This window comes from Arachis ipaensis, chromosome B3 (assembly GCF_059453495.1).
Source record: "Arachis ipaensis isolate K30076 ecotype BB chromosome B3, ASM5945349v1, whole genome shotgun sequence".
NCBI classification, from domain to species: domain Eukaryota; kingdom Viridiplantae; phylum Streptophyta; class Magnoliopsida; order Fabales; family Fabaceae; genus Arachis; species Arachis ipaensis.
In genome coordinates this window covers 139,448,316-139,520,404 of record NC_142438.1, presented here as the reverse complement: position 1 = coordinate 139,520,404, position 72,089 = coordinate 139,448,316, and the positions used below count along the sequence as shown (strand labels likewise).

Below are 72,089 nucleotides of genomic sequence, written 5' to 3'. Positions count from 1 at the left end.
AAAAAGAAAAAGTTCACATATTAAATAAGTGATACCTAAATCTATAGTAATTATTTGTAATTAATATTTATCTAATTATAACTGTTAGATTAAGTTATTATTGGAAATATAAACAATATTATTATCTTAATATTATTAAAAAACAACTATCTATTTTTTTTTTAAATGAATAGATACTTTAATTTGAAATGAAGAAAATAGCAGAATTGATCCGAATTTAGTAACATCAATACTTAGTTGGTGACTACGGTGTGAACATTATAATTATTGGATTACATACATTTAATTTGTGTTAATAATTAAGGCCATAATTATTAGATAGTATTACTTTGGATGAAAAGCCGTGAGGATAGCTGAAAGTGCTTTATTGATTTTGAATTGAGAATTGTGTGTTTGGTCGGGGTTTTAGAAGAGGAGAGGAAGCATTAGATTAGATAGCAACGCGTGTTAGGGATAATAATGTTCTATTTTTATTATATATATATGGGGAAGGGGTAAGTAATGCATAGAACATAGTTGAAGTCTTTTATTTACTTTTTCAACCTTTGGATTGGGTAACCTTTTACTTTTGTCTAAATTTTCCTCCCTTCTAGAACCCATGGTCGGCAATCCCAACAATGGAAGAGCTTCTTGTAATAAACGGATCCCCACTACTAATGAAGAGAAAAATTAAAATGGCTTTAAAAAATAACAATGGTTTGTTCATTGAACTTGCTTTTTGATGCTTTTGTTTCAAAGTTATGAGTGGCACTAGATCATGGATTTGTTACGTATTAATATACTATTCTATCCTTTGACCTTCAAAACCTAAATTGGTTTTTGGTTGAGATTAGAAGAAGACTTTGTGGAATTGGTTATTAGTTTTGCTTTTTAGAGCTCAAAATCCTTATATTTTGAACTGTCTAAAGTTTGAGTATTGATCGTGAGGATAGAATTTTTGAGATTTTACGAATTAAATCAGATTAGTCAAGTTTTTAATAATAAAATATAATTAATTGATGAGTTTTAATTCGTATACTTTGAAAATGAATACCATGTGTTATCTTCTTTGTATAGAAATATATCTTCTCATATTAAACTTCGATATGGCTTTTGTTATGTGTGATTTGTTATATCTACTTAAAAAATGAGACAGACTTAGATAATAAACACAAAATATATAATGAATAGTACAAAATTGTATACCTAATATGAAGGGAGCCACGATGTCAAAAACGTCTTTTTTAAAAAATATTTTTTAAAAATTAAAATTTAACACATATAATCAATTAAATTGTATTATTTTTATTAAAATTAGACTGGACAAATTAGTTTAGCAAAAAAATTAATAAATTAAATTTTTAAACCAGTATAAATTAATATTTTTTATAAAAAATTACTACAATATTCCTATTATAAAACACAACTAAAATATTCCTATTATATATATATATATATATATATAAATTTTGAAAACTTTAAATTCTAACCTGATAACAATAGAGAAGAAAAGGACTAGAATTTAGAATTCTCAAAATTAATATATATAATAAGAGTATTTTAGTCATTTTATATAATAGGGGTATTGTACTCATTTTTTATAAAAAATAATATTAATTTAGACGGATTCAAAATTTGATTCACTATTTTTCGATCAAATTAATTTGTCTGACATAATTTTGACAAAAATAACATAATTTAAATGATTATATGTGTTAAATTTTAATTATTAAAAAATATCTTTAAAAAAAGACGTTTTCTGCGTCTTTATGGGAGCATCTCCTAATATGAAAACTATATTGAATCGGTTGATTCGATCCGGTTAATGGAGAACTAATTTTTAAATTGATCTAGTTTAAAGTAAAATCTATTTAATAACAATGAACTAGTAAAAAAAAAATAATAATAATAAATTAAAGTTAACCAGTCAAACCGATGTAATTTTTTTAATGGAATTAAAATAATAAATAAAATTTTTAAAAAAATTATATACTTTATATATAAATATATTATTTTATTACATCTGATTCAACTTCAGTTAAACATTAATTATTTTTTAACTAAATTGATAACTTTATTAATTGGATGACCAGTTGGATTTTTCGAACCTTAATATGAAGCAAATTAAAGTTCTCTTGAAAAATTCACACAAAATGATTCATTATTCCCTCGTCAATCATTGTGAAAAAGGAGTTTCTTGCATTTTGTTCATTCTCTTTCACGTTTCTTTGTAGTTCTAGTGAGAATACCCTTGTGAAACACAATCTAATTCTAATAATAATATATCACCAGACACGCAGAAATCATATGCATCATAATCCCCATTCACAAATAATTTAATTTTGATAGATTATTTATATATAAAATATAATCCTAAAATAGCAGTTAGTACTAGCAAGTTCAACCATTTCCTCCAAAAGGAAAGTAGTTATAAGGCGCTTTCTATTTCCCAATGAATTGGTGCCACATTATATATATAGTTATAGTTGCATATAATATAAGTATATATGCATCTAATGTGACTAGGCTCTTTGGCCAGAATGATATCACAATTTAGAATCAGATTCGGTTTGTGATCGAGGAATAGAATTGTTTTGTGATTGACAACAAACACATTCATTGCAAGTGCCAAATACCAAATATTTACTAAAGAATATAAACTTTATTTTCATTCGGAGGCATTCATGGCAAAAATTTGATCACAAAAACACACTTTAAAAATTGGCACATATGCCCTTTTCTTTTTCATGCACATATGCCTTTATAATAGGAGGAAGAAAAAAAAATTATATATTCTACATCTGTTGGAAAAGAATACGGTTTGTGCTAAGATTTACCCACTTGAATAGGAATATGCCAATCTATTGTGTCTAGAAAATTTCGAACTTCGAAGGGATAAAGATGTATTAAAAGTCTTCTCGTGTGCTTAGTGAACAGTTTGTTGGTAACGATTGGCAATTTGATTCCAATGGGTTTAAGTAATCTTTCATTTTTATTTTTTTTTTTTGTTACAGTTGTAAAAAGATCATTTGCTTGTTGATGGAAAAAGGTCATATTATACTCCTACACAATTATTATTATTATGATGTAGAATTTTTGTATACCTACATACAAGCATGCGTCTCCATATGTGCCAAAAAATTTAGGTTAGGTACATACAAAAGTCAAGTACAAATAGTTTGCCTTTTGGCCTTTGTTATTCAAGACATGGAGGGTTTATTTATTTATTTATTTTGGTTGATTTTTAACGATGATAGCAGATGAATAGATGATTAACAATTTGCAAAGTCGGCACATCACTGAAAGTCTATAGTTTTTTTATTGGGAAAATACTGGAACTTTGGACATAGGCCCGTTGGTATCCTACGAAGGAAAATATTTTGTCCAGTGGGCCAAATATATTGGTCTCAGAAGCAAAAAATTGTATGTGGAAGACATGGGTTTAACATACACAAGTTCTCAAGTCCAAAAATAAAGAAAAAAAAAAAATAATACACAAGTTCTTGGTTTTAGATTTACACCCAAACCAACAGAAGATAAGCTAGTGCCCTTATTAATTTATTGGATTTAGAGGAGTTGTAAAGTCTATTGGGCTTCTTATGCCCATTACTAGTTCACCAAAAAAAAAAAAACAACCTATTGTTGGAACTAGGGCTGGAAGTGAGTCGAGTTGAGCTGAGCTAGACCAAGCTCAAGCTCGGCTCACGAAAATTAAACTTGGCTTATGGCTCGACTCATTAACAATCGAGCCTATTTCATAAGCTCAAGTTCGGCTTAACGAAAGCTCACGGGCTGGCTCAAATAATAGAAACATAATTTATAATTCTATATCAATAAATTATAACTTATATATATTAAAAAATATTAAAAAGAATAAATTTTATATATTGTCTATCTATCAATTATAAATTTTTTATATATGTCTTATATCAAAATTATATATAAAAAATGACTATAAAATTTTAAATAATTAATAGCATATATATATATATATATATATATATATATATATATATATATAATCTATATTTTTAATATTATATATAATCGAGCCAGCTCACGAACTAATGAGTTGAGCTTATCCAAACTTAAACTCGACTCATTTAATTTATGAGATCAATTCCAAGTTCAAGTTTGGCTCACCAACTCACGAATTCAGCTTATCGAGCTATTAACGAGTCGAGCTCGAGCTAGCTTGACTCACTTTCAGCCCTAATTGAAACAACGTAGTGGTTAGCTTACTAATTCACTTAATCAAATATCAAGAAATTCAAATATTACATTGTATATGCAACAATCCATGGAAAGAGACCAACCATTAAATAGAAGTTCAATCTACAATGAATTGCTCCTTAGTTTATCGGGTTGGAAATACCGTGACGAAAAAAAAAAAATACAAGAATGACAATTGACTTAGCATAAATATTAGTTACTTAGGTTGCTTAACCGTTTTATCTCATATGAATTGGGTTTTGTAGGTTAAAATGTTCAAACTTTGAACTCAAGCCATACATTATGAAGAACAATTTTCCTGAATTGGCCCTAGCCGTGAACTCAATCCAACTTGTATTTGTCTGGTTAGCCTAATCCAATAAACATCATTGGATTTTTTACATAGTTTTTTAAGAATTCTATAGATTTTTCTTGAAAACAAATTCTACATACTAAAATAAATAAATTCACAAAAGTTGAGAACTTCTAGTAAGGAATTTAGGTAACATTTAATTATACATGAAACTTTACATTCAAACCCATTATCCTTAAGGTACCAAGGGATGCTTGGAAACAAAGACCACAACCATTCAACCAAATCCATATGATGATGCCATAATTCGTATAAGAAAATGACCAACACTTGAAAAATAAATAAATAAAGAACACCTAGAGAAACAACAAATAAACATTACCCACATATGTTGCAAGTGGGATGCATGAACTGTTCATAAATCACGACTTAGATTGTGTGTGTTTTGTGTTGGATTCAGACAAAAATAAACCTACGTTTCACAGTTGTGCAACTTTGAACTTAGCATATAGCTCTGTTTCAGATGTAGGCCATGCATGAATGTTTTTGGTCATTGGGAACATGAATGGCCTCAGGGCTTTGCTGGATGTCCCTCTTGTGTTGTGTTTCATCTTTTTCTATCATTTGCGTTACAAGGAAGCATGCTTGCATGCAAATATATTTAATTTCCATGTGTTAGGGAACAATAGATTTTGTCATTTGTAGTCATTAATTAGCTATTATTAGTATTTTTAATTGTGTGAGATTACATCTAATGGTGTGAGATTATTCACTTTTCTTTTGATGGTTAAGTGTTAGCCAAATTTTAATAAAAGTGTTACCCCTAGACTTTCTATTTAACTACTCAATTATTATTTTATTTGCCTCCGCTAGACTCCTTTCCCTGTGTTGGCTCTTTGATCTGGAATTTTCTTTTCGAAAAAGTTTAGGGGTCAGTATTTTTATTAAAATCTGACCAACACTTAACCATAAAAAAAAAAGTAAGTAATCCTACATCATTGGATGAAATCTCACACCATTAAAAATATTATTGATGACTACAATTCACAAAACTTATTAATCCCTAACACTCCTTTTTTTTTCTTAAGGTATTGGTCCCGCAAGATTCGTAACATAGTTCGCGAGACTATAACGTTATAGTCTCTCCTTTAAAAGCTTTCACTTGGTTTTTTATTGGTCAAAACTCAAAACCCTTCGTAGGTATCTTTTTTTATTGGCGGACTCTTAACAATAGCGTCCATGTAAAAAACTACAAAACTTTGGAAAAACCATCACCATAAAAAACTAATTCATATGGTAGGTAGCGTTTGTTTTGAGGTACTGAGACAGAGATTGAGAGACTGAGACTCAGTATCGTATTTGTTAGTTCAGAGACTGGTACTAAAATTTATGTCTCTGTCTCTAAAATTTCAGTATTTTAGTACCTCCAAAAAGTAGGGACACAGGGGACTGGAATTTGTAGAGATGGAGACTGAAATTTTAATAACATTTTATACCTAAAATACTTTTATTTCAATTAATTAATTTCAATTTTACCCTTTGTGCAAATTAAATTAGAGTTTCATTCTTGTTTCAATTCATGTCTCCCATTTTGCACCAAACAGAATACTGAGATTTATTTCAATCCCTGTCTCTTAGTCTCTGTCTCTCAGTCTCAGTCTTTCCGTCTCTATCTCTCCACCAAACGCTACCTAAGAGAACCAAAAATTTTATAAAACAATTTTTCTAGTATTGCTTTCTTGATGTGAGATTCTCATACAGGTATTGATTTTACAAGACTTATAACACAGTGATTCTTCTAAGCAAATGATGTTATTTAATTAGTGGTTGCAATTGTCAAAGGTCCCTTATGATTTGAAACAACCCTGCAAATTAAAGAGTATATATGTGGACTACATTATTATCTGTGAATCTATGGTGCCAAAAGACTAATAATTAACTACCTAGCCAAAAGACAAAAGTACTAATATTTGATAGTACTTTTATTTGGTTTAATTCTACATAATAGTTATATTTAAGAGTTGGTGGTATTATTATATGTACATTAAATTTTTTACTGCGTGGCCCAAACAGAATTTCAAGTGCTCTACAAGAATTTAGGTGCTTTAAGGTTTTACTGCGTGAGAAATTCTAATTTTGCACTTCCGCGTGCTAATTCTCACTCGGTTGGTGTTTTCGTAATCAATAGAAGAAAAAGGAGTAGGAGATAGGAGAAAGGAGGATCGAGAGAGATCAAAAGAGAATGGAGTGGTGTTCTTCGATGATGATGATATCAAAGAAGGGTTGGAGGTATGTGAAAAGAGTTTGGTAGGTCGAATTCTATCTGATAAGTCCTTCTCAATTGGCACAATTGAACCTGCAATGTTTGCTATATGGCGACAGCCTGAAGGTTTTCATGTCACTGATCATGGAGACAACACCTTCCAATTCTTCTTTGATAACGAGTAGGATTTAATTAGGGTGGAGAAGGAAGTTCCATGGCTTCTCAAAAATTACATAATCAATATCAAACGATGGAACAAGGAGATGTGTATTAATGCTGAAGAATTTGCCTTTGTTCTGATCTGGGTGCAACTATGGGGCCTCCCAGAGTACTGTAAGACAATAGCACTGGGAAAGAAAATTGGTGCAACTATTGGTGACGTGTTGGATGTGGGAGTGTTTACAATGAAAGGAAGAGAATCAAAAATTGTAAAAGTGCAAGTCAGCCTTGATGTTACTCAGAAACTGAGAAAATCTGTGAGGATTGCAGGGCTAAATGGTCGGGTTATGGAGGTAGATCTGAAGTATGAGCGAATAGGGTGTTTTTGCTCCTATTGTGGCCATCTAGGACACGAGGTGAGAAGCTGCAACACACTGCTAGATGACACGGTAAATGGAGAGAAGGTGGAGGAATGTTGGGGAGAGTGGATGAAGGCAGAACAAACAGGTAAAAAGGTTACACACTTAAAAGAGAACTCCTAAACAAATCAGGGTTCAAACTCAAGTGACTGGAGGAATAAGGCCAAAAAGTCCACTCCAGTTAATCTCCTTAGGAGTATGGCAGCATTATCTATAAAAGAGAAGAAAAACATGAACAACGCTGACATGGAGGAAACGAGAACAAGTAAAAGGGAGGTTTCGATTACTGCTAATAAGCCTCTAATAGAATTGAATAGTGTCAACGAGGAGGGAGAGAATAATAGGGAGGAGCAGCCAATTGTGTGTGTTGAAAGTTTTCTAGAGAGTAAAAAAGAAGGAAATCCTATTACTGATGTACATTATTGTCAGCAGATCGAAAGAACCAATTTGAAGGTCAGGCCAGTTAGCAAAAAGCCAAAAATTAAACACATAGCTAGGAAGACTGATTCTAATTCTCACATTACAGGGTGTTAAAAGGACGTCAGAGAAAGCTGAGGATGAAACTTGGTGAAGGCATGAAGACGTTGAAGATTTGAATATGGCTGAACCGGAGGAGGGTGCCAACCCGCAATTGGCACTCTAAAGCCAATGAAGATGATGATGTGGAACTGTTGGAGTTTGGGGAAGGCCCTAACAGTTCACAACATACAAGGGATCAAAAGATCCCATTCCCCCAAGGTGGTATTTTTATGTGAGACAAAAAATACCTCTTCGTTTGTTAGGAGGCAGTGTGAAAGATTTGGATTTGAAGAAAATTTTTGCGTGGAACCGCAAGGTATGGCGGGTGGATTAGTCTTGGCATGGATTTCTGACGCTCAGGTAACAATTATTGATGCAGGAAGCTACTTTATTCATTTTCATTGGCTAGATAAAGGGAGGAACATATTGTGGGTAGTTATTGCTGTCCACCTTCACAGCGAAGAATAGCAACGTAATGCCCAATATTTGGAAATTCTTCAACGACTTGAAGGCATTGGAGAACATTATCTGCTGATTGGAGACTTCAATGCAATTTTGGCTCAGCATGAGAAAGAAGGAGGCAGGCACAAACCAGCAAGTTCTGTAACAGGTTTCAATGATTTCATTAATGCGGGCAGATTAAGAGACATTGGCTATGATGGTTGCAAATTCACTTGGTCAAATAGACAATTTGAAAAAAATCTAATAAGAGAGAGGCTGGACAGATGCTTCGTTTCTAACAGATGGTTGGTGGAGTATCCTAATGCAAGGGCTCTACACCTAGAGGATATGGGTTCTGACCACCGGCCAATCATTATTCAGACTGATCAGCAAGTTCGAAAACAGAAGCGACGCTTCTGATTCCAAGAAAAGTGGTGTGAGTTGGAGGAGGTCCAAAACATTATCAAGGAAGCTTGGCAACAAAATTTCTCAGGGTCACCGATGTACATTCTATTCAGTAAATTGAAAAACTACCGTCATAAACTTGTTGAATGGCAACATACCAATCATAATAACTCGGCTAGACTAATTGTGGAGCTTAATCAGAAATTGGAAGCTGAAAAACAGAAAGGTCAGGTAGTAGATAAGCGCCTCATTTTAAAATTAGAAGATGATCTCCAAGATGCTTATGAGAAGGAGGAGAGATATTGGAAAGAAAAGTCCCACGTGAAATGGTTACAGTGGGGTGACCAAAATACAAAGTTCTTCCATGCAAAGTTTCATGCTCGGAATAGACAGAACAAGTTAGAGAAACTGAAGGACGAGAACGGGCTGTACCGGACTGATGCGAAAGGTATAGGGGAGGTAGCCGAATCCTTTTTTAAGAAGCTTTTTTCTACTTCAAATCCAAAAAACCCCGAAGATGCTCTAGAAGGTTTGGAAAGGAAGGTAGATGATAGAATGAACCGCATACTCACTAGATCCATCACGGAGGAAGAGGTTAAAAAAGCTATCTTTTCTGTCAATCCTTTCTCAGCGCTAGGTGAGGATGGATTCACAGCAAGGTTTTTCCAATTCTATTGGGAGGTTGTCAAGGATGATATTTTTCAGGCATGTGCTAGCTTTTTCTCTGGAGGTAAAATGCTTCGCTCCCTGAACCACACGCAAATTTGTTTAATATCGAAGATTACATGTGTTGATTCTATGACTCATATTCGACCTATTAGTCTGAGTACGGTGTTTTATAAGGTAATTTCAAAGCTTCTGGTTCATAGAATGCAGTTTTGTATGGATAAAATCATCAGTATGAATCAAAGTGCGTTTATTAAGGGTAGGCTGATCAGTGATAATATACTTATAGCCCATGAATTTATGCACTATTTGAAGAACAAGAGGCATGGTAATTTTGATATGGCATTGAAGTTGGATATGAGTAAATCCTATGACCGAGTTGAGTGGAGTTTTGTCTGGAAAATGCTCAAGAGGATGGGATTTTATCAGAAGTGGATTGGCTGGATGCAGGAGTGTGTGACTACGGTTTTCTACTCAGTTCTTGTGGATGGATTCTCTTACGGCTTCTTCAAGCCTACTAGGGGTCTTCGACAGAGAGACCCCATTTCTCCCTATCTATTTTTCATTTGTGCAGAGGGTTTGTCTCATCTGCTCCACAAGAGTGAATAGAGACATGAGTTTTCAGGTCTACGATTAAACCGAAGGTGTCCTACCGTTAGTCACTTGCTTTTTGCAAATGATTCTATTCTATTTGGAAGAGCCAACGCTCAAACATGTTAAAATCTACTTCGACTACTTTAGGAGTATAGTGAGATTAGTGGTCAAGTTACTAACCTGAACAAATTCTCAGTTTTCTTTAGTCAGAACACGCCTGAGGAGCTGAGGAATGAGATTGTAGAGATTCTGCGGGTTCCACACGTTGGTTCACAGGATAAATATTTAGGCCTCCCTGCAGTTGTGAACAGATCAAAAAACACTACCTATAGCTACATTGAAGATAAGGTATCCAAGAAACTTAATCAATGGAAGCGATCTTTACTATCGGCTAGTGCTAGAGAAGTTCTTATTAAGGCTGTGGGTTCTGCTATGCCTATATACACCCTAAGTTGTTTCAAACTACCAGAATCACTCATAGACAACATACAAAGGAAAATGATGCAGTTCTGGTGGGGTCAAAGAAGGAATGAAAGAAAGCTTCAATGGATTAAGTGGGATACTGTGCGCAGGAATAAAGATCAAGAAGGATTGGGTTTCAAGGACTTGAAAGCCTTCAATTTGGCAATGTTGGAAAAGCAAAGTTGGAGGATACTAAAGAAAACTGATTCTTTGCTGCACCGAGTTTACAAAGCCAAATACTTTTCCTATTCCCCCTTCATGAATGCCCAGATTGGTCAAAACCCCTCTTGGGCTTGGAGGAGCATTCTTGAAGGCAGAAACGTGCTCGAAAAAGGTTTGAACTGGCAGATAGGACAAGGTACTCAGGTCCAAATTTTTTAGGATGTTTGGGAAAACAATAAAGGCAGAATCCAGAGAGAATCGATGAATGTTTCAAATAATAATCTAATATAGGTCAATCAGTTAATGCTTCCTAATGGCTCCTGGAATGAAGACCTAATCTATAACACCTTCACAGATACAGTAGCTCAAAACATCTTGCAAACTCCTAGAACTGGTGAACAAGACAAGCTTATATGGGGAAAGGAAAAAAATGGCTCTTACTCAGTAAATACCGGTTATCAGATTAGCTTCCAATTCTTCCATCCAGCGCAGGAGTACCTTCCAGAAATTTTCCACCAGAAGGAGCTATGGCGTTCAATTTGGGGGCTTAGGTGTCCAGCTAAGGTCGGGCTCTTTCTCTGGAAAGCGGTTCATGGTGCATACCTGTAAGGAAGAAACTGCAAGTTAGAATCCCACAGCCCCATTAAATTGTCCCAAATGTCAAATTGAGGAAGAAACTGTTCTGCACTGCTTAATTACATGCCAACACTCAACTCAAGTATGGTCAGAAATTGGAATTGCTAACATACCTGGAGATTATGACGAATTGTGGAAATAGTGGGTCTTGAATATGAAGAACATGGGTTCATGCAACAATGGTATTCGAAGGAAATGTCTCGCTGCAAGCCTGCAATAACCCTCTGGCAAATATGGATAGCTCGAAATTTAAAGGTGTTTGAAGACAAAAACTCCTCAAGCTTGGAGATTGCTCAGGCTGCTATTAGAGCCAAAGACGAGTTTTACAGAGCTACCTTTTGCTAGTCTCAATTCTAATTCCTTTTTTAAGTATCTCTCAATTTTCTTTAATCAATGAATTGTTTGTATTAGCGAGTGCCACCTCTTCAGTTTCTATTGTCCTTTGAAGACCAAATCAAATTTTTCATTTAATAAAATGACTGTCTTTGCAAAAAAAAAAAAAAAAAAGAAAAAAGAGTTGGTAGTATTTTGGATTTCTTCCAAAGTTGAACCAAACTCAACCGTAAACTCTTGTTAATTAGTGAAACAGACACACACACTTTACACATGAATGAATTTCTAAACATGTGACTCCAAAATAATAAAAGCCACCACATGGGGACCCTCATTTTTCGTTTAATCAATTTTTCTCAACCAAGGATCAAAACTGCAGTCTCAACACGTGTCTTCAGTAAAATTCTGTGTACTACCAAACTTTTAAACAGAATTCTAGTTATGCCATCAACTTCAACCTTTTTTTTCTATTACAGATATATTCATATATTATTAGTTACATGCATTGTTTAATTTATTTAAGTAAACGTAAACATATTTTAGGTCATATATAAACTTAAAAGGAATGACTTTATGCATTTTAGCTAGTGATCCCTACTAAACAAGAAACAACTTGTGTCAAATATATAGTTGAACTATTTATTTGTATTGCTCTACTTGCAGACGTACAAAATAACAAAAACATCACATGTGATCTCATTGTTAACGAAATGAAAAAACTTTATTTCCCTGCTGTATGTACCCCTTTGTCTTTATTTGACTGCCTACATTCTCCTGATTTTAGAGAAGATCGGAGCAAAATAATGAGAAAACAAGAGCAATGTTACATGACCGGTAAATATTATTATTTTTTAGAGTAAAGTATCGTTTTTGTCCTCAACGTTTGGGGTAAGTCCTATTTGTGTTCCAAATGTTTAAATCGTCCTATTTGTATCCTTAACGTTTATAAGAGTGATTCAATGCTATTCTACTATCAATTATACTAACAAATCTGATTATATTTTTCAATTATTCTCACTTGGATATATTCATTCTCAATTAGGTCTCACTTAAATGTGTTCGATTTTAATATTATACCCATTATTTGTGTTTAGATTCAATTATGTCCCTAGAAAAGTGAATTATGTAAATGTTGTAGGAAGTAGTTTCAACATTTGATGAGCTATTTTTCGGAGTAGATCATCGATTCTATCCCAGACATTTGTATTCTAACTTTAAGAAGAGATTTTTAAAATCAAATTAAAGCTCACATGATGTGTAATTGACGGCAGGATAACATTGAATCACTTTTACAAACGTTAGGGATACAAATAAGACGATTAAAACGTTAGGGACACAAATAGGATTTACCCCAAACGTTGGGGACAAAAACGATACTTTACTCTATTTTTTATTAGCATTTGATTAATAATAATTTGTATTTATATTTATAAAAATTTTGCAGACAAAAATCATATAATTTGAATTTATATTTATTAAATTTTTACACATAAAAATCAATACAGTTTACTCCTATATGTTTTTAAAATTTATACACAATAATTAGTAAAATTTATTTATTAAAAATAATTTAATATTTGTGTTAGTCTGATGACTAAAAATACTAACAATTACTTGTCTAAAGAATTTCTCATAATATAAATTATTCATTTGGCATATGTTGTGGCTCTTTTTGTGGGTATAGAAGTAAAACTGGTGATATACTCTAAATATTGTAATTTATGTTTTTTAAAATTGTTGAAGGTACACAAATCGGAGAATTTGATTTTTGTACCTCAATTTTTTTTTATTTTTTTAACACAAATCAGACGATCCAATTTTTGTACCTCTAACAAATAATCGGACGGTCTGATTTCTACTTCTCTAATTAAACGATTCCACATTTGAGAATAATATCTCAACAGTCCACATTTCACAAAAATACTCAATATAAAAAAAAAAAAATCTTCTGGAGTTAGAATTTGGTATTTTGATAGTTTAATAAAGCTTTTAAAAGGGTAAAAAATATATATAATTCATACAGATTCGCTAGATAGACAATAAAAAAAAACACTCCACCCAAATAATGTGGCCCAATAAAATTAAAAAAAAAACACTCCACCCAAATTTTTTAACTAAAAAATCTCATTCAATAATTTAAAAATTTTAATAATTCATTATATTCAAATTTATCACTCTTACAACTACTATGCAATTGTTGCATCACCACTATTCTACTCTTTGCCTCTCGTTTTAATTCTATTTTTAACATTGTTTGTCACCGTTTTTTTTTCCTCTAGGAATTGGAAATAATTGTGGTGATAAGTTTATTGATTTAGTTTAAAGGCATTGTATATATAATATACAAAGTAAGAGTTTTTAAATGTTTTTTTATTTTATTTTTAGTTAGTTTCAGTTCGATGTGCAGTTACATAAAATTAAATAAGTTTCTATTATGATTTTACTGTGTTTAAAACTGCTGATTTAAGATAATCTATTGACGTGTGTAAGAGTATACTGTGTTTTTTTTTTTTTTTCAGTGAATCACATTTTTTTAAGTAAAAAAATTAATAAAATACGAAAGTGAAAATTTAATCACTTTTGATTATCATAGTGTGTGGTTCATATATAAAAATTACAACGATGTTATGTGTAACTTAAAAATTAGTTATTAAAATCAGTAATTAGTATAAAATATATGTTGAAATATAAATACATATTAAAAATAAATTAAATAACATATATATTTATATATAAATATATTAGTGATTAATTTTAATGACTAATTTTAATATACCAATAATATTTTTATAAAACTTATTATATAATGATGATTAATTCTTATTCTATCACTTTATAATTCTTCTCGGTTGCAATAAAAATCTAGTGAGGATCTTTCCCCTTACAAAATACAAATGATATGTTGCAATATGATATAAAAAGTCTTAATTGAAATGATAATCCACAATATCATCGATGATTACAGAAAAAACAAAGAAAGACTATAGAAACCAAAGACTTGGGAAAGAAAAAAGCGTTCATCTTGAGCAACAGTACTCATGGATGATTACAGGGACGGATCTAAGTGCAGTAGTGTGGGGGTAAGCATTTCACTACAATTTGGAATTTTTTTGAGTAGTATATGATAATAACATTTATTTGTCTTTATTAGATTATTAAATTTGACCTCATAATAATTTTTTATTCAACTTTTGGTACTTAATCGTCAATTTAAAAATTTTATATTACATATTCCTTAAAATGATCAATTCTTAGATTTAAACGAAATTAGTATTCTTTTTTAAAAATTAACTCAAAAGAATATTATTTTTTTTTTCAAATTAGCTTTAATTTTTGCGTAGCAACTATATTAATTGAAAGAATTTTTTTAACTATGAATATCAATAAGAGTCGGTTTCTAATTGTATTGGGAAGTGAATTTTTAAATTATTGTTTAGTAATATATATGGAAAGAGAATTTTTGACAGTAGTATTAAGAAAAAAATTACTTAATTTTTAAAAAATATAAAATCTAAAAGAATCGAATTTTAAATTATATATTATTATTTAAATTACTATTTTAGTGTTTTAATTTGTATATTAGATATTTTGAAGGCTAATCATATTTTACAATAACAAAATATAATCATAACAATAATCATGCTATATGTGCATAAAAAATAATTATTTGTATAAAATATATATTAAAATAAAAAATACACTTTGAAAATAAGTTAAATAATACATGTATTTATACATAGATATATAGTGGTTAATAGATAATTTAATATTTACTTTTTTATATACATATATTATTTTTATTATAAAAATTATTATCATGTTATATAAATTTTGCTCCCACTACCAAAATTTTCTGGATCCGTCACTGATGATTACTATCTTTTCTTTGAATGATGATGGTAAATTACCAAAAATATATTTGAATGTCTTTGAATTTTTTTATTAATAAAAATATTTTTAAATAATTTAAAAACGTGACAAAAATATGTAATTGTGATCAGAAATTTATTTTATTAACAGAAAAACATAATGTAATTCACTTACCAATGTTAGAATTTTTTTTTTCACATAAGAAGCTTTGTTTGCCACATTTTTTCCATTAACGAATAATAATAAAGTTGACGAATGTGTATTTTTGTCACGTTTTTAAATAATTTGAGGACATTTTTGTTGATAAAAAAATTTAGAAACATTTTTGCTAACAACAAAATATAATTCAAATACATTTTTGGTAGTTTACCCTAATAATAATAATAATAATAATAATAATAATAATAATAATAATAATAATAATAATAATAATCTAAGAAAGATAATTTCTTAATTGATGGATTGAATGTGAGTTTTTTTTTATTGATCTAATGCTAAAATTCTTTTTATTATTATTATAAAAATTTTAGTATTATATTATAATATTACTTTTTTTTAATTTTAAATTAATAAAAAAATACATAAATAATTATATCTTTAACTACCTTAAATTTTTAAAAGCTTGGTTTTTGATACTGCAGTTTCAAAACGTTAAAATAAGATAAATTTAAAGAAACAATAAAAATACTCAATATTAACTTTGTATATAGTTTTTCGATTTTGAATGTTCTGTTAACTAAATGTATTAAAAAAATTGATATAATTATTGACTAACTTTAACTGTTCTTCTAGTAAGATCGGCCAACTAAAATAGTGCAAATGAATTATTAGTTTGGTTTTCAATTGGTCAAAGTTTTACCAGAGGGGGAATTGAAGGGGGCCAATTCCTATAAAGATGGATTGTTGTCTTCAAAGTTATTGGTCCAATTCCTTGGACCTAACCCACGACATAGTACAAGACACAATCACACACAATGCAAGTTCTCACATGTAAAAAACGAAGAAAATTAAAAGCCAAGTCTTGGTGCCCCATTTTTGCTTTGCTTCCCGTTTCAAACCAAATTAGGCCAAACTGCTAAGGTGAAAGCATAAAGGACTTTTGAATCAATTCTACAAATGCAATCACTCAATTATATATGATCCAAAAAACTACAATTGTTAGTAAGAATACAATTTTAATGATGATGGTCAAATAGTGTCATAGTTGGTTTAATATGAACTTATAACCTATTTTTTTTCTTCTAATAAATGTCTGTTGAATAAGTATATATACATATTATATGTATACAAAATTCAGTTACTAATGATCTCATAAGAATATGTTTATGGTGTTCATAAATCTTTTTGATATGTTACTGTAAAAATATTTGATTATTTTAATTTGTTACGACAAGTATTTTGTTGACTAACTATTTTATTAAAAAATGTATAAGTAAGTAAGTATATATATATATATATATATATGACTTGATAAATAATTTTTTTGTGTTCATAAAATATTTTTTACTGTCATCATGCTAAAAGTCATAACATATAACTATTATTAGTAAAAACAGAACAATCCATTATAATTTTTCAACCCATTAACCATTATTATCACCATAAACTTGCGTGTTAAACTAAGTTAAATTAGAGGTGAAATTCATATGCAGTTATTTTTTTTTATGTAAAGTTAATAGTTAAAAATTATTAGATTAATTAATTTGATATGTTTAATTAAATTGTTATCTATTATTAGTCAATTATCAATTTTACATGAATACAATAACTGTATATGAATATTCACTTAAATTAGAATAGTGGTCCTTAAGGTAGCGTTTAAAAGAGAGACAGAGACTAAGAGACTCATACTGAGAGACAGAAATTAAGAGACTGAGACTCAGTATTATGTTTGTTGGTTCAGAGACTGGTACTAAAATTTCTGTCTATGTCCCTAAAATTTCAGTATTTCAGTACCTCCAAAAAGTAGAGACATAGGGGATTAAAGTTTTTACAGATGGAGACTGAAACTTTAATAACATTTTATACCTAAAATATCCTCATTTCAATTAATTAATTCCAATTTTATCCTTTGTACAAATTAAATTAGAATTTCATTCTTATTTCAATTTCTGTCTCCCACTTTGCACCAAACAAAATACTGAGATTTATTTCCGTCTCTGTCTCTCCACCAAACGCTACCTAAGAGACAGAAACTGAAATAAGTCTCAATATTGTGTTTGGTGTAAAATGAAAAACAGAGACTAAAATAGGATTAAATCTCTAATTTAATTTGTACAAAAAAATAAAAGTTAGAATTAATTAATTGAAATAGAAATATTTTAGGTATAAAATATTATTAAAATTTCAGTATTCGTCCCAACTCAGTCTCGTGTGTCTCCACTTTTTGGAGGTACTGAAATTTTGGGAATAGAGACTAAAATTTTAATACCAATTTCTAAACTAACAAACACGATATTAAGTTTCAGTCTCTATCTCAATATCTCAAAACAAATACTACCTAATTGATGATTGGTTAATAAACTGTTTGTTTTCTTTTGCTCCAATTTAATTTCAAAAAGGAAAAAAAAAAAAAAAAAACAGACACACAAACACTCCTCTACAATCATTCTGCAAGAGAGAACGTGTGTTAACTTTTTTCGCGACGACAGATAGTAGTTTTAACTTGTAAGAAGTCTTTAGATACACTGAATACATTAAAGTTACATCATTATTGACTACATATATAGATAGTTTTTATATGCAAGTCATTTATGAACGGAGCATTTATTTATGAGACAGAAATTAAACGTGAAAGCGTGAAAAATGCTTGTTCATGTGAGCAGTACTGACCACATAACAATAAGTATGTCACTCTATGCGTTGTTCATTGTATACATATGCTATACAACCTATGATGCACAGACACTGACACACTGACACGGACACGGGACACGACACGACACGGGACATGCCGACACGTGAATTTTAAAATCTTATCTGACACGGGGACACGTATACATATAAAATATAAAGTAGTTTTTAGATAAATCGTAATGATATTTTGATATTTTATTGATATTAAAATATAAATTAAAATTTTTAATTATTTTTAATGTCTTATTTTAATTATATCAAGTATTTAAAATATTTTTTTGTTTTAATAGATAATAATATATATTATATCTAAATTTATTTTAAGAATATATGTTAAGAATAAGACTGGACACGCTGACACGTGATGGTATTTAGGCGTGTCCAGATGTGTCCGGACAAGAATTTTTTATTTTTTATTAAGACACGGTTGGACACAGCAGACACGCGTGTCGGACGAGTGTCGGTGAGTGTCGTGTCCGAAATGTGTCTGACACGCGAATACGACAACTGAGCGAAGTGTCCGTACTTCATAGTATACAACCATGCATCATGCATCTCGCCTACGTGCACCGCGGTTACTATGTCATCAGCCATATAAGATTAATTGAATTTTGATACAAATGTAGGTATAAAAGTTTATACTAAATTATTTGGTATCATGAAATTACTCCACTTAAAAACGTAAGCTGATAGAAGGGGATAATATAAATTGTTATATCTCTAAAATTTTAATATTTTTTCTCAAATAAATTTTTTTTTTTGGAGTTGGTTTGATTTTTATATAGGCTATTTTTTTTTCTTTTATTTAATTTATACTACTTTTTTACTTTTGGAATTTATCAAAAATTAAACTCTAAACTAATTTTTCAAACATAAAAATTTGATATCATGTGATGAAATTATTCTTTTAAAAATTGATATATCATGGTTATATATTTTCATAAATGATTATATCTTTATTATTTTCTCTCATGCAAGAATTTTTTTTATTACATGTATTTTTGTATAGACTTTATTTTTCTTTTTTATTTATTTTAATACTAAACATTTTTTAAACGATGATTGAATTTTAAATTTTTAGAGTCAATAAAATTTTAATAACATGTCATAATATTATTTTTTAAAAAAAATTTAAACTAATAAAAAGATAATATGAATAATTATATTTCTATCATATATAAATATAAAGTTATTCTTATGATAAAGTAATTAAATATACGATCAAATAGTATATTAAAATTAAATTATTATATACGATGTAATCAGGTTAACGGTGCCGGTGAACACCCTGATTCAGTATGTGAGTTAAGCAGTTAATACTTGATAGTTAAAAGACTCAACTTTTTCTCTGAATCCATGCATGTCTGATGTCTCTACTAATTAAATTCCTTTATTCACTTTCTTTTACCATCTTAACAAACACCGGTGGATAAAAAATATATGTTAATCCTATATTAAAATTAATTATTAAAATCAATTATTATTATTATAAAATATATAAATATAAATTAAAAATAAATTAAATAATATATATTCATATATAAATATATAATAACTAATTTAATAATTTGAGTAAATGATTTTAACCTACAAATAAAAATTTTAATATTCATTACTTAGCTATGAAAAAGCTATTGTTAAATTTCTAGATCTTACAATGGATGACCATCCAACCATCGCCAAGATCCACGAATATATATATACAAGAATCGATGTTATATATTCATGAGTGGCTCTCCTCATGAAGAGGAAGATAAAGATAAAAGTTGTTGACACTATTCCAAAATTTAGGGTTTCATATAACAGCATAGCCCTCAATACCTATATATGGGCTATGATTGTGGGCTACCTATGTTTTGTTGTATATCTAACTATATATATGCCAAGAATCACGCCCTAGAAATTAAACTCCAAATGCAACATGTGATTATCTTGTTAATATTACTATTAAAAGACTTTGACTTTCAATTCAAAGAGATAGAAAGATAGATTAACTCACGAGTAAGGGGGAATGGATTTTTTTCATTGTTAAAACAAAATTAAGAGAGTAAAGTGTAATTTATAATTTTTTAATACATTTTTTTTCATATATTTTTTTTAATTTCACTTTTAATAATTAATGATTAGGGTTGACAATATATATCCTATATACGGGTATCTAATCCAGACCAATCTATTTAATAGGGTTGTCTATCCTACTCGTTGTGGATAGGATAAGGTAGGGTATAAATTTGTCTGCGGGTAGGGTACAGGTTTAGGGTATACCCTATCCTATTCTACCCGCACCCTTAATATATTATATAGTGTATATGTAAAAGTTATGTATGTAGTGAAGAAAGTGAGTTTTGTCCTCACAATCTTCTTCTTACAAAAATTTGAAATAATCACTAAACTAGTTGATGATCATATTATTTGTAATTTTATGTTGAATTTTTTAAAATTTTATTGTTTTTAATTTTAATTTGAACTTAGTTTTTTATTTTTTATTTTATTAATACGTGTGAAATTTGGAATGGTTGAATTTTATATTTATTTAAAAAAAATTTTTTTTCTACGAGTAGGTTCGGATAATGTAGGGTTTAGAAATTTAGGGTGCGAATAGGGTTAGGATTGAGAGATTTTCAACCCGCGGATACGGTAGGATATAATTTTAAGAAAATTTTTAACCCGGAGAGAGGGTTAGAATAGAGTTTAAACCCTACCTTATTTTATCTATTGCTAACCCTATTAATAATGAGATATCACACTTTACTCCCTCAATTGTTAAAAAAATTAAGAAGATCTATTTTGTATGTTAAGTCATCTGAATTTACGATTAATTCTATCTCGTTTTATATTTATTGTGAGAATCTTATGAAAGTATCAATACTACATGGTCGCTACAGATTTCGAAAATATAAGAACCATCTGAATAATATTATTATTACTATTATTTCCAAGAATAATCTCTTTTTAGCAGTTTATAATTTTCTTTCTACTATAATTTTACTCTAATTTTTTGCAGATTTTAGGAGATTGTCTTCCCTCGTATTGTCTTCCCTCAAATATGCCTTGACTATATGATTAAGGGTGCTGCTAAAATTAAAGAAGAATTATTTTTCGATATATAATTTGTATAAAGAAAGTGCTTCTAACGTGAATTGGTTCCACTTTTATAGATGATGTTAGATCGATAAATTATTTTAGTAACTAAATTTAATTAAATTAATTTAATAATTTATCGTTACAATAAAACTGATTGAAAAAAAATGAGAAAATGCATAAGAAAAAAAATTTTGATTGAACTTAATTAAAAAATAATTTATTTATTTAATATTTTTTATTATTTATTTACATGTTTTAGTATAAGTAAACGTCATTTTGATGACACTTAAAAGTCGGCAGATATATATGGTGATGGCCCTTTTTTTTGTTTTTCTAGTCTTTATTTGTAAAGATTTTTTCTTGTGGCTGGAATTTATAGTTTTACTTTATTTATTTTAAGGTAAACTCTTAGGTGTAACTTCATGATGTATAACTTAAATGATATAATTTTTAAGAGTGACTTAGATAAAGATGGTTAAAATGTCTTTTTTAAAAGATATTTTTTAGTAATTAAAATTTAACATATATAATTGATTAAATCATATTTTTTTGTTAAAATTAGGCTAGACAAATTAATTTAATCGAAAAAATGGTGAATCAAATCTTCAACTGGTTTAAATTAATATTATTTTTTATAAAAAATGACTACAATACCGTTATTATAGAGAATGATTAAAATACTCTTATTATATATATATTTTAAAAATTCTAAATTCTAACCCTACGATAGAAAAATAAAGGACTAAAATTTAGGATTCTCAAAATTAATATATATAATAAAAGTATTTTAGTCATTTTCTATAATAGGGTATTACAATCATTTTTTATAAAAAAATAATATTAATTTAGATCAGTTCAAGATTTAATTCACCATTTTTCGATCAGATTAATTTGTCTAGCCTAATTTTGATAAAAATAACATGATTTAATCGATTATATGTGTTAAATTTTAATTATTAAAAAAATATCTTTGTAAAAAGATATTTTTAGCATCTTTATCTGAGTGACTCCTATAATTTTTTTATACTCATTTGGATTTCTTTCTTATTCTTTTTAAAAAAATTTTTCAAAGTTTCACGTGTAGTTTTTTTCGAATGAAATTGATAAAAACAACCGCACCATGAAATATAAAGGAAAAGGTATTTTAGGCAATAATTAGTTATTATTTGATTTTTTTGTTTGTACAAGAACATGAGCGAGCCCTTGATATTTGGTGATATATGAAAGAAAAGTTAGTTAATTGAAAATGTTTTGGTCCTTAATTAAAATAAGAAGAAGGAGAAGAGAGAAGGAGTGAGAGTGACAAAAGGGAGAGGGTCCCTAGTGGGTAGTAGAAGAAAGAAGAGAGTTGACACTTGCCACTCTCCCTCATCAACAACTAACACTTGCCACTTGCCACTTCACCACATCATACATACTATTTCATCTATATCCATTTCTCCCAACCTCCCCTGCACTATATATTTACTCCCATACATACTTGCATGCACTTTTTATTCTCCTCTTCATCATTCTAATTTATTTTATTTGGAACACATACAATGTCCAGCAGAAGATCCTCTTCGGGTGCTCCAACTTCCGCCGGGATGACCGATGCTCAAATCACCGATCTCGTCTCCAAGTTGCAACAACTCATCCCTCAGCTCCGCTCTACGCATTCCGACAAGGTCCCACAATGCAACCTCATTCTTCTTCTTAAATATAAATATACTACTATTTCTAATAACAACTTATTAATTCATTATTATTCTATAGGTTTCTGCGGCAAAGGTGTTACAAGAGACTTGTAGCTACATTAAGACCTTGCATAGAGAGGTTGATGATCTTAGCGACCGATTGTCCCAGCTTTTGGCCAACACAGACTCAAATACCGCACAAGCAGCCATTATTAGGAGCTTACTTATGTAATAATGCTACTACTACTAATATATAATTAATTATTAATCATAGAGCTAATTAGCATTTTTTTTAATTACTACTCCTTCTCTGCTCTCTGCATGTGTGTCCCATTAGTAGTACACTACTGCTTTAAATTTATTATTATTATCATCATCCTCTCTTCTTAGTTCTTAGTATAGGGTTTGCTGCTGTTTTTTTTAGACCTAAGCAAAAGGCTACTACCATGGGCTCCATCTTATTAGCGCCCACCCTAGTGTTTTTTTTTATCACAAACTTTGTATGTAATAGCAATGACTTTGATCGGAATATATGTTATTATTGCTTTAAATAAAACAGTTTCGCTATGTTACTGACAACATTTTTGCGAACCCACAACTTCTTAATTGAGTATGAGGAGATTATACCATGGAAGACTATGTCATTTGAGTTATTGTTTTTTGGCATATAATAATTAATTATTATTGGTATTAAGTTGGCAGATAATATATTGATACCTTATACTTTTTTAAATAAAATCATCATTTATATTTAAAAAAAATAATGCTATATCATCAATAAATATTATTATTTTTATCGTATTTGACCAATAATAATTTGTATTTATATTTATAAAAGTTTTGTACACAAAAAATATATAATCTGCACTTATATTTATTAAAATTTTGTTCACATAAATTAATATAATTTTATTTATAATTTTTAGAATTTGTATATATTAAATTAGCAAAATTTACTTATTAAATTTTTAGTATTTGTAATGGTTAAATGATGACAAAAAATATTAAAAATTATTAAAAGTTTAAAACTTTTTCCTAAATATAAACATTTTATTTTAAGGCAGATTATATCTTACCTATATTTGTTCTTTACTTATGCCATCTATCTTACTAGGGAACACTCATTACACGAATTTAAATCTGGACCTCCATAGAATTTCTTTTTTTATTTTTCATCATATTTTTCAACTTGATTGATTAAAAATTAATTTTTGTAATCTGAATTTTATTTAAAAATTTATTATTATATATAATAAATTATTGCATACATAAAATAAATTCAAATTTCAACGACAAATAAAATAATCACTTAACCAATTAACCCAATAGACTTTTTAAAGGGTGTAAGAACATTTATGCAGTATATGGCAGATGTAGTTATCAAGAATCAAAATAATTGGTATTTTATCAAAATTTGGAGGCTACAAGGTACTTGGGTTCCATCTTAGTATTGTTAGTAATGTAAGTTAAGAGAGAAAGAATGAGCGGTTTGGGAAGGGACCCAGAGGCAATGAAGAGTGAAGTGACACTAGTCGCCTAATACATGTGACATTGCCCCCACAAAGCATTTTCGGTTATTTGTTTGTTGGCTGCCAACCCGTGATATTTTCAGTCTTGGACCACTCTGCATATGTATAAAATGAAATTCAATTAAAATAATAAAGAACTCACTTTGAACCTTTACCAGCATAGCTACATTCATATGCACCATATATACATGTATGCGGATATGGATAATATGATAAGATAGATCTACTTATATTGTTTTTACTTTTAAAATCATAATATTATTTGTATATTTAAATTCATATACATCTGTTTAAGATATTCCGGAAAAGAGTGATAAATAATTAACTTTTTAACTAATATTCAGTTTTTTTAAATATATTATTTATACATTAAAATTAGTCACTAAAATTAATTTTTATATTTTGACAGTATATATTAACTATTCAAATAAATTATAGAAGAGTACGAGGCTAGCAATTTTTGTGTTTTGTAATTATCAATTGGCTATCAATAGTATTTTTAATGGTGTGAGATTACATCCAATGATAAAAAATTACTCATTTTTCTTTTGATTATTAAGTAGTGGCCACAAAACACAAAAATTGCTGGCCTCTTAGATTTCATCTCAATTATATACCAAATTCTCTACGCACCCAATTCACACCAAGCACCTCCACTCGTTACTGCGTGTCACTCTTCTATCTTTTGAACACTCTCAATTCTTTAATTTAATCTCTTCACCTTACTTCCATCAATTTTCTTACCACTGTCACTGAATCTCTTATTCTTTTTCTCTTCCATCACAATCACATTCTCTCCTCTGCGCAGCGAAGAGACTGAGAAGACGAGGCGCGAAGAAAAACAAAGAAAAAAATGCAAATGTGGTGAAGAACAACAAATAAGAAGATGCATATAGCGGATGAAAACAGTGACCGAGATAGGAGATGCAGCAGAAAGTTTCTTTACTGTGTCATACACTACCACAAAAATGGGGTTTAGCCACCAAATTTTAACTACGAACATTAAATTGTGATAAAAATAAATGACCGTATCTTCTATTTATCACGAAACATTGTTACGTGGCTAAAATTTAACCTTTTGCCACACACAATATTTTTCGTAGCTGTACGCATGTACTTTCTGCTTATATTAACGTGTCATGACTATCCTGTTTTGAATAAATTAATTTCTTAAATAAGTTTATTAATGTATAGTATCATTTTTTTAAATATTATGGCATTAATACATATTTATGAAATTAAATTTAAAAATATAAAAAATGAATTTAGATAAAACAAAAAATTATAAAAATAAAGATAATATTCTAATATTTGAGTTAATTATAAAGATAAAATTTATTTAGCTAAAATAATATAATTTTTTTTTGTGACTACTAAAATAATATAATTTGAATAGATAATAAAAATTTCAATAATTTTTAAGTATAACAAAAAAATTTAGTTTTTTTTTTAAAATAAATTATTTTATCATTTTTTAAAATTAAAAAAGATGAGGATAAATAAAAAAAATTAGTTTTTATTTACATGGTTTAGTACTCACTATATATTTTTGTGAGTACTGTACTCTTATTATATGCATAATTATCTTTTTAAAAATTATTTTGTGAAATTATGAATTAAATTTTTTATTTATACTATTATTTAATTGGTATATTTCATTAATTAATTATTTTATAATGATTTTTCGTTATACAAAAATTAATACTAATTAATTTATGAGTCACTTATATAAAAGTTTGTAATTTTGTTAAGTAACAAAGAAATTGATTTGTAAAATTTCTTATAACAATTTTATGTGATAATTAGTTTGTCTAATGTAATAAAATTTTAGTAACTAATTTAGTAATTAAAATTTATTAAATATTAAATTTTTTAGGTAAAAATATTTGCAAAACTTAGTTAATGTATAACTCTTATTATATTGTTTCGTGTATAATAGGTAAATAATTAAATAATAGTGCATTGTTTAAATCGTCAACTATCCAACTGCATGAAATGAGAGATTGTGAGAGTCATATATTTATTAAAGTAGTTTGTTGGTTATTTATTGTTATTATAATAAAAATTAAAGATAAAAATATTAGAGACTCAAAATTTAAATTTAAATTTAAATTTTTAATCATTTTTAACCATTAAAAAATAAATAAATAAATAACTATTGTATTAAAAATAAAATAATTTAAAGTATATTTAATAGATAATAAACAGTAGAATGAAAAGAAATATTCTTAAGATTAAAAAAAATTAAAAGACGATCTAAATAACAATAACCAAACTAAATTTTTAAATTTAAAATTTTAATGTGCGCTTAACCTGAAGTAGTTTTTGGCGGAAAGTTAAAGTAATCACTAATCACGGACAAATTTCAATATAACTTCCCATCATTCACGTTGTCTTTTAACTCCTACTTTTGTGCAGCACCTGAAAACACTTTCTTTAACCACACTATATGAACCCTATCATATGATAAGATATCCTCCAAACTCAAAATACCGATTTTTTTCTTTCTTAATTTTTGGTGTTATTTGTTGGTTTTTTTTAGCAGATTTTTTCGTGGAGCGAAAACCTAATAACTTAGGAGAGACCCTTTTAGCAGAACTACGATAACCACAGGTCAACAACAATGAAGAATTTGTAGAAGATTTGGACGAAATAAGTTTCAAGCAACTGTACCTACTAGAAAAGATTATAATGACCCTTTAGTCGTGAATGTCAAAGGTATATGAAATTTTAATTTTTTTTACGTGATTTTTTGAGTTCTAATATTTAATTTATTTATTTTATTCAATTTTGTATTCGGTTGTAGACACTTCTACGGGAGAAATCACAACTGGCAAAAGGACAACAATTCAAGTTTGGCATTTGAAGAATAAGGACAACAATTCAAGTTTGGCATTTGAAGAATGATGAAAAAGACATTATGGAACTTGATGGGCATGGACAAAGTTGAGATAATGACGCAAATTTATTGGTAGGTTTCTGGGTGTAATGGCCCGTGGAGCAATGTTGTAAATTGGAAAAAAAGTCTTTGGTGCTGAAAATGTAGACGTGTGATAAATTTAGAGAAGCTGGTTGAAACTTCAGAGAAAAAGTTATGGATATGAAGAAACCAATGCAAGATTCAGTTGGCAGCTCTGTATAAATTTTTGTTATCAAAATACAGTGATAAAGTATCTAATTTATCCAGTGATATGCCAGACATTTAATTTGTGTATTTAATAAGTAATAGTTGAAATTTTAAATATATTTATTTTAGAAGGGATTAGAATTTATTTTATTTATGTTAAAAAAATTTATTTCTTATTATATATAAGTTTAGACTTGTATTATTATTATTATTATTATTATTATTATTATTATTATTATTATTATTATTATTATTATTATTATAAAAAAATGTTAGATATAATATATTTAAAAAGTTTGATTTTTGTTATTAATGTTATATATATAAATATAATTTTAATTTAATAAAATTGTTCAATTAGAGCAAATTAGCACAAATTAGCCACTGATTGTATGTGAAACAGAGTGAATTAGCAAACCCGGCCTGCACAAATTATTTAGCCACGGCATTATACGTGGACAATGATATATAAATTGTGGCTCTTTGAAGGTCTCCACGGTGTTTAAAACCGTGACTAATAACGTTAAAATCGTGGCAAATTGAAAATGCAACCCCCCGATTAGCCACAAATATTCTTTCGTGGCCAATGTATGGTTACTACGCTTATCTTAGAGTTTAGCTACGATTTTTTTCGTGGCTAAACCCCTTATTTCTTGTAGTGATAGTGTGAGACTAGGAGTGTGTGGGCGCGTGCATGAGTGAGATTGGGCTTCATGTTTTAGTTTTGGAATATTTTTAGGTATAAGTGTATTTTATAGAAAAAGTATAGGTAGACAATGAAAATATTAAACAATGTGAATAATAGATATATCGAATGTCACTAAGTGTATGGATAGTTATTTTAATATTAAGATTTAAGTGGGTAATTTGAAAGTGTAGTGTGTTTTTATTTTATTGGTAGTTGTTCATATTATTCAAGATAGTCATTATTTACCTAACACTCCTTTTTTTATATTAATAACTAATTTTGATGTACATCTACTATAGTTTTTATCTCATCTTTTCTTAATTTTTTCAAAAACTATTATTTCTTAATTTTTTATTGATATTATTACTATTTTTTTTGAAAAAATCTTTAGTTGAATCATTAAATATATAGTCATTTAGTGATTATTTATTTTTTTTAATGATAATAAAAATAACTGTTAATATATTTACTGTCAATTAGATATTAATTATTTTATATTTTTTTACTAAAAAATTTTAACAACAATTATATAATTACCATTATAATATTTAATAATAATAATAAATATATAATTATCACAAAAATATAAATTAAATAAAATATAATAATTATTATCACTAAAAATTTGTCACTAAAAATAATTTTTATTATAATATTCATGTGTCTTTATAGTTTAAATTTTTAAAACAAATACTTTTACGATATAATATTAGAATTTTTATTGTCTCAAAGATTTAGAATTAGATTTTTGCTACATATACAAAAATAAATTTAATATAAGACTAAAAAAAAGCCTATACATATACTTTAAATTTAAAAAGGAACTTTTACTTAAAAATATAATTATTTCTGTACTTTTTTTTATCAATTTGATCTTTTTGAATGAATATTTTTATGACCATCATTATATATTAAGCTTACAAAGTGAAATATAAATAATTAAATATGCAAATAAAGTAACATTTTTTTTTCCCGAATCTCTTAGAGAATCTCATATATTGGCAGCTCTACGTGGAGAAATTAAATAGTTATGCTTGAAGACAAAATAACGCATGGGTATATTTTATTGAGTGATGCCGCTATGCATAGACACAAGAAGATAAAAGAGGAGAGAGAGGGGGGAGGAAGAAAAACTGATGAGTGTACAGCATTTTTTCTGCTGTATTGATACATATATATCTCCTAAAAGTCAACCGTGCATTTAACCATGGAGCAGTTTGGGTTTAATTAAATTAAACTTTGTTATTAAGAAAAAGTGCATATGTTACGAGACCTAGCTAGCTCTACTATGAAAATGGCAACGAGGGTTGCGTTCGCTCTTCTATGTATTGCATAATTGACTTGGGTTGAATTGTTGAGTTTTTCTATAAGTGGTGGAGTGTGTGTATGTACTTGTAATCTTGTATAATCCAGCATTGTTTAGTGAGCTTCAAGAGTGCATGTCTTGAGTAGGGTTAGACCAAGAGCTAAGTTAATTAGCATAAACTAAGCAAGTTAAGATATACTGGAATAAAAATAATGAGCTCCTTTCTTCTTCTTCTTTTTTTTTTTTTAATAAAGGCAAAGTACACTGTACTCATCAAAGTCACATTTCAGTGGCTTCACATACGAGAAATCTATATAAAATAAATAGTCAAATTTCGTCTCAGAAAAATCATTCATTTTTTAAGTTGATTTTCAAAATTTTAATTTTTTTAAATTAAATTCATTGTTTAAAAATTTTAAGTTAATCAAGTTAGTTCTTTTGTCATTTTTTTTTTTGATAGTGTCAAAATTTACTAATGTAATATGTTAAATGATATTACAATACACACTTATAAGTCTTAATTCACTATTAACATAATAAGTTTATGAAATTATATTAAATTAAAATCTAATTAAAGAAAAAATTTGAGACATTTAAATCCTTCGATTTGGGATTGATTTGATTTAATTTCATAAAATAATCATGTTAATAATCAATTGGGATTACTAGATGTGTATTATGATGTTACTTAACGTACCACATCAACAAATTCTGATGCAATTGGCAATGGAAGTAATTGAAGAACTAACATGACTAACTTAAATCTTTAAAACTAAAGACGAATTTGATTAAAAAAAATTTTCGAGATCAATTTAAAAAAGAGTGATTTTTCAGAACTAATTTAACCATTTACTCTATTTATACTAGTGGCTCAACAAATACTATTGTGCCTGTTCAACAACTTTTCTATTATTTTTAAGAAATTAATTTTTATGTTTTTATTTTAAAATTATAAATTTAATAAAATAAAATATTAAAAAATTTTATTATGTTGTTATTATGTGAAAACAAAAATCAAAATAAAGATTTAAAAATATTATTTATAAAATAAATATTTATAAATGTTATTATGTTTATTTGTTTATTTTTAATAGTATTTAATTTAAATTAGAGACAAAAAATTATATTTAAAGAATTCTTTATTTTTATACATAATTATAATTGAAAAAAAATATTTTTTAAAATTTATTATTCATTTTTTAAAATTATCTTTAATTTTATTTTTTTTTTTAAATTACTAATTTATATTTTTATTATTGTCTCAACGCCACTATGATATTGCATTGTTCTCCTTTCTCGTCTTCTTCTCCTTCCACCTTCTCTTCATTCGATGGTTATTAATTATCACCAAATATCATTATCACAACTTTTAATTTTGTCTATCACTTTTATTTATAACCAACTATTTTGTTAAATTTTATAAGTTGTTTAAGTTTTGCTAAAAGAATTTTTTGTGTCTTTTGAATATCTGAATGTATAAAAATTATAATTTTTTTTTTGATGTGCGTGTTAGTTGTCTTATTTTGTTCGATTAAGAAGAAATTTAAGACAAAAAACACTCAAAATTTTCGCTATATTAGCAAAATTTGATGTCAATAATTCTAAAAAATAATATCAAAATATATTATTTTTAACTAAATAATAAAAAAATAAAAATACATCATTGTAAATTTTTTAATTAATAATTATAAATTAAAGTCGCAGTTTAATATAGTACATATTGAATAAAAAGTAATCATTGTTATCGTATTTGACTACTACTATATAAGTTTTATGTTTATTTTATTATGCACATTAATTAAACTGTACTTTATTATTTTATTTTGCATGTTTTGAAATAATGTCATCGTATTATAAAGGTGAGATTAATTTATCATTTGAATATTATCGCTAAAAAATAGTTACTTAAAGTGAAACGCTATATAAAGATAAATAGAAAAATTTTGTAATTAGTTAGAAAATTTTATATATCTCTCTCTCCAAACTCAATTTTGTTATGAAATTTTTTTTAGGTAAAAATATTTTTAACTTCCTATATAATAAGTATCATTTAAATTATCTAATGTATAAAATGTCACATCTTTTTATTTATTTTCAAAATTAAAGTTAATTTTTGTTACTTTTTTACTTTCTTTTAGTTTTTTAAATTAGCCTATATATTATCAACTTATTTCTGTTATTTATGCAATAATTTTTCTCTTCTAGTAGTTATTCATTAATAAATGCTAAATTACCCAAATTCAAATATATTCTCTTAAACCACTTTTTAATAATCTCGTTTGAATCGTTTGAATAGGATTTCTTTAGACTCTAAAATTTTTAAAATAAAAAAAATACAATAAAATAAATTAAAATGCCTAATAAAATAAAATAATCTAAAAAATAAAAGATATATAAAAAATTAATAAATTAAAAAATTAAAATTAATTAACAAAGTTCTTATCTTATCCATTTTAATGTTATATGGAGTTTGTTCACTTTATCGTTGATATGTACATATTTTTTGTGTCTTCTGTATGACAAAACAATACTTTATGTAATTAAATATCAAATCCAATATTCTAAATAATTAAATATTTAAAAAATTAGTATACGAATATTTTAAGAAACACTTGATAGGTGTGATTTTCTTGCATGCATTATATATCAATTAAATAACTAAGCCAATATGCCAAACAAATAATATTGTAAAAGGCAAAATTAATAAGTTTTTTTGTAATATAATTTATTTATTTTAATTTAATTTAAAAATATTTATATACTCAAATTTTAAATACAATATTCTAAGTAATCAAGTATTTCAGAAAATAAAAAAAAGGGTAAAGTATATTTTTTGTCCCTGAAGTTTGACAAAAATTTTAAAAATACCCCTAAATTTTATTTTGTTTCAATTTTGTCCTAAAAGTTTTCGATTTGCATCAAATATACCCTTGACGGCTAATTTTTCAAAAAATTTAAGACCAATTCAACAACAATTTCATAAGAACAACCCTCAACATAAGCAAATCAAGCATAATTTTCATGCATTATTGTTAAATTGGTCTTAAATTTTTTGAAAATTTACCCGTCGATGGTATATTTGATGCAAATCGAAAACTTTTGGGACAAAATTGAAACAAAATAAAACTTAGGGGTATTTTTGAAACTTTTACCAAATTTCAGGGACAAAAAATATACTTTATCCTAAAAAAAATATCCCATTAAAAGTAATTTAAAAAAATATTAAAAAATATTTATAAAATTTTTTCATCCCATCATTAACAGATAGTTAAATACAGACATGTCAAAAAAATAAATAAAATGTACATATAAAATGTTAAGATACTTTTTTTTTGTCAAATCAAATTAATGAGAGAAAAAGACATAACGCTATTTGTCTACGTGAAAAATTGGTAACAAATTAAAAAAATTAAAAATGGATTAAAAATATAGATTGAGTAAGTAAATTGAAAAAAAAAATTATAACCACAATAAAGGAAGGCAAATGAGTAGAATGGAGGCAATTCAACTGAGAATGTTAAAGAAAGGAGAAGAAAAATATCAAAAGAAATACAAAAATGATAAAATTTTTTAAGAAACTACAACAAAAGCTCTAATAAAATAATTAGAGTGAAGCTACAGAGTACATTGTACTCATAACAAAACGGTACAAACTAAAACTAAGATAAAACTAAATAAAATATAATTTAAATGAATATCACAAAATATAATAAAATTTACCAAAAATTACTTATCACTACTATTGATGATAATTGAACACTTTCTCCATCATAAATTATTCTTTTGTTCTTTTCATACATGCTTCTAAAACCAACATTTATCATAGTCATTGTCTATTTTAGAAAGTTGCCTAAAGAGTTATTCAAAAGGTAAAAATGTTAGAGTTGAGTAAGAGAAGTAAAGAAAATTAAAGAAATAAAAAAAATAGATTATTTAAGTGGAGGATTGAGAAAGAAGTTACGTGTGAATTTTTTTTGTAACTGATAGTGAAATGCATAACTGTAAAGTTAGTTTTGGATTATGTTAACACTTAGCAGGGTTAAAATAGGAAAGAAAATTGGACACCAAACTTGAGGTTTTCGCATTATATATTGTTATAAATATTGTTATAAATTACACTTTTATTTCGATGGTTTTAATATAAGTAAATTATATCCACCCCTCTAAATATTAAAAGGTAAGGTACTCTTTATTACATGTTATATTATTATTGATTAAAATAAATTTACTTATAATGAACCTCCTTTCAGAAAATAAAAATAAACATTGAGATGACTTGTGCTACATTCTAACAAAGAAGAATTATAACTTTATTTGTTGAAAAAATTTCTAGTCAAAACAAAGAACACAATCTTAAGAGTATCATATTCAAGAAAAATGAAGGGTTATATACTACTCTACACAACAATTAATTTAAATTTAAAAATTGTATAGAAAATTTGTTAGATGATAAGGCTATGCAGCTCATATAACTAATTAGTTGTATCTTTGAATTAATAGAATTATTAAGTAAGTTTGTTAGAGTTTGAGGTTTATTAGAGGTTGTCAACTTATAGCATTAAGTTAGTTAGAGCAGTACTAAATTAGTGTGATTTAGTTTTTCTAGTATCTACAAATATAGAACTAGTCATTTACAAGTAAATGAGATTAACCATAATCACAATTTCATTTTTGAATTTTTCTCAAGTTCATTCTGCACTTTCACTCTTTTCTCATTTCTTGATTCAAATTTTGCAGCATTATAACAGGTTTTATCATAGTGTAGTGAGCGTGGATGTGCAAACGATGACACCTTGGTAGATCTCCTCCATTGCAAGATAGAGAGATCGTGGAATTGAGAATCTGCAATTGTGTTTAACTTTGACAAATTAGCAGAAAGTATAGTTGATCAAGAGCAAGGCCCATGTCAAAATATGGAAACTCAAGTTTTCTCAGCCTTGGATCTTCAAAATTTGGCTCAATTGATGAACCAGCTAGCGACGATGCAAGGGCATATCGCTCAATCTGTGAAACCAAGCACAAATTTGATGCAAGATCGTGCATCTCCGTACTACCTTCATCCGAGTGAAAATTCAGGTATTTTACTCACTCCAAATTCTCTAACTACACTGAATTACCACTCTTGGTCTCGATCGGTTTGGATATCACTGAAGATAAAGAACAAACTCAGTTTTATAGACGGATCTTTACCAAAATCCGAGAAATCTGATTGCACGTTTGAAGCTGGGATAGATGCAACACCTTTGTTCTGTCTTGGTTGCATGCTTCCTTAAGTAGTAAGATTTTACAAAGTGTGATGTGGTGTAATGTGGCATCAGAGTTGTGGAAAGATCTTAAGCACAAATTTTACGAAGGAGATTTGTTTAGAATCGTTAAATTGAAAGAAGAAATGTACTCAACAAGAAAAGGAGATTTGTCAATCACTTCAGTTTTTTACAAAGATGAAGGGACTATGGAAAGAATTAGAAGAGTTTTAACCGATTCCATCATGTAATTGTATAGGATCATGCACGTGTGGATTAGAGATTGTTAGAGGATACAATAAGCAGTCACAAGTGGTTAGGTTCTTAAGAGGCTTGAATGATGAGTTAAAAAATGTGAGATCACAAATCATCTTAATGAGACCGCTCCCTGATGTCAATACTTTTTTTCACTATTATTGCAACAAGAAAGGCAAATGTCAATTTCAGATCATGCAGAAAGCAAGATGTTAGTAAATGCTGCAATTGACAGCAACTTCAACACTAATAAAGACAACATGAGCGTTCAAGGAAGATGGAGAGGGCGTGAAGGTAGAGGCTGTGGCTTAGGAGGAAGAAGAATGATCAAGAAGTTCTCTCATTATGATAAAACTGGCCACTTGGTTGACACATGCTATCACAAGCATAGTTTTCCTCCACACTACCAGCAAGATTCAAGCTCAAGAACCATAAATCATGTCACTACTAATGATAAAATTGAAAAAACCAGTAACTCTACTTCAGAAAAGAATAATAACAGTTTAAGTTCTTTATTTTCCAAAGATCCAAAACAAGCTCTCATTGCTTTATTCCAGGATCGTGAAAAATATCTTATTCATAACTTAGAACTGGAAATTGAGGCACAAGCCTCATTCCAAGGTATATACCACATTCTTTCCTTAGCCAAACATAAATTGAAACCAAATGATCGGATTTTGGACAGTAGTGCTACTGTACATGTCTCTTTTTTCATTAAAATTCTTCAAATCCAATTGAGGCACAAGCCCCATTCCAAGGTATATATCAGATTTTTTTCTTAGCCAAGCATAATTTGAAACTTCATCACAATGATTGAAACTTAATTTCAAAAAAAAGTGAAATACATAAGATTAGATAATGATAAGGAGTTTATCATGCATGATTTTTATAACTCAAAAGGTATTTTACATCAAACCACCTGTGTGGAATCTCCACAACAAAATTGTATAGTAGAGAGGAAGCATCAGGATATCTTAAACATGACGAGAGCTTTTCTATTTGAAAGTAATGTTCCTTAAAACTTTTTGCATTTAGCTGCTGTTCATGCCATTCATGTCATTAATAGAATTCCTAGCTCCTTTCTGAATTTAAAAAGCCCTTATCAAGTCATGTTTAATAAACTCTCTTATACCAAACATTTTAAAATTTTTGGCTGTTTGGCATTTGCCTCGACTTTAGCTGCTCACAAAACCAAATTAGAAAAGAGAGCCAAACAAACTGCATTTTTAAGTTTTAAGTTTGGTACTAAAGTATGAATTTGCAAACTAATAAACTTTTTTTTTATTACAGAATGTCATTTTCTATGAAAAAAAATTTTCTTTTCATACTAAATATGCCCCTGACTCTTCATTCACTAACAATTCATCTATTAATAATGCTCAAATTTCAAATAATCGTGCTTTACTCTTTGATGACACATTCATATCAGCACATACACTCATTATGCCTATTACAAATAATACATAACCTCATGTTACAGGATTTGCTATTAGCACACCAAATCATGTTTCACATACACCTCACTCACAATCACATCTCATCACCTCATATACACCTCACGATGCACACACTAATCATACTCAAACTCTTGTTCCTCCTTCTTCTCATACATTCACTGTTTCACCAACTTTAGCTCTTAGGAGATCATGTAGGATTAGAAAACCACCAGCATATTTGTCTGATTTTCAATATTTTCAAATCAGTACAACAACTCAGAATGAATCCCAATCATCTTTCAAGGCAAGATATTCACTCTCTCAGTACATGTCCTACGATAATTTTTCACCTGAACACAAAATTCTTTTTTTAGCTATTGATTCTATCATTGAACCTCAAAGTTATGAACAAGCAATTCAACATGATTGTTGGAAAGAGGCAATTAAATCAGAACTTAATGCTCTTGAAGCAAATAAAACTTGGACTGTTACATCCTTACCTAAAAGAAAGAGAGCAGTGGGGTGCAAATAGATTTTTAAAACCAAACCCAAAGCAGATAGGACAGTGAAAAGACACAAAGCAGGCTCGTTGCAAAAGGTTATACTCAAATCCCTGGATTCGATTTCTTTGGCACATTGAGTCCTGTAGTAAAAATGTCTACTCTTCGAGTTTTGTTGGCACTTGTAGCGTCTAAGGGTTGGTTTCTCCACCAATTTGATGTCAACACTGCCTTTTTACATGATGATCCTCCCTGAGACAGTTTATATCAAGGTTCCTCCAGGTTTATCAGCTCCCCCGGCCCAAACAATGTTTGTAAGCTTGAAAGATCTCTTTATGGGCTCAAACAAGCTAGTCGTCAATGGAACTACAAATTATGCTCAGTTCTCAAAGCTTCATGGTACATTCAATCCAAAGCAGATACATCCCTCTTTACCAAAGGCACGAGAGATGATTTCACTTGCATTCTTGTGTATGTGGATGATATGATTTTATCTGGCAATAACATGAATGAAATCAACCGGATAAAAAAGGTGTTGGAGGATGCATTCAACATCAAGAACATAGGTAAACTTAAGTACTTTTTGATTTTTGAAATCGCACGGAACAAAGAGGGATTTGTCTTGAATCAGCAAAAATATATTACTAATCTCCTCCATGAATTCGAAATGACGTACAAATGCCAAGCCTACGACTACGCTAATGAACTACACAACTCCACTGTCCAAATCTTCATGCACATCATTAACTGACTTGACTCCTTACCACAGGCTTGTTGGGAGGCTGCTGTACCTCACAAATACAAGACCAGACATTTCATTTGCAGTCAACAAGTTGAGCCAGTACTTGGACTGGGTTACAACAGATCATTTCAAAGCAGTCTGCACATCTTAAGATATATAAAGCGTGCACCAGCCTGCGGAATAAAATTTTCTGCCACCTCATTAGATTTGTCGCTCACAGAATATTCAGATTCAGACTGGAAGACATGCCTAGACACAAGGAGATCTATCTCTGGATTTTGTTTCCTTTTGGGTTCATCTCTTGTGTCATGAAAAAGTAGAAAGCAAACTACAGTTGCTAGATCATCAGTGAATGTGGAGTATAGAGCTATGGCTTTGGCAACATGTGAAGGAAGGTGACTGAGCTACATACTTCGAGACTTTCATACCCCACTGAGCAAACCAATCACTCTTTACTGCGACAACCAGTCCGCAATGCATATAGCCGCCAACCCTGTATTTCATGAAAGAACGAAGCATATCGAGATAGATTATCATACGGTGAGAGATAGTATAGTACAAGATAGTTCACTAAAGTTACTACCAATCCCCAGTGGAGAGCAGATAGCAGATGTGCTCACAAAGAGCTTAGCTCCAGGATCATTTGCATCGTTTTATCGCAAACTTAGATTGGTTGATATATGCACTCCAAGTTTGAGAGAGACTGTTAGATGATAAGGCTATGCAGCTCATATAACTAATTAGTTGTATCTTCAAATTAGTAGAATTGTTACGTAAGTTTGTTAGGGTCTGAAGTTTGTTAAAAACTGCTAAATCATAACATTAAATTAATTAGAAAAGTACTAAATTAGTATATTTTAGTTTTTCTAATATCTATAAATATAGAATTAGTCGTTTAAAAGTAAATGAGATTAACCACAATCATAATTTTATATTTAAATCTCTTTTAAGTTCATTTTACACTTTTACTTTTTTCTTATTTTTCGATTCAAATTCTGCATCATTATAGCAGATTTTATCAAAATGCTTCGGAGCTTGTAATGCTAATAAATAGGGATTGTGGAGTTAGGTTGTTATGATATTTGTAAACACGATTATTCAAGTTCATCATTTATTCTATTTAAAAATTATTAATTGCAATGAATTGTATATTCACGGTTGAAACTCAGTAATACATCATAAGATCATCCAAGTTCATAGGATGAAGTCCCTCCATGCAGGCCTTGCCATAAGTTAGAACCAAAATTGATGTTTATTGTAAATAAAAAAAGAAATAAAATTTTTATTTCAATCAAATGGATAATAATAATTTATCATATAATCGGACTATTTTGATAATGAAGTTTCTCCAATAAATTTTTATACATTGTAAAAATAGTTATATTATAATTAATTAGTTAAATTAAATAAAAGATTAAAATTAATCATGATAAATTAATTTATTTTAACTAATAATAATGTAACATATAATAAGAGATAACTTATTTTTTAATATTAAGAGAGTGGGATAGATTTTATCTTTAATATATAAAAATTAGATAGGTAAGGCCGTTCGATCTTTGATCTTAGTTCTGAAGTTATTCTCAGGACCTTTTTTATTGTATAACTGAAGTTTTAAAGTTGAACACAGTGCTTTTAATATTTCAAGTTTAATTGACGCCAAATCTACATATATTTTCGTGACTACAGAAGTACACATCAAATATCAAAACTTATACACAAAAAAAATCCAAAAATTACCAACAAGGGCCTATTTATAAAAAAAAAAGTAAAAAAAGAAAAATAAAAATAGTATTATATTTTAAAATAACTAAAAATAATTTATTGATATGGTATTTTTTTTTTGGACGAGAAAAGTGTGTTGATTCAATCCATTGGCAGTAAAATATTCAGCATGACTAGATTATATTTTTTAGTTTTTTACATGATTTGGTACTTTTTCCATTCACACCAAATTTAAATTAATAAGAGCCATCTTAACTAACTCATGAGCTATTCTATTTTTATTTATCTCAACATGACTAAAAGAGAAAAATCTAAATTCTCCTAATGTTGCTAATGATTTATTGATATGTTATGTGAAATTATGGATAATACACATAAAAGTTAGTCGTCATGAATTTGAACATCCTTATCGTCCATATAACTAAAAGTCTATTTACTCGATCGTATTTGATATTATATTAAGACTACTTATTTAACAATTTTAACTTAATTAAGATTTATAAGTTGTAACTAACTTGATATTTCAATTAAAATTTAGTCTAGATCTTGCAGTAGGCGCTTACTATGGTTAGTGACACCAGAATCATTGTGAAGAAGTAGGGGGTACTTAAAAGGAGACTCTAATACAAAAGTCAGCAAATATTTTAAAAGAGTGGAATTTTTTTTGGAGAAGTAAGGGGTACTTAAAGAAGACTCTAATACAAAAGTCAGCAAATATTTTAAGAGTAGAATTTTCTTTTACTTGAACTCGGATGCCATCTGTACTAAGCCTCCACTGCAAAAGAATGGAATTGATTTAGATGAAAATTATCTTAAGCCAGATTGGACTTCCTATTTATTTGGGCCTTCTTTAGTTCTGACTTTATTTGAAGGCACAGATAATGATGAAATTGATTTCTAAAAGTCTTGGGCCATTGACTTATAGATCCATGTTAGTAGTAGTAGACTAGTAGTACTGAAAATCTTGCTTAAACATATAAAGAGAAAAGTCCAATAAAAAAAAAAAAACATATAAAGAGAAAAGTACAATAACTCTTTGTGCTAGTTTGGATTAGCCCTTTTTTTTAGTTAAAAAAGTAAATTTTTTAATAAAATATTTTTATTCGATTTAAAATCTATTTGAATACATATTTTAAAAAAATATTTTTATTGAAAATTTTAGTTAACAATACTTTATTTAAAAAAAATAAAAATATATTTTTAATACTTAAAAATTAATTTTAAAAAAATTATTTAAATATAAAATAATTTTTGTTTATTAAAAAAGATAAAAAAAATTAAGTATTTTTTTAAAAGTCAATTCAAACTGACCAAAGACTTTTTGATGCGCAGAGATATTTAAATCTTCGAAAATTTGAAAATACATTTAAAATTTTTGACATTTTTAAAACTTGGATATATCGATCCCTCATGTTCACTTGAGTTTGTGAAAATCAACTAAAAAATTAAATGTGACTTCCGTTGTATTGACCTGATTGATATAGATGCATATATAAAAAAAAATTTAAAATAGAACAAATTAGAGTCAAAAATCGATGTCCAAATTAAAAAAAAAATTAAAGACTTAAATATATTTTTAAATTTTTAAAAATTTAAATATCTACAAACTAAAAAATTAAAGATTAATTTATCCTTTTCTCAAATATAAATGATCTTCTTTGATTAAAATTTAAAATGTAACAACATGAGCAATCTCTATTATTGATGATGACAACAATGATGATGGTGATAATAAATATAATGTAATGTGCGTGCTTGTTTTAAATAGCTATTTTTTTAAAAAAAAATAATTGAAAATATCTTTAAGGAGTAAAATTATTGTACATTTAATATAAAATTAATTTATATTTTGATATAAATATTAAAATCTCCTATTTTATCTTTGAACTTTTTTTACATTATAAAAAAAAAACATTTTTTCATCAAATGATAAAAGTTATATTTTATAGAAAATGATCTTTATTTTAACTAAAATGAAATGTCTAAAATTATTAAAAGAAAACAAATAATATATCAAAATTAATCATGATCATCCAAAAAAAAAAAAGGATATAATTATACGTATATGTAAAATAATTAAACTCTATTGATTAAGAAAATATGAGAATGTTAAAATTGTGGTTGCTACCACATAATAATGGGGATTGGAAATGAGAGAATGACAAGAGCGAACAGTTAATTGGTTGTTACTTGTAGAAACCACACCACCGTCATCACAGTGTCTGGCTTGGCTTCCTCTGCTCAATTCGCTGATCTAAATTCTCAACCCTCCCTGAACTTGTACGCTACTCTCTTATCTTACCTCAATTTTTATTCTCTCTCTCTCTGTCGTTTATTATTAAAAATACTATTTTTTGGATTTTTTTTTTTTATATTTCTGTGATTGGAAGTATGAACTTGGGCAATGAAGGTGCCCAGTTGGGTCAAGAAAGGGAATAATGATGTATAATTCAATCGGTAGAATAGTTCTTAAGAAAGAGGAATGTGGTTGGGAAATTCAAACCTGGAAATCTAATGCTGGAAAATCAATGAGGAATTCTTAGATCACAAGATATTGGGGGTAGTAAAGCTATAGTCAAAGCATAAAATAGTATTGGGGGAAAATTTGAGAAGAATGGTGGTTGAAATTAGGATAGTGGCTGGGTGGCCACAAGAAGTGGTGGTGGTGATGTTGGGTACTGATTAGTGGCTGAGGAATTGACGTGATCAATTTGGTGAGGTTGAGGTGATGGTGGGGTGGATTGACAAAAGTATTTGAGGTTGGGGAGGTGGTGGCCGATCATTGAGGCAAGAAACTACCATTTCATAGCTAGTTGTATGTGTCCTGTATTGCTGTGTAGATGTAGGACAGTGACTTTCAGGATTGTGGCTGAAGAAATCGGTTTTTGGTAATTTCGATGCTATTGAAATGTCAGATTTGTTTGTCGTTAGGATTTTCACATCGCCTAGAGATAAGCCCTGGAAAGCCATTGTAAGAGTTTGGGCATCCTCCATTTCATGAGCTAACTTTTGGGAGTGAACTAAGTACATTATCCTAATATTTTTTTGGTGACTACATTCAATCCTAATATGGTATCAAAACTTATTCTCTATTTGTTCATTAGGATGAGTGTTTTAAGATCACTATAAACAGTATTAGTTTTTTGCTTCTTGTAAGTTGTAACACACTAGTACACTACAATATGATCATATTATATCAATATAGTTCATATTATCTTATGGCCTAGTATATTTAGATTCCTTCAATTAGCAAGATTAAACCATTTCCACCATCCATTTCTCTTATACTTCTGTATTTCTTCAATCTTTACTCTCTTTAATAAGAACAACTTGACTTACAATTCTTGTTTGTTTACCGTAGCTTTTAGGCCTATGTTTTATGATCCTTACCTTTTTGACTTGATTTTACCATTTCTGTTCCTCCGTTGTGTTCATACTAAACAAGTAGCAAAACAGAAACATGTCTAGTGGATATACCGTAGAAGTTACCAGTCTATCGCCAAAAGCCACTGAGAAGGATGTGTACGACTTTTTCGCATTCTCTGGTGCAATTGAGTATGTCGAAATTGTCAGGTAATACTTGATCTTTATCACTTTATCAGGTTTGTAGCATGCTGTATCTTGTATGGACTATGGGTTGATTCTTGATGTTCCCTTCTTTCTATTGTCCATAGTTTTTAAAGTGAAACTTAATTTCTTTCTTTTTGTTGCTTTGCTTCGGGTATATTTCAACTTGATTGCTTTGCTTTTTCTCAATACATGAATCAAATTCAGACATGATTCTTGACACAGTACAATGGTGTTGTTTGATTGATGCACCCGATCCCACCTAGAGTAACAATACTTTGTTGTTATTGTTGTAAAATGCTACAGATCAGACTCCAAAAAATGTTCATTTTGGATACGATTTTCAAATTTCCACTGGTACTGTGTTTTAATTAGTCATGACAGAGATGATTACTATTTCCCCTGTTGCTAATTCTTGCAGATGAGTTGGACCTAGTGTGTTAAAAATATGCTATAAAACTTGCTTATAATATTGTTGAATACAGGTCTGGTGATTATGCTTGCACTGCATATGTGACATTCAAAGATGCTTATTCCCTAGAAACTGCTTGCTTGCTAAGTGTGAGTATTCATCAAACTCATGTTCAGGACCGATGTAATTCTTAAGCTGGTCACTGATAAGTTATATGATTGATGTGTTGTGTATACCTTTCTACATAATTTGATGTGTTAGGGAGCCACGATTTTAGACCAAAGTGTATGCATTACTCGCTGGGGGCAGTATGAAGATGAGTTCGATCATTGGAACCGGCCATCCTATAACCATGACGACGATTCATCAACTGTATGTAGATGTATTTCTTTCATTTGTTTTCAACCACCAATGGTTGTAGTTTTCTATTGAATGTTCATGGTCTAGCATGTCCTCTTTCAGACGCTACAAAGCCACCAATTTGTTTCCTCTGCCGGAGAAGTAGTTACAGTGACTCAAGAAGTCGTCAAGACCATGATAGCAAAAGGGTATGTCCTCAGCAAAGACGCATTAGCCAAGGCTAAGGAATTCGACGAGTCCCACGGGGTTTCAGCCACGGCAACAGCAAAGGTAGCCGAGCTGAGCCAGAGAATTGGCCTCACTGACAAGTTATCAGCTAGCTATGAGGCCGTTAGATCCGCCGATCAAAGGTATCATGTATCAGAAACAGCCAAGTCAGCTGCATTTGCCACGGGACGATCTGTGGCTGCAGCTGCGAACACTGTAGTTAATAGTAGCTATTTCTCTAAAGGTGCCTTCTGGGTTTCCGGTGCTTTAACCCGGGCAGCGCAGGTTGCTTCCGATTTAGGTAACCGTGGAGCTAAAAATTGAGCCATTGCCGTAAGTTGATAGCCATAACCATAAGTCCATAACCATAATTCAACTCTCTTTTCTTGTTTATCTTTTTTCCCTGTTCTGAATATAGCTTGTTATTATAGTATTGTTATTAGTATAGCTATGCATGCTTCATATTTTGTATATACATATGAACAGCTGAACTTACTGCTTTATGTGTATTAGTATTATGATCTATTACAAGACTACAATTTCATGTGTAATTTAACTGTCTTGATGTGATTAGTAAGGTAAATTTAGCTGCATAATCATTTTTTTCTCCTTAACAAACTATGCACCAAGGGGTGATGCAATAGAATTGAGCCGAGTCAAACAGCGTATGCACCCACATCAGTGCTCCTTACGTGGCCTTGTTTTATTTATTCATATATTTTTTTGTTGTTTCTAATAGTCAAGCTTCCCCTTTGATTGTTATTTACTTTAAATATTATAAAAGCAGAAATTGGGACACCTTGAATGCAAGTTAGAGTGACACTTAAATTCAACTATTCAACCCTACGATCTGGAATGTTCAGATCTGTAGATCCAATGGTCCTAATTAAATCAAACATCAGATTCATATTCCAAATTTCAATGACCTCATACCCTTTGGGTAGAAAAGTTCCAGTGTAAGGGAGACCACAGATGTTGAATTTGGTTCCACGGCACTAAAATTATGTAACCCAAGTCGGTAATATAGAATAAAAAACAAAAAATGGTTGTTGATAAAAAATTGTTTAGTTTTTAAAACCGAGTGGCGAGTATTCATTGAGTAAGGATTTTTGCTATGACATTGATTAAAGACTTTAAAATAAGGAATTTAAAGAATTAATAAAAAGAGGAAAAAAAAATTAAAACCTTTTCCTGCCAAACCCAATACTTTCCCATTTCCCACTTTTAGTTTTGATTCCATTGTACCAAAAGAAAGTTAGACTGAATTGATTACCCAGCATTAGCACTCTCTTACCAAATAAGAGCAAATTATTTGACTAATTTCATAAAATTACACATGTGATTAAGATACTGTTTCATTAACTCCCCCCCCCCCCCCCCTCTTCTTTGGGTATACCCACTATTATCATTCAATTAACCTGCTTTTGTTCAACAAAAACTATTAGTGGATATAAAAAATTAGCTTTAATATATATATATATATATATATATATATATATTAAAATAATCAAATATATTTTTAAGTATATATATATAATCAAATATATTTTTAAGTTAGCTAAAATTGCTGCTAATTCTTTTTTTACTGCAACTTGATGAGCACTTCCTTAAGCTATAAGTTATTCAATCACGCACCGACAGTTCTTGATTCTGAATCTCATGCCTCGGAATTTATTTCTCTCTTTTACAAAAAGTGCATATTTATTGAACTTTTATTTTTATTATGGATGATGCTACATATACAAATATTTTTATAATTAAATTTAATCAAATTAGTATAAATTTAGCAGAAAAAACACACGCATATGTCAACATTTTTCTTTTTTCGTGTATTTTGCCGCATATAAATTTTTGCCAAAAACATAATAATTTATTAATATAACAAAATTTTTAAAGTATAATATAAAAAGTTTTGTATATAATACAAATTTATTGATATAATATAAAATTTTTGTATATAATATATAAATATTTACATATAACCCACAAATCTAGCACAAATTTGGCGCTTAGCTTTGCTGTTTTATTATATTCTCTCTTATATAAAAGTGAAAATTCTAAGTAGAAAATTCTACGGGTCATTGTTTCCCTTAGGAAGCAGTGAATACCAAAGCATTAGCAATTGTGCCACGTGGCAGTGAATCAGACGCCGATGTAGAATTCTTCACACTGATGCAACGTAGCAGATCTCGCTTGCACCGAGAGTATGGTAGCCTCCAACCTTGCACCTATTCTTCAACGCCTTTCCTCCTTCGCCCGCCTAATTCCCAAATTTGACTCTCTCATTCTATCTTTCAGATAAAAAAATCCAATTTCAACGATAAACCCTGGAATAGAATTCTATCCTTTTTCTCGTTTTTCTTTCGCAATTGGATCGAAGTGAATGTACACGAGCATTGTGACAAACAGATCGTGCGCATTGCGATTGGTAGCTACTGAATCGCGTTGCCGGTCATGGCGGGGAAGTCTGACGCGGTGTCGATCCGCGTTCCGTACAGGAATTTGAGGGAGGATTCCGCCGCGCATGAGGTGGAGCTGGTCGGCGTCGAGGACGTCAACCATCGCCGCCGGATCGCGCAAAACTCTCACTCTCATGATGGATCTCCGATCCCTCCTACTCCGCCCAAGAACGCCAGCTTGGTCAATCTGGTACTCAGTTGCACCGTCGCCGCCGGCGTTCAATTCGGTTGGGCCTTGCAGCTCTCTCTCCTCACTCCTTACATACAGGTTGAATTGACCTTTTTTTTTTAAATATGTTCTGATATTGTGCTTGATTTCTATCCAAAAGAAAAAAGAGGGGGGGGGGTGGAATGTGCTTGATCGGATCCTTGTGAGTTAGATTCTGAGTTCTTTTTTTCCCTTCAATTGTTTAGAGAATGGGGGCATGTTGCTAAACCTCGGGAGGTTTTGCTTTTTGGAGTGAATGCTGACTTTGAAAAGAGTACGGGAATTGAAATTATGGGTTTTGTTTGCTGTTGCTAGAATCTAGTTGCTACGGTAGGTGATTGAGGGTTACTGGTTTTTGTTGAGAGCGGATAATGGCTGCGAGATTGTGATTTTAAACAGTAGATGAAGCTAGTTGATTTGTACGGGTCAATAAATAGATTTCTATATAGGCTTAATAGTCAGTACGGGAAAGCTTCGTTGCACTATCTTTTATTATTGTACCTGCATTCTGTAATTTGCATAGTAGGCTAAAGTATAATGCTGTTAGCTCTACCGTGTACCTATGTTATGTGCTAGTCTGATTTAAGTTCTGGGGATTTATTAAATACGCACCCGTTATTGTGATACTCTTTTCCTTTTGGGGGGGCCTTGTCTGCGGAAACTTTGTTCGACAGTTTAGCATTCACCAATCGCCACTGAAGTGGTATTTCAAAGTTGTCACACGCAGATTCTTTTGAGCTGTAAGCGGATCAATTGCAATTGGCCTCAGAGGAGTATTTCTATTATTTAGTTATTTTAGTTGCATAAGAGGTGTATCTGCTTGCATGGTTTTCTGCTTGACTTGTTTTGGATGATTATCTTTTTTTTTAATATATGCTTTTGGTATTAACTAATTTGCTGTCAATGTTTAATGTGTGTCTTTATAGCATTATATTCAGCTTTCCAATTAACTGTATACTCATTTTTGGTGCAGACGTTGGGTATAGGACATGCATTTTCTTCATTTATCTGGCTCTGTGGCCCCATTACTGGCCTTGTGGTAGGTGATATAGTCTTGCTTTATTTTTAATTTTTATATTAATTGTCTTTAAAATTCTTCTCATGCCTGTTTTTTTCTTTTGCTCCATTAAATTATATTCAAGCGTCTATGCCTTTTCACTGAATGTTTATTAACTTTATAACATATATCCATCTATGGAATATGGGTGTTGGTCTGGACAAATCTATGATTTGTTACTGGATTGATTTAATCATGCAAATAACAAATTTGTGTCACCTTTTATCACAGGTTCAACCCTGTGTTGGTATATGGAGTGATAAATGTACTTCGAAGTATGGTAGAAGGCGTCCATTCATTCTGGCAGGATCCCTTATGATTTCCTTGGCTGTAAGCATCAGTGGTCCTTATTGTTTACATCTGGGTTACTTTGACACTTAATTTCACATTAGCTAAATTATGTCTTGTAATGTAGGTGATATTAATTGGGTTTTCTGCAGACATTGGATATTTATTTGGGGATACAAGTGAGCATTGCAGGTTTCCCTTGCCATCTGTTCATTCTTGTTTACTCTTTAGTTTTACCACACTTCTGCTTTTAAAATTTCACGTCTATGAACCTACTTAAATACTAATGAATTTTATATTTTTGAAATTCTAGCACATTTAAAGGCACCCGAACAAGAGCTGCTCTTGTATTTATTCTTGGGTTCTGGATGCTGGATCTTGCCAACAACACTGTGCAGGTAAGGTCAAAGAATTAGAATGTGCTTCTTTCCGTTATCTTTATATTGATGAAAGAAAGTAAGTTTTCTTTTATGCTTTCAAATTTTAATTTGTAGGGGCCAGCTCGGGCACTTTTGGCTGATCTTTCAGGTAGAACTTGCTTATTTTACATGCTTTCTTTGTTCACGTTCTCAACAATCACAATGTGGATTCTTGATTTTCATCTTGTATTAAATACTTTCTTGATATCGACAAAACATCATGATACAATAATTTTCCTATTATTAGGTCCTGATCAACGCAATGTAGCAAATGCTATATTTTGTTCATGGATGGCAGTTGGCAATATCCTGGGATATTCTGCTGGTGCTAGTGGAAAGTGGAACAGGTGAGGCCTTGCTAATATTTCGCACAGTGCTAACATAAAACTCATTGCTCATGTTCCTTTGAGAATGGCATTTTGTCAATGATGAAATGTAGAGATAAGCCCCCTTATTCATGCAAAGGTCACTAGTCATGGCATGTAATTCTAGCAATTAAAGCCATCTAGCAGATTTCCTTATGAAATCAATTTGTTTGAAACAAGTAACAATAATTTGTTTTACATTTATATGCTGAAGAGTTATTATAGCAGAAGGGATCCTTAGGATGGCGTAGAACAACTCATGTGAAGGGTCTCTCAGAAGAATGAGGATTCTATCTTTTACAGAAGCATGCTTTGTTTACCATATTTGTATTTTGTATAGGTTTTACTTGAAGTTAATGCTTATTTTCTGCTCATTGATATTATTTGTTTCTTACCTGAGCAGATGGTTCCCTTTCCTGACAAATAGAGCTTGCTGTGAAGCCTGTGGCAATCTTAAGGCCGCATTTCTTGTTGCTGTGGTGGGTTACTATCTGATATCATTTTATATATTGTCAGATCATATAAGAATATATGACTTTCAGAGTAGTGGATATAAAGGACTAACGTGTTTGTTGTTAGGACATCATATAATAGGATGACTACACAAAACTTTTTGTACTATCATCATATCAAAATTAAATCCTTAAATCTATGTATAGTTACTTTTCACTAGTGGAATCTAATCGTCAATGTCAGCAGGTTTTCTTGACATTATGCACACTTGTCACCCTATATTTTGCTGATGAGGTTCCGCTTACTACAACTCAGCATCGTCGCTTATCAGATTCTGATCCTTTACTGGATGAACAACAAAATGGCTTTGAACTCTCAAAATCAAAGCCTTTATCAAATGACATCAATGGAAAGATAAATGAGGATCACATTGAGAAAGATGTAGAGCTAAAACATGAGAATTTGCAAGCTGGGGAAGATCATAATGAAAACTTTATGGATGGACCTGGAGCAGTATTAGTAAACTTATTGACAAGTTTAAGGCATTTGCCACCTGCAATGCACTCAGTGCTTGTTGTAATGGCTCTTACTTGGGTAGGTACTGCAGTACATACATTATATACATTTCTGCATTTCTAAAATGGTTGTGAATGTTGGTTGGCTTGTGCATATGCATCCCACTTGAGATCCTTCTTATGTTTCCTTCAACCCTTTGACCTTTGTTACTTGCAGTTGTCATGGTTTCCCTTCTTTCTGTTTGATACGGATTGGATGGGGAGGGAAGTTTATCATGGAGATCCAAAAGGGAGCTCTGCCGAAGTAGGTCTTTATGATCAAGGTGTTAGAGAAGGTGCATTTGGTTTGCTGTTGAATTCAGTAAGAACTCACAATTTGAGCATCATTTTTTTAAAGAGGGGAGAAAGAAAAGGGGAGGGGGTTTTCTGAAGAGAATTGTCACGAAGTTTTTACCAATAATGATCAGTGACTTATTATTTTAAATTAACTTTGTTTCTTCCTGTGTAATCATAAATCTTACATTGCATTTATGGCTTGATAGATTGTCCTGGGAATTAGCTCGTTTTTCATTGAACCAATGTGTAACTGGATGGGTGCAAGAATAGTATGGGCTGTTAGCAATTTTATCGTCTTTGTTTGCATGGCTGGCACTGCTGTAATTAGTCTGATTTCCATCCAAGATCACCCTGGAGGTATTCAACATGTAATTGGAGCAAGTGAAGGAATCAAGGTTGCTTCCTTGGTTGTGTTTGTTCTTCTTGGTTTTCCTCTTGCGGTAAGTCCTAGGAATGCTGTGGCACCAAACTCTTCACTTTGCCAGTTTCCTCCTTTACCCAACCAATCTTCTCTACCAATTCTAGCTTAGTTCCATTAACATACCTGAAAGTTCATGACAGGATAGATTTCCCATGTTTTGATTGCAGATTACCTATAGTGTTCCCTTTGCTGTCACAGCGGAGTTGACTGCTGATTCAGGTGGTGGCCAAGGTTAGTATTCAATGCTGAAGATGTGTGCTTAATATTTGATCAGCTAAGATAAGTTTATGATTTCATGACATCCAATTGGTTGTGCAGGATTGGCTATAGGAGTTCTAAATCTTGCAATCGTTGTTCCACAGGTAATTTATTATTCTCAAGTATTGTTGTTATGAGTCCATTCATGGGTTAGACTCTTTTGAAGTGACATAATCATGTCTTTGAAAAAAATGTTAATGTTATTATTATTGCAAGTTTGATTTCAAGTTCCATTTGTATGTCTGTTCACACTGAAATATTAATTATGTGAAGTTTGGTGTTTTGATCTTTAATATGCAATTAACACCTTTATCCATACTCTAAAAACTAAAAAGAGCCGCCTTCATCCTCTAATCTTTTTGTTATCGTCATCATTATTTTTTGGATAAAATTCCAGTCCTGTAATTAATGATAGGATAATTAAAATTTAATATCACTGAAGGAGCCATCTATCTAAAAATAACATTGTGAAGATCAAGAGAATGTAAATTTTGTTAAAGGAACCTGGGTAGGATTTTCCCTGTTATCTTGTTACCGATTTCAGTTATTACCTACCAGTTTCATGTTCTTTTTTTCTTTTGTGGTGTATGGATGGTATCGCACTGTGGCCAATCGATGGTTGCCTTTATCTTGGACTTTAGTAGTAGTAGGCTATATTGGTTGTCCCTCACTCACTAATGGGATCATTTGTATTTTACTAGTTAGAATTATTTGTCAAAATTCTTCTTTAACGTATTGTTGATTTCTTTAGATGGTCATATCCCTTGGTTCTGGTCCATGGGATGCTCTCTTTGGTGGCGGCAATGTTCCTGCCTTTGTTTTGGCATCCATATGTGCTCTAGCAGGCGGCATTATTGCGACTCTCAAACTGCCAAATCTATCTAACAGTTCTTTCAAGTCTTCAGGATTTCACTTCGGCTAACGATGAGGTGAATCAAATCTGGTGATATTTTTACTTGTACATGGCCCTCAGAAATTGGAAGAACACATAAGTTTGAAGAGCTGCTGCGGTGCCCATGTATGTGACTCTGTATGTTTCTTTCCAATACACAGAAGTAGAATCCCATATTCAAATTCATTCTTTTTACCCCTCATTCTGGGGTGTCTGTATTCTATGTAATGTTAACTGATAGCACAATAGAAGAAAAAGCCACAGGTGCATATAATAATACTTTTTTTTTGTAATGATTGTTGTTCAGCCAATTAGTGATTATAGTTTCATAAAAAATCAATTGAGATTTGTCTCAGTTGCTCAATAAAACTGCTGTGTCGCTCAATTGATATTTTTTCTCGCAATTTCTTCTTTCATGTAAATATAATTAAAAGCTAATCTTATAGGGGATTATCTTTGTATAGCTTTTTAATTTACATAAGTTTAACCAATTTATATTTAATTCGACGAAAAAAAATACTTGTATTACTTGTTTCAAGGATTCATTAATATTATTATTGCAAGTGTGTTAAATAAGTTGTTAAATTTGTGCTTATTTATTCAATGATACATTTACTTGCTATAAGGTTCTACTGGTATTATTATGTATGTTAAATATGTGGTTAAATTTGTGATTACTAACATTTTTGTTCGTAATAACATTATGAGAATATAAATTTTTTTATTTCGGTTTTATCTTGACATTATAAATTATGACACAATTTATAGAATCAAACTATTTTTACAAAAAGGTCATAGGTAACAAAAGTCTTTGTTAGCTAAAAGGGTCAGGGTCTCCGTAAATTAAAAAAATCAAATAATAAGATTTTTAGTTATTATTTTTATGTGAAAGAATTTAATTTTTTACTAATAATTAATTTTAATATTTATTATCTAAAATTTACAATAATTTAATGTGTTTATTTTTATATTTGACTATGTGTTAAGTCTGTTATACAAAATAAAAATAATTAATTTTTATACTTGTTATTTAAAAATATTTTTTTCTTTATATATATATATATAATTAGGTATTAGTATAAAAAAATTATATTGATAGTTATAAAATTAACTCAAAATCAATTTTTTACTAATAATTAGTATTCTCTCTCCAAGTTATATGTAATAAATATTTGAAAAAAAATATAGATTAGAAAGATCAGCGGTAAAAATTTAAAACTAAATAAAAAAATTAAAAAATATGCATATAATATAATAAATATATTTTTTATGTGAATAATATTATTAAATATTTTTAAGTTATATTTAATTATAAATTTAATATATTTTTATAATTTTATAAATTTATTTGAATTATATTATTTTATTAATTTTATTTTTTGTAGAACAGAAAAGTAGAGAGAATAGAGAATGGGAGAAAAAAGAGAGATAAAGAAAAAGGAGAGAAGAAGTTTGTTAATTTTAGAGGAAAATATTTTATTTTAATTGTAACTAAAATTATCTTTGATTTGTCAAATTAATAATATAAAATATAAATTATAAGTTATATGTAGAGTAGAAATGATAGAGAAAAATAGAGAAAGGTAGAAAGATAGATAAGAGGATGAAAAAAAGAAAGTTTATTAATTTTCAACCGAAATATTTTATCTTAATTTTAATTAGAGAATGTCATATGACACACTTTGGTTATTAAATTTTAATTATAATTAGAGAATGTCATATTAGACATTTTGATTGTCAAATTTATAATTAGTCATTAATAATAATATAAGAGAGATAGAGTGGAGTGAAGAAACGAGAAAAATAGAAAAAAGATAAAAAAAAAGATAAAAAAATTCTTTAATTTAAAAAATATTTAATTTTAATTAAAATAAAAAATAATATACGATATATTTTTATTGTAAAATTAATAACATATAATAAAATTAATACTTTTAGTATTTGTCCCCCTATTTTATCAACTGACTTAGACTAATAGTGCCCTGCGTGTGTTTGATATGCAAAAGCATGGTGCTGGTTAAAAGGTATTGATCCAATTGTGAGAGAAAAGGATTAAGGATATTCAATTATTCATATTCTAACTTAAACAGATCAGAAAAGAATGGCTGGAGTACAACTCATTTACTCAAATAAGATTTATCTTTTCTAGAAAAGTTTTTAAGTTAAATTTTTAAGAATTTAATTTTCATATACAGTTGATGCAAAAAAAAATTATACATACAACTAATTAAATATTATCATATTAATAAAAATAACTAATTTTTAAATTTATTATTGAAAAATCGTCTAAACATATGAATATGATTGGATTGTTATATAAAAATTTTTATATTATCAATATATTAAAATTAAACTCAAATTTTAACCTGATTTAGCTATAAAACCCAGTTATTTTGGAGAATAAGGTAGAATTTTAGTAATGAAAAATTTAATGGTAATTCAAATACAAGACAAATGAAAAAAAAAAAAGAAAAAGAATTTGTTGGCCACCTTTTTTTATTAATTATCTTACCAACCTTAAGGTTCAAAATCTTTTGGGACCAAAGTTAATGATGCTTTAGGCCACAATTTACGCCAACTAAACATTCATAAATGGTCCCTAAGCCCATTCCATTGAAAGTCATAAACAGGCTTTATGTTTTGTCGAGTAAAACTTTCTTTAAAAGAAAAAAAATAAATAACAGTCCGAAAAAAGAAAGAGAAAAGAGTTACATGATTGCTTCTAATAGGAAAATTATTCTGTGTAGCTTTTTTGTTGCTAATCGCAACATTATTCATATGTCGGCCTATGGTGAATTTAATTTTTGTTTTGTTTTTAGAACTAACACAGCAAAATTCTTATTCTAATCACACTGGTACCAACATAGTTAGATCAATACTTATCAAAAACAAACTAACTTTGGTTGGTCGAGTGGCCAGCGATTATATATATAGCACAACACAAAACTTGTCTGGCGTTGAAACATGGAAGCATGGCATATGCTATGCTTAGCAATAGGTAATCTATCAATTCTTTAATGGTAGCATGTCAATTTCATGTCAAATGTTATAATATATTAAAATTTTAATTTGCTTCTCTTGCTTTCTTTTTCTTGGGAAGAAAAGTTTATTCACCTTTTATATATAAAAATTTCAGTAGTACAAAGCAGAAAGGACATTGTCCCTTGTACTATTTCTAGTTATTGGTTCATACATCACTCCCCCATTTTGCAACTTATACTCACACACAGGGGAAGATTGAATTTCATTATTTCCTTAAAACTATTACCATTTGGCGAGATTGCCATATCCTGAATCAAAATAATTAACAAAGAATTTATGTGACAAAAAATAAGGCCAAAAAGTTTGGATATAGAATTTAAATATTTTCATAAGATTTATGCGTGAAAGTTTTTTTTTAATAAACAACTACAATTTATTAAGGATTTTTTTTCGCATAAATCGTTATATATACTGATGATTTAGGTTATCATAATCTTTCGGTAGAGTTATATTTTATATCATTTTAAATATTTCATAAAAAAATATTCTTTTGTATTTTCACTTCAAATATTTACATTTTATGAACTTTTAAAATAATTCTACTCAATCTTTTTTAAAGTAAAATTTATCTTCTATGATGTGTTACTTTCTAATTGGATATTATTCTAACTTGATAATTAACTACATTTGTAATTTGAGTTATTTTAATTTAATGAGAGTTAATATTTTAACTATAGCTAGACCATTTTATAATTAAGTTATTATTTAAATGGATAATTATATAATTTATTAGCATTTTAATAACAATTTCTTTTTTTTTTTTCAATTCATTCTTTTCCAAACACAAACACAGAAGAAGAAAAAAATAAAAAACTAAAAAACTTCTTTCTTCAAATCAGTTAATTAGGTACCCTAATTCTCTTTTTGTAATGACTTTCATTCTTCCCTTTAAAAATGAGTTAATTAGAATGCAAATAGATAATTGAAATAATAATTGTTTTAATTTGAGTAAAGTACCATTTGTACCTATGGAAATTAAAAACGCTGACAAATGTACTCACGATAGAAGAAAACTATCAAATGTAACCATCAATCGTGACATCCGTGGGACGAAACTAACCAAGCCTTATTCCGGCGTTGACTCCGTTAGTAACGCATCCTCCGTGGCACTTCCCGGCGTGACATGGCTTGGGGGGCTTCACACGTCGATTGCTGAGCTATGTGACCGTTATAATGTATCCTCAACTCCAAATTTTCCCAAATTCAAATCTTGTTCCATCCCAAATAAGAACCCTAACCATAGATTCACAAAAATCTTTGAAATTATACCAATGTCGAGGCGAAGACTGTTTACTCCAACTTCGAATGGTAGTGGTAGTGTGTCTAGAAGCTCAAATTCAGGAAGGGTGCATGATAGGAAGTTCAATGGGAGATGTTTCTGTGAGTTGGGAGTGACGCTGTTACAGTCAGGGACGGCGATGAATCCTGGAAGGTGGTTCGTACATTGTCCCAATTGGAAGGTAACCCGTTTTACACCATGTTCTGTGTGGGTTGAATCGGTATCTGATTTTAGTTTTTCTGCCATGGATAGAACTCGGACTGCAACTTCTTTGCATGGGTAGACGAAATCGAAGGGCAATGGGAGGGTTTGAGGAGAGCACTGTCAGAAAGAAAGATGCAGGAAGACGTTAATGAGGCTAAGGCTGAACTGAAGATGCTCATGATGTTAGGGAGGTGTGGAGCTGAAGTTAGTAAAGTTAGGTTTTGGCTTGTGATTATGTCAATGGTGGTGGTATGTAATGTTGTCTGCACTTTGTATCTGATTCTCAGGGGGTTTTGAGGACAAGTAGTTTGAGTGTTAGGGTTTGACAAAAATACCCATGTTCGATTCTGTATCTGTCATCTGTAGACATCTGAAATCCAAAAAATGTCAAATAGAGTCTTATAAGACTTGTAAATTTGCAGAAGTTATCTATTACTAATTTCAAGTCATTTTTACTTTCTGCTCCAAAATAACATGAAAGACAGGCAAAATAAGCTCATAAGTACGTAGAAATTGAGCAACTGAAGTGTTCAAGTTATAGGTATGAGTTTTCAACTACAACCATGCACAAACACTGAAAACCAAAACATAAGCAATTGTAGGTATAGTATGTGACATATCCAATAATTGCAACATAAACTGCCATGGCACAGTACCAAAAAAAAACATAATATAAAGACTCTTGCTTCATGAATTGGAGTGGAGTTGCTGCTGCCGCTTGACCCTTCCTTCAAGTGTGCAGTTGTTGACCTCTTTTTTGGTGGTGGACGGAAGGCAGGCTGAGGCCACCTACTTGAGCTTGATCCTCTCCCTGTAGGAGTAGGCATGAATTCCATGAATCTGGAAGTAGTGCCCTGGGAGGCAGCTTGCATGATTTGAGGTGTCACAGTGGGTGCCACATCAGAGGCCGTGGGTGATGGAGTAGTAGTAGTTGGTGTTGCTGGAGCAGAATGTGGTTGGTGAGTAGTTGGTGGTGGTCTTCGCAGATTCTTCTTCTTCCTTGGTGGCTTTTTTGCAGTTGGTTGCCTGGTTGAAGGAGACCTCACTGGATTAGGAATGGGTTGAGGAATTGGGGTGGTCTCCTACAACAGTAGACACATATGATTGATTTGATTAAAAACTTTTAAAATGAAGTTGTAAAATACATCATTAGACTTACATGTGGTGGCTGAGATGCTGCTGCTTCAACAGCTTCTAGAGTCTCCTCCCAGAACATCTCCTCCAGTCTTGCAGCCTCATCCCCATCATCCTCAGCAGTTGGGTGTTGATTGGAACTTTGTCCCCCGGCACTCCCAGCCATTGCTTCCTTCTTCTTGGAACAGCTACGACTGTTGTGTCCAGTCTGCAATACATGTAACATGAACTTTCAAATTGTGGACATTGAAAGCACAAGTAATGGGAGCATATGAATTATGGTTTACCTTTAGGCAATACTTGCAGGTGATGGGGCCATACTTTCTAGGGACCCTATGAGGATCTGGGGTAGGTTCTTTTGGGGCGTCGTTCTTTTTGTCTCTTTTCAACTTTGGCCTCCCAATCTGCTTCTTGTATACTGGGGACAATACAGGAGGTAGATCAACATGCTGCCAGAATTCTTGACTAGGGACAGGCTGGATGACGTACTGGTATGTGCTATTATATGCCCCATAGAAAGCCAGTTATGTGCATGTTCCTCTGGCTTCCTATTCTGGTATGCCAGTGCAGCACACGCATGCCTGCACGGCAAGCCAGTCAGTTGCCAAAACCTACAGGAACAAGTCCTCTTTCCTATATCCACCATAACCTTATGAGGCAGGCATTGTACTTCATACACATTTCTAGGATCATCTCCGGTGGGAAACGGCCGCCACTTGTTGCTCTCCCTTTTCTCTTTTTCAAACTTACTCTCTTTTTCAAGCAGTAGGTAAGCAGAATATATTGTAACAAACTAAAATAACAATGAAGACATACACAGAGGATAGGAATTCAGATATTACCTTCTGCATGTCTGACATGAAGTTGACACCATTGATTGCAGCGTCACCTAAGTCTTCTCGGAGGAGTTCCAGAAACCACTTCCAGCTATCCTTGCATTCGCACTCCACAACAGCGTACGATATCGGATAGATGTGGTTATTGGCATCATGGCCGATTTCAGTCAACAACTGCCCAGGGTAGTATCCCTTTAAAAAAGTACCATCTAACCCTATAAAAGGCCTGCAGCCAACCGAAAAACACTTTTTACACCCTTCCAAGCACATATATATCCTTTTGAATTTATGCCCAGTCCCTTCAACATAATCAGTACTAATCCTCACAGTGGAGCCATGGTTGGTCCTCATAATTTCATTAGCATAGTCCCTAAGAATAGCATACTGAGCTATTTCACTCCCTTCTATTAGTTGTTTCGCTTTCACCATAGCCCTGTATATCTTCCTCTCGTTCACAATCACGTCATACTCCTTCTTGAAAAAATCTTGTGCCTGCCTTTGAGTCAAGTCTGGATGATCACGGATCTTGTCCTCAAGCTCCTCTACAACCCATTTACCATCTGCAGATTTATTCCTGTTAACTTTGCTGCAGGTATGTTCATTCACAAACGTCTTCACCTGAAAGCTTAATAGAAACGACCGTTTTGCACAGAATATCTGCCACGGACAACTCTCATCATAACATATGGCCTTGCACCTAGTTGAATTCGCCCTTGGAAAGAATATGCTTCTCTCTATGTTGATGTTGAACTTCCTAACTGCCTTCTTGAAATGGTCCAGATTTTCAAACTCCATGCCAAGCTCCAACCTTACTTCCCTTACTGGAGCATTTGGATTCGCTTGAGGAAATGATGTCTGCTCACTGTCTTCATCATCACTTGCAACAGAATCAAGCTCCTTCGACTCATAACAATGCATCCCTGCACTTGCCTCTGACATATCTTCACCATCCACAGGTATAAAAAATGAAGGATGCTTATTTGGATCCTGGTTAGGTATGAATGTTTTCCCTGAAGGTGGAGGCCTGACTGTTGATCGTCTCTTGGACTTCTGTTGACTACTACCATCCACATTTGGATTTATATCTGGTTCGGGCTGTGAACTGTTGGGTTGACTACCACTACCGGGTTCTTGACAAGGCTGTGGGATGTACTGTGTGAAAACCCTCTATCCACAGTGGGAGCCACTGACTCTGCAGAAACTGGAATCTGGTTTTCAGTTTCTTCACTTGCAGCTGACACATTTGGTTGTTCAGGGTGTGGATGAGTCTTCTCCAGCGGTTGATATGGCGGTAAGTTGGGTTCAGTGGGTGGATTTGGTAGCTGAATGATCCTTGGTGCCTCATCGAAGGTTACCTTTGGTGAATGGGTGGGTATATTTGGTTGATCATTGCTTAAATCTGGTTGTTGTGTGTTTCTTCGGGTATGATGGACTTCTTTCTCTATCACAGCATCCTCTGTTGAGCATCCGGTCCAGGCACACCTCTTACAGTCTCACTCAATTTCACCACTCTCTTTCTCTTCTTCTTTGGGGTTGGGGGTCTCCTAACATACAGTTTGGTTCTGTGCTTCACTGGGGTCCTATTAACAGTTTATATCTCAAGCTCTGGTTCGGGTTCATTGTTCTCTTCTACGAACTCAGGAAGGTCAACTGGATGCTCGGTGAACACCTCAACTCTCCTCCCATTAGCAATGGCTGCTTCATACATACTCACCACATCCATGTCTAGTCTAAGCAACCTCAACCCACCATCCAACTCCTTCCCAGGTTCAAGCTAGTAAAGCTCGCTCACATCATTGTACCATATGTCTTTTACTAAGTCATTCATGAAGAACTTATTAAGCGTGTCCACATTCACTCGTTCAATATCAGTTTTCTCACCCCAACATACGCCAGTTTCCCATCATCACCCTTTTCAAATTTTCCTCTGTGACTAATGACTAGCGTAATGTGGATAGTTGTCATCTGCAAACACACATGTATACAGAAGAGAAAACGAATTCACAACCACATCATAGCCACTAAAAAGACACCCTAATAAAAACATCATACCCACAACCATGCACCAAAAATCCAGAAAACCATCACAGAGAAATCGAAGGTTAGTGCTTACCTATGGATGAGACCACGCAATTCCAACAGCTCACACGATCCACACCAAGAAGCACCCTCTCTTGAACACGGAGATTATCGTCGGCACCGGAGATTTTCTGTGAGTGGAGAAGATGAACAGTCTACTCTTAGGACTCTACCCTCTGTTCTGTGAAACGCGCGAAGAGGTGTACCTTTGATAACTGTTCAATTCTAATTTCCCTTTTTTTTAAAAAAATATAATTTTGCAATCCAATTATATTTTTAGGTAATTGTATTTATAATTTTCACGTAAGAAGCCCCCCAAGCCATGTCACGCCGGGAAGTGCCACGGAGGATGCGTTACTAATGGAGTCAACGCCGGAATAAGGCTTGGTTAGTTTCGTCCCACGGATGTCACGATTGATGGTTACATTTGGTAGTTTTCTTCTCTCGTGGGTACATTTGTCAGCGTTTTCAACTTTCATGGGTACAAATGGTACTTTACTCTTTTAATTTTAAACGGATAAAAATCTAAACTTCTATTTTAATAGATAATTAGAATAATAATTGCATCTGAGCACGTGACAGGAGACCGATGCCGCTGCCAAGTCTTGGAGTTGCAAGAAAAAATTTGGGTTGAGCAAGATAGAAAGTAATGCCATTCAAATTGTAGCTTTTGTTTGGTGTGTTGATGGAGAAGATGAAATGTGTGGTGAAATTCATGACCTTGTCTGTTTTTTTATCCGAAAAAATGTAACAGTTTGTGATATTTGACTCTGCCAAGACTATTAGTCCCATAATAAATAAGGAGTACTGATGACTTGAAAATTCAAGTAAAGAGAACTAGAAGTGTTAGAAAAGAATGATTTGAGTTTTGGGAAAACAAAAATAAATTTAGTTATTAATATTTTAAGAAATGATATAATTATTCATTTTAAATAATAATTTAATTATAAAATAGTTTAATTATGGTTAAAATATTAATTCTTATTAAATTAAAATAATTGAAAAGTTATGAAGTTAAGATAACATCTAATTAAAAAGTGACATATCATAGAGAATAAATTATATGTTACTTTAGGGAGGGTAAAATAGAATTCGATCACCTTAAAATTAATACTAATAAAACACATAACACTTTTCATTAGGCTCTAACTCACTTTTACATATATAAAAAAAATATTCTGGTAGCACTTTTACTAAATCGCTCTAACAAATTACCAAAATTTTTATCTACAACAGTCACACTCTGCGAGATGAAAAAGTATTATGAGAAACAGAAGAGGAAGAAAGAGGTACTTTTTATATAAGAGGAGAAGAAAATACCGTGCGACTATATAGACAACGATTGTCCAACCCAAGAATCTCGCAATCCACGAATAACAGTATAATAGCATCGCATAACATGGGTGTTTGATCACGTGGCGGTTCAAAAGCATCTCGCAGTGAGCAAGATTGCAGTGTCAGTTTTGCGTTGACGGCGAGAACTACAACTCATCATGTATTATTACTGATGACCTACTCACGTGCACAACACTAATAATAAATTAATATAATAAATAATTTTTGTATAAATAATCTTTTTTTTTATTTATTTCTTGTGAATTAAATTAAAGTTTATTTACTCCAAAAAAGTAGATTCTTTCCCATTATTTAGGGTTAGGGTCAGCTTGCCTCTAAACTCCATGTGTTTGTTTATAGTGATTTTACATGTCGTTTACATACATATTAACCGAGAATACAAAAATGTTATAACGATTAATAATAAGAAGGGCTGACCAGATTAGTCATTAGTCACAACTTAATTTTATTTGCCAAATATAATCATTAATCAAATTGAACAATAGTTTTCAATAGTTATCAACATGCTATTACAATTTTTATTGAGTTATATATTGCATGCGCTTCTTGTTTCGCTTTTGCACTATATATAGATATATATTTTTATAAAAAAAGTGGCAACCTAGACATGGATAAAATAATTTTATAGCTGCAAGTGGAATGATATGCAGGTAAAGGCTAACTTTTTTATGTACAAGTGATTTTAACGTAAAATACAAGAATATTTAATTATTTATTAATATTTTATATTATTATGATAATAGTATAAAATGTTATTAATGTTTTATAATAAAAATATTTTTATAACTGCAAGTGAAATAATAGACAAATAAAGTTAATTTTTATCTTTTAACTCCATTAAACTTTTCTCAATTCTACTTAAAGATATCATAGAAAACTAAAGATTTGGACATTACAAATTAAAATACGTCATAGACCTGTTAATTAACTTGCTTAAATTAACAGTATCAACTAACAAAAATTTAAAAATGTAAGTCATGTTGGTTTGTTATATAATTAAACTCAATTTGGAAGACAATATAAATGATGCTTTCTTGAAAAAAAAAATTAACAGTGTAAAATTTTTAATATTCTACATTGTTAATGCATAGACATTAATATTTTAGTCACAGAACAAGACACTGATCTTTCGTTTTCCTTTTCATGTAGAAAGATTAAATAACATTATCCCAGAAAGAAATAAAGAAAAAATAAATTAAACACCGAATTTTTTTAAATTGTAACTAAAATGTTTTTATTCAACAAAAATGAAAAGGGAAGCTAAGAAAGACGTTTTCCTGGTATATTTCCGTCCTTTCTTTTTCAGTCCTTATCCTCCTCTTTCCAGAATCTTTTAGACTTTGCTTTATTTCAGTTTTTCAAAATTACAAAATATATTATTGTTTACAATTAATATATATATACAAAAATTAAGGGAACAATTTTTAATATATTTTTTTAAAAATAATTTATTATGTAATAGAAGAAAATAATTCTACACCTAAAATTTCAATAGATAGGAAAATTATAGTCAATAAAGATTAGGAATCATTTCAAGTGTACTGGGAAGTACCGGTGCACCAATTATTTTAATCGTTGATTTCAATTAATATATATTATATATATTTTTTATAATTTAAATTAACGGTTAAAACAATTAGAGCACCGGTACTTCCGGTACACTTAAAATGTTTCCTAAAGATTAAAAATTAGTTTTAAGTTGAGAGATTAAATAAGTATTTATCCCAGTTATAGAAAAAGAAAAGCGTTACCACTAAATGTTTATTTATTTATTTATTATTTGTTTGTTTTATTATCTAATCTCTTTTGGCTAAAGTGAGATGCATAGCTTCTTTATATCTGATGAAGTAAATGGCATTTTCAATATGTATCCAAGCAGGGAAGTATCCTCCGCAATGGACGGTTCTGATGTATGGGCCATCTGTCCTGAGAAAGCGAAAAACATGGCCACCAGCAAATATTTATATAAATATACAATTTTTTTTAATTTAAAAAAAAAAAAAGACTAGTGGTTGACGAATCACCATCAATGCATATAAATCTCTTTGTTGTAAGAAAATCCCAAAATTCATAACATTTGAAAATTTGAGATTGAATAAAGAAATGGGTAACCCTCTTTAGAAAAAGATATGTCAAGCAAAGATGGCACATGGGACTTGAGTAAACTGAAACACACCACAAGCATAATTAAGAGCATGTGGAGGACAATGCAAGTTAATTTAATAATATATATATTTTTTTCTATTATTATTTCAACAATTCAATTTTGAAAATTCATTTTTCTATATATAATGAAAAAAAAAAAGAAAAAAAATAAAAGGAGTATATAAGAAGGGAACATGGATATCCAGCCAATGGCAATGGAAATGGGATTCTCATTCAGTATTCCAACTAATAAAGGCATGTGAGGCAGTGAGAGCTGCTTGTCTTTGGCTACATATATTAAAGCAAGCAGTGTTTGCATTGCATGGGACCCTATCCATGTCACATCATCACATTGCACAGATTCCTCACTCTTTCTCATCTCTTGCTTTTCAGTTTTCTCTAACCCTAGCTACATACATTCATCCAATTTTTTCGCTACTATATTTTAATCAAAAATGTTATTTTTTTATTAAAATCAACCACTAAAATCAGCTACCAATATATTTGTGTATAAATACACGTGTAGTTTAATTTACTTTTAATATATATTTATATTTCAATATGTATTTTATATTGATAACTGATTTTAGTGACTGATTTTGATATACACGTAATATAGTCCTATTTTAATTGTAATTTGCATGTATAATACTTGTGTTCTTTTATTAATTACATAGTTATTATTTATTTTCTCCTCTTTCTTTTTTACTTCTTACTTTATTATCACCAGCAGGAATCTTTTGCTTTTAGTTCAAACTATTTGCAATGAAATAGTTTATTTTTAACATATAAATGTTAAATAATTAATGTATTTATATTATATATTTGAATTAATATTAACTAACTTTTAATTCTTTTTTTTTATTAAAAAATATTGACTTCCGGCCCTAATATTTCCTAATTTTAACACCTTATAGACTTAAATAAAATTTAATTTAAATAAAATTATAACATTGAAATAATGACATCAAATTAAAAAGTACCTTATTATAATTGCAAAGTAGACTTGCTTTTAAGTGAAAAGTCAACATAATAACCAAGATTTTGCATCATGAAATGAAAATATAATGAATTTCTAGGGTGCCAAATCCCTAATATTATTCACGTCATCAACCTGCTGCCTTGCTGGAATGCTGGTGATATAGTAGTGATCCATCCATATATAACATAGTTTGTATATAAATTTTGATAAAAAAAATATTCTTTACGCACAAAAATTAATCATTATGTATTAAATATATATATTTGTATAATTTAATTCATTTTTAATATGTATTTTATATTTAAATATATATTTTATCTTAATGATTAATTTTACTGTGTACTTAGTATAGTTAAATTTTGATTCACTCGAATTTTTAAAACGAAAGTATCTATTTATTATATCTATTATATATTACTAATTTTACAATTAAAATATATCACGTATCACTCTCTTATTATAATTGAAATTAATTTTTTTTGTCTAAAATTAAAGAGTTTTTCTCTTTTTTCTATCTCTTTCATTCTTTCAACCATTCTATCTCTTATATATATTATTATCAATGATTAATCACAAATTTGACAATCAAAATATAAAATATGACATTTTTTAATTGTAACTCAAATTAAATTAAAATAAAATATTAAAATTAAAATTGAAATATAATAGTATTATATTACTAATTTAACAACTAAAATGTGTCACATGACATTTTCTCATTAAAATTGAAATTAAATATTTTTCTCTAAAATTAATAAACTCTATTTCTCTATTTTTTTTATCTACCTCTCTCTCCTTCTCTATTTCTCTCTTCCCTTCTCACTCTATATATAACTTATAATTTATAGGTTTAATTACTCTGTTGGTCCCTATAGTTTCGCAAAATTTTTAATTAGATTCCTATATTTTTTTTCCTTTTAATTGAGTCCTTACACCAAAATTTTTTTTAATTGAGTCCCTACACTTTTTTTTCTTTTTATTTGAGTCTCTGTACCAATTTTTTTTTACTTGGGTCCCTATACAATTAAGTCAATTACTACCAAGAGGGACTTAATTGAAAAAAAAATTGGTACAAGGACCAATTAAAAGGAAAAAAGTATAAGGACCTAATTGAAAATTTCGCGAAACTATAGGGACCAACAGAGTAATTAAACCTAATTTATATTACTAATTTGACGAACCAAAATATGTCGCGAGATACTCTTTCATTACAATTAAAATAAAATCTTCCTCTTTAAATTAACAAACTCTCTCTCTCCTTCTTCTTCTTTGTCTTTCTCTCTTTTCTTTATCTCTCTCTATCTTCTTGTTCTACAAACAAAAATTAATAAAATAATATAATTCAAATAAATTCATAAAATTATAAAAAAATATATTAAATTTATAATTAAATATAATTAAAAACTAATTTCGTAATATTATTCACAGAAAAAATATTATTAATACTATATGTATATTTTTTTAATTTTTTATTTAGTTTCAAATTTTCACCACTTATTTTTCTAATCTATATTTTAACTTCTTTAATTTTTCTTCAAATATTTATTACATATAATTTGAAAAGAATATTAATATTGTGATTAATAATTAGAACCAAGATTCAATTGTTTCAAAAAAAATTGAGTTAATTTTATAACTATCAATATAAATTTTTATACTACTATTCAATTATATTCTTATATAAAGAAAAAAAATATATTACTTTTAAATAATAAACATGAAAATTAATTATTTTTATTTGTGTGACAGACTTATCACATAATCAAATGTAAAAGAATACACATTAAATTCTTTCAAGTTTTAAATAATGAATATTAAAATTAATTATTAGTGAAAAATTAAACTCTTTCATATGAAAATAATAACTAAAAAATTTATTATTTGATTTTTTTATCTACAGAGATTTTGGTCTTAGTCAACGAACTTTTGTCCCCTATGATCATTTTGTAAAAGGTAAAGTATATTTTTTATCTCTAAATTTTGTCAAAAATTTTAAAAATACTCCTAAGATTTATTCTAATAGTCTCAAATTTTTTTAATTTATATCAAATATACCCATCACAGATAATTTTTCAAAAAATTTAGAACTAATTCAACAATAGTGCATAATAACTATATTTGATTTGCTTGTATTGAAAGTTATTTTTCTAAAATTATTGCTGAAATAATCATAAATTTTTTGAAAAATTAATTGTTAGAAGTAAATTTGATGCTAATAACTAACTTTTATTTTTTTTATATATTTGAATTAATATTAACAAACTTTTATTTTTTTTATAAAAAATTTTGGCTTCCGGCCCTAATATTTCCTAATTTTAACACCTTATAGACTTATACTGGTAAAATTTAATTTAAATAAACTTATAACGTTGAAATAATGACATCAAATTAAAAAGTACCTTATTATAATTGCAAAGTAGACTTGCTTTTAAGTGAAAAGTCAACAGAATAACCAAGATTTTGCATCATGAAATGAAAATATAATGAATTTATAGGGTGCCAAATCCCTAATTATTCACGTCATCAACCTGCTGCCCTGCCGGTGATATAGTAGTGATCCATCAATATATAACATATTTCGTATATGAATTTTGATAAAAAAAAATATTATTTACGCATCAAAATTAATCACTATTTATTTATATACATGTAAATACATATATAATTTAATTTATTTTTAATAAATATTTTATATTTTAATATATATTTTATTTTAATGACTAATTTTTTTGTATATTTAGTATAGTTGAATTTTGATTCACTCGAATTTCTAAAACGAAAGTACCTGTCTATTATATCTATTATATCTTTCTAATTTTACAACTAAAATACGTTACATATAACTCTTTTATTGTAATTAAAATCAAATATTTTCATTTAAAATTAAAAAGTTTTTTCCTCTTCTCTTTTTCTTTCTCTTTTTCTATCTCTCTCATTTCTTCAACCATTCTATCTTTCTTATATATCATTATCAATGGCTAATTACAAATTTAACAATTAAAATATACAACATAACATTCTTTAATTGTAATTTAAATTAAATTAAAATTAAAAATAAAATATTAAAATTAAAATTAAAATATAATAATATTATAGAGGCCTGCTACACATACAAGTCTTTTTGGCTTACAAGTCTTACAAGTTGGCACAAGCCCAACAAAAAATACGCATTACACTCCCACAGTCAAGAGTAAATAAACGCACATTATTCAACCACTTCCTGTTTCAAAGCGCGCTACTCACCATGCATTATAAACGACTCTTCTTCTTCCTCTATGAAAACGAGTTTCTTGCCAAATTTGAAGATAATGGAACTTCAGAAATACACCCAAACGATTACAGAAATACACTCAAATGATTACAGAAATACACCCAAATGATTACAGAAATACACCCAAACGGTTACAAGAATTCACCCAAACGATTGCAGAAATACACCCAAAGGATTACAAAAACTACACCCAAAGGGATTAAGAAATACACCCAAAATTCGTTGAAGTATACTTTATGCATAATTCAGAACTCTTTCTCTTTCTCCTCCTCATCTTCTGCTGCTTCTTCTTCTTCAAAAACGATTTCAGAGCTTGATGTCAAAAAACAATGGAAATCGAGAATAACGAAGAAAGAAAACAGAGAGAAAAGCACGTAAATAAAGAAGGAGAAAGAGAAGGCAAGAAACGAAAGAAAAGAAGAAGAAGAATAAGAGGAAGAAGAACGTGCGGCAAGAATAAGAAGAAGGTTCAGTGAAAACGTGTAGTAACGGTTGAAGAAGGAGAAAGAGAAGGCAAGAAATGAAAGAAAAGAAGAAGAAGAAGAACGTGTAGCAAGAAGAAGAAGAAGGTGCAGTGAAAACGTGCGGTAATAGTTGAAGAAGGAGAAAGAGAAGGCAAAAAACGAAAGAAAAGAAGAAGAAGAAGAAGAGAAAGAGGAAGAAGAACGTGCGCAAGAAGAAGAAGAAGGTGCACTTGTAAATACTTGTATAAAAAAACGTTTGTATGTGGAGAATTTCTCAATATTATATTACTAAATTAACAACTAAAATGTGTCATATGACATTCTCTCGTTAAAAATTGAAATTAAATATTTTTCTCTAAAATTAATAAACTCTATTTTTCTATCTTTTTATCTACTCTCTCCCTTATCTATTTCTCTCTACCATTTTCACTCTATATATAACTTATAATTTATATTTTATATTTTTTATTACTAAGTTGACAAACCAATTAAAATGTGTCGTGAGATACTTTTTCATTACAATTAAAATAAAATCTCCCCCTTCAAAATTAACAAAACTCCCTCTCTCCTTTTTCTTTATCTTTCTCTCTTATTCTCTATCTCTCTATCTTCTTGTTCTACAAACAAAAATTATTAAAATAATATCATTCAAATAAATTCATAAAATTATAAAAAATATATTAAATTTATAATTAAATATAATTAAAAATTAATTTTGTAATATTATTCACATAAAAATATTATTATTAGTATATGTATATTTTTTTAGTTTTTTATTTAGTTCTAAATTTTTATCACTTATCTTTTTAATTTATATTTTTATTTTTTTTAAATATTTATTAAATATAATTTGAAGAGAATATTAATGTTGTGATTAATAATTAGAATCAAGATTTAAATTATTGTTTCAAAAAAATTAATTTTAAGTTAATTTTATAACTATCAATATAAATTTTTATATTAATATTTAATTATATTTTTATATATAGAAAGAGAGAAAAATATTATTTTTAAATAATAAATATTATAAAAATTAATTATTTTTATTTGTGCGATAGACTTATCACGTAATCAAATGTAAAAGTATACACATTAAATTCTTTCAAGTTTTAGATAATGAATATTAAAATTAATTATTAATAAAAAATTAAATTCTTTCATATGAAAATAATAACTAAAAAGTTTATTATTTAATTTTTTTATCTACAGAAATTTTGGTCTTAGTCAACGAACTTTTATCCCCTATGATCCTTTTGTAAAAGGTAAAGTATATTTTTTATCTCTAAATTTTGTCAAAAATTTTAAAAACTCCTAAGGTTTATTCTAATAGTCTCAAAATTTTTTAATTTACATTAAATATATCCCTGACAAATAAATTTTCAAAAAATTTAAAACTAATTCAACAATAGTGCATAATAACTATATTTGATTTGCTTGTATTGAACGTATTCTTCTAAAATTATTGCTGAAATAATCATAATTTTTTTGAAAAATTAATTGTTAGAAGTAAATTTGATGCTAATAAAATTTTTTTAAGATAAATTAAAATTAAAACAAAATAAAATTTATAAATATTTTTAAAATTTTTAAAATTTTTAACAAATTTAAAAAAAATATATATTTTATCTTTTTATAAAAATAATTTAATTTTATAATTTTTATTATAATTTATAATATCAAGACAAAATTAACATAATTCTAAAATATTTATATTTTTTAAATATTATTACGAAGAAGAACTCTACTAATGTATATATATATGAGTTTTAGTATGTACGAAATAAGAATTATATGATTAATTTTGACGTAGTAGTAATAATAATAATAATAATAATAATAAATGGTGATGAGGATTTATATTGGTGTCACAGTCACACCATCAAGTTTGAGTGTTGAATCAACTCATCACATGTACCTTTCAGAAGGTCTCAGAAAGCCTGTTAAATCAAAGAACTTATGGTTGTGCATGTTTAGGGCTGATTTAGTTGTTTTGGGGCCATTTGTTGGAAATTTAATTCCTTTCATGGGTCCTCTCTGTCTATTTAAAATATGCGATATATACATAGAACATGATCACATATAATAATAATAATAATAATAATAATAACAACAACTTAAACTAACAGATAAGTCACATCAATAATTATATATTTAAATACTTTTTTAAGTAATTTTTTTTAGGTTTATTTGAGTTTTTGTATAATCTTTATTTTTTTCAATTTATTTTATACTAAATTCTTATTTTGCTAGAATTTAACATAAATATGTTTTTAGACTTTTTCATTATAAAAATTATAATATTATGTCATGAAATATTTTTTTTAAATTTAAACTAATAAAAAATATACATAAATAATTATATATCTAACCATACATAGCATGAATAGTTGAACAATGTACTTTTAACGACTCTTTTTAATGTATATAGACGAAAGTTCATTTCCCATATGGAATATGTGTGGGTCATGAAATTTTATATATATCTTGCATGCATTGGTTTGGTACACTTGATTTCATCCCAATGTATGAAAGTTAGGATTAAAAGATAAAATAAAATACTGCACTAAAATATATCAAAATCGTAGTACATGATATGATGTATGTACATATATAGGCCCTTTTTTTACTCTCCGATGCGAAAACTATTACAAAGAATTAAATTCATGACTCAAATAGAGACAATAAACGTTGGTGCTTGGAAGGCCGAATTTAATTTCTTCGGTGTTTAGTTTTGTCCTTGTCTCTCATAAAACCAGGTCATAACATACATATGGCCACAATAATAATAAACCAATAACAAGAAGAGAAAAAAAAAACACCTTAAGTTAAGTTAAGTTATTATTATTAGAGAGCATCCAAATCTTGAACTCTACAAGTCTTTTATATGGTAACGGCATTAATAATAATTTGATTTGTGGTTGACTTATTTTGTAAAGTAAACTGTAAAATATTAAGCACATTGGCATGTATATATTTTATTATTTAATTAAGTAGCTGACTAATCTGATTTGACAAATTGTACTATCAATTTCTAAGATTAGTGAAAAATGTATGATGCGTTTATCGCTTATTTGATTAATTCGAGTAAAAATATCTATATGAACATATGAATATAGATTTAAAAAAAAAAATGAACAAGCATCAGAATAGAATCCTGAGATAGTTGTTTGTAAAATTAAATATGATTTTCACGTCTCTATAGTGCATACATATTTAGGGTGTGAAGTAATTAAGTATGGTATTGAATGTGTCAATTTTGGTATGAAATTACCTTGCATAGTAGCTATAGTAAGAGAAGCAGTGGCCACGTGTCATATATATATATGTATGATAAAAGAAAAGGACAAACAAAACCAGCTCCACATACCCTTCTTAGCTTTGGTTTCCAACCCTCATCACGTTCACATCACATAACACACACAAATTCAGATTTATTTTTATACTAAATCAATTGTATGTATCAAACTTTAAATTTCACCG

General features: G+C 29.4%; 3 protein-coding genes and 2 pseudogenes across 5 annotated transcripts; 4 read left to right on the top strand and 1 right to left on the bottom strand.

Annotated features, from left to right (window-relative positions):
* The first annotated feature begins 22,650 nt into the window (after positions 1-22,650).
* LOC107634785 (transcription factor PRE6) lies at positions 22,651-23,628 on the top strand. Its single transcript, XM_016338207.3, has 2 exons — positions 22,651-23,040; positions 23,129-23,628. The coding sequence occupies exons 1-2, from the start codon at positions 22,915-22,917 to the stop codon at positions 23,279-23,281; spliced, it is 279 nt and encodes a 92-aa protein (XP_016193693.1). The 5' UTR covers positions 22,651-22,914; the 3' UTR covers positions 23,282-23,628.
* Positions 23,629-33,497: 9,869 nt separating this feature from the next.
* Positions 33,498-37,165, top strand: LOC148572607 (uncharacterized; annotated as a pseudogene).
* A 4,543-nt stretch (positions 37,166-41,708) lies between these two features.
* LOC107631890 (binding partner of ACD11 1) lies at positions 41,709-44,737 on the top strand. Of its 3 annotated transcripts, none has more exons than XM_016335471.3 (5): positions 41,709-41,880; positions 43,049-43,173; positions 43,653-43,728; positions 43,841-43,951; positions 44,042-44,737. In XM_016335471.3, exons 2-5 carry the CDS (start codon positions 43,061-43,063, stop codon positions 44,468-44,470), a joined length of 729 nt encoding a protein of 242 aa, XP_016190957.1. In that variant the 5' UTR covers positions 41,709-41,880; positions 43,049-43,060; the 3' UTR covers positions 44,471-44,737. The 3 variants fall into 3 exon arrangements, with proteins under 3 accessions (XP_016190957.1, XP_020975372.1, XP_020975373.1); XM_021119713.2 differs by having other exon boundaries at positions 41,732-41,880; positions 43,046-43,173; XM_021119714.2 differs by having other exon boundaries at positions 41,740-41,880; positions 43,057-43,173.
* A 1,482-nt stretch (positions 44,738-46,219) lies between these two features.
* Positions 46,220-52,186, top strand: SUT2 (sucrose transporter 2). Its single transcript, XM_088508880.1, has 14 exons — positions 46,220-46,873; positions 47,787-47,852; positions 48,102-48,200; positions 48,286-48,350; positions 48,472-48,556; positions 48,653-48,686; positions 48,825-48,924; positions 49,346-49,421; positions 49,642-49,989; positions 50,128-50,271; positions 50,453-50,686; positions 50,835-50,898; positions 50,986-51,029; positions 51,677-52,186. Exons 1-14 carry the CDS (start codon positions 46,601-46,603, stop codon positions 51,845-51,847), a joined length of 1,803 nt encoding a protein of 600 aa, XP_088365006.1. The 5' UTR covers positions 46,220-46,600; the 3' UTR covers positions 51,848-52,186.
* A 5,838-nt stretch (positions 52,187-58,024) lies between these two features.
* Positions 58,025-60,277, bottom strand: LOC148572606 (uncharacterized; annotated as a pseudogene).
* Between the last annotated feature and the right edge of the window lie 11,812 nt (positions 60,278-72,089).

Coding starts and splice junctions, on each gene's coding strand:
- LOC107631890 (XM_016335471.3), top strand. CDS start 43,061: ATGTCTAGTGGATATACCGTAGAAGTTACCAGTCTATCGCCAAAAGCC. Junction 43,174..43,652: donor GAGTATGTCGAAATTGTCAG/GTAATACTTGAT, acceptor TGTTGAATACAG/GTCTGGTGATTATGCTTGCA. Junction 43,952..44,041: donor ATGACGACGATTCATCAACT/GTATGTAGATGT, acceptor GTCCTCTTTCAG/ACGCTACAAAGCCACCAATT.
- SUT2 (XM_088508880.1), top strand. CDS start 46,601: ATGGCGGGGAAGTCTGACGCGGTGTCGATCCGCGTTCCGTACAGGAAT. Junction 49,990..50,127: donor TTGTAATGGCTCTTACTTGG/GTAGGTACTGCA, acceptor TGTTACTTGCAG/TTGTCATGGTTTCCCTTCTT. Junction 50,687..50,834: donor TTCTTGGTTTTCCTCTTGCG/GTAAGTCCTAGG, acceptor TTTTGATTGCAG/ATTACCTATAGTGTTCCCTT.
- LOC107634785 (XM_016338207.3), top strand. CDS start 22,915: ATGTCCAGCAGAAGATCCTCTTCGGGTGCTCCAACTTCCGCCGGGATG. Junction 23,041..23,128: donor GCTCTACGCATTCCGACAAG/GTCCCACAATGC, acceptor ATTATTCTATAG/GTTTCTGCGGCAAAGGTGTT.